Here is a 72,089-nt window from a genome sequence, read left to right on the forward strand (position 1 = left end):
TCTCCCCATCTCCATCCTTCTAAGCTCCTCTCACTCAGTTGGGCGGACCACTTAATTCTCCCCATCTCCATCCTTCCTTCACATAATTTCAGCCTAAATTTCCTGAAATTTTGGCCCAAAAAACGAAATTTCTAGCTCTCGTTACTGTATTTCGGCCGAAAATTTGGGATTTCGACTAAAATTTCGGTTTCGGAGAGGACCGAAATTACCTCCGAAACCAAAATTTAAAAGCTTAGTTTCGACTCAAATCAAAAGGGGGCGCAAAAGTTTCCCAAGGTAACAAGTGAACTGGAAAATATTTGATGCTGTTCCATTTTATTATTTGTATGCGCACATAAAATAGGGTGTCAAATGGGGGATATATTTGTTGTAAATGTTCGTTTGACCAAAAATTTTAAGCCAAGTTTTTTTTTTGGAGGGGATGATATCTAGGAAATGCAAATCCTATACTCCTATCAATTTCTTTTTTTTTCCCAATATATTGACCCGATTGTTTTCACTGAGGTGATCATGTCTATTATGTGAAAATATGTGGAATGTTTCGGTTTCGGTCCTGACCGAAATCCGAAATTTTGGATTTAGGCCGAAATTTAAAACCATGGTTTTGGAGAGAGTAATACAACAGTCCATCTGCGAAATGCCTTCTGCCTAGCAAATCCCTAAAATATAGGGATAACTGCCATAAAAAAGGGAAAAAAAACAAAAAAAATCTAGGGGTTCAAAAAAGCAAAACAAGGGCTGTGAATATATTAACATGCCTAAACTAAACTTCGTTATACTCAGATCCAACGACTAGGATTGATTATCTAGTCGACGAACAAATTAGTAGCACGTGTCCCTTCTTCTAGAATGAAAACCTTATGCGCACGGCACTCTAGGCATAGAAAAATGTGCCACGTCACGCATTTTAAGGTTGCTTCCCTAAGGCTCTGTTCACTTGTTTTCCCGGGAAATGAAAGGAAAAGAAAGGAAAGGAATCTGACGTGGCAAAATGGAAAGGAAAGAAAAAGAAACTGTGATTTTCTCTTGCTTTCTCGCTGTTCACTTGCCCAGAAAGCGAGGAAAAATATGCAGGAAAGTAATTTTCTCGCTGTTCACTTGCCCAGAAAGCAAGGGAAAATATGCAGAAACCCATATTAAACATATTTTGCACAAGATAGCACGGCTATGGTCAACAACAACCACTTATCATTCCTCTTTGATTGACTCATCGGCACACCATCAAAACCAAGGTCTCCATTACAATCCAGTTAGTGTTCAATTATGTAGAAAACAAACTTCAGGCACACGACTTGTTTGTGGTACATCTAGAAGGAACAAAAGTACAAAACTAATTGGGTTTATCGGGTTTATTGTAGCCTGCCATAAAAGGTTCTCTCTAAACTCTCAACGTCTGTAATCAGCCAATGGAGGGTTTATTTTTATTCTATTTTATTTTTCTTTACGGAGTTTCCAAGAAGATAAGAACTGCCAGGGATCACGTGAGTTCTGCTCATAGTTTCTTTGATTCACATGTCCTGGGAGCAGATATGAGAACTTTTTTTTAATTGCAGATATTAGATCTTTCGGTTGGTAAAAAGTGTCAACTCCCAAAAAGAGATCCAAATCTGCTGGTACTTCTTCAAGACAATATATAATAAAGCATTATGTGAAATCATGACCAACACATTTTCACTTAGTCAAAGCCAAAAGACTGAAACATTACCTGGCCTAGAGTGGACTCTGTTCTGACAGCAAAGGAAGTATGAACCATGAATTTCAAAGTTTGAACCATGAAAAAACATAAATGCATGCACAGGAAGTATCCAGTTTGAGCTTCAAATACCTAATAATTTTAAAGTTTGAAGCATGGAAGAACATAAATGCATGTTCCAGTTTGATCTTAAAATAATATGATTTGGATGCAATGCTTATTCACTCTTAAACTGGTAGTATCCAACCAAAATAATATGATTTGTTTGATCAGAGTGGGCCCAATCAGAACTGCATAATATATTAACATTTCTCATAAATTTTGAAGTTTGAACCAACATAACTAAATGCATAAGTCCAAGTTAACATACTAAAAAGGAAAATACATGTAGAGGAAAGAACTAGCTTTGTTCCCTCTATAAATGAGATGCATAACCAACACAACCACCACCCACAACCACAAATGAAACAAAACAACCACAATCAACATCAACACCTCGGATCCACCCAGAAACAAAAAATATATCCCCTACCCTGATCAGCACCTCAGATCCACCACCAAAAAAATACATCCCCAACCCACATTAGCACCTCAAATCCACCACAAAAAATGCATCTCCAACCCACATCACCAACAACCAAAACACCATATATCAACACCCACATCAACACCCAACCACCAAACAACCAATACATCAACACCCAACCACCGAAACAACCAACCACCAAAACATCCATACATACAGTAACATCCAACCACCCAAACAGCCATACATCAATACCCAACCATAACATCAACTATAAATCAACATCCACAAGCACAAATGTAAAATAAAAAAATATCCACATATGAACAAAGCCCCCAAAAATATTATATAATCAAAAAATCAGAGGCAGGCCTACAAAGAGAGAGAGGTAAACTGGAGAGAGGAGAGGCATTAGAGACAGAGATGAGAGAGAGAGAGAGAGAGAGAGAGAGAGAGAGAGAGAGAGAGAGAGGGAGATCATACCAAAAACTCACAAAAATCAGATTCAGATCATACACCAGTAACCCTAAAAAAATCAAATTCAAATCAGATTATAAAATAGTAACCCTAAAAAAAATGAAACCCAAAAAAAAAATGAAACCCTAAACCCTATTCTCAAAATCAAGCACAAAAACAAACTCTTAATCTAGAGAGAGGGAAAGAGAAAAATAAACCCTAATCCATGGGAAAACGAGTTTAAAGAAAAAAAAAACCATCAAACCAAAACACAAAAAATGGCAGAGAGAGACACACATACCTTTTCTGCCCAAAAAAATGTGGCTCAAGCAATATCGTCGAAGTGCCGACGAGAGACCTGCAAAAACAGAAAAATGAGATTGATGAGAGAGAGACATGGGCGGCGGCAGAGACAAGGGGAGAGAGAGAGAGAGAGAGAGAGAGAGAGAGAGAGAGAGAGAGAGAGAGAGAGAGAGAGGCGGTTTACCTTTGTTCGCCGGAGATTTGTGAAATCACTCGCCAGAGAAGACGATTGAGATGAGACCGTAGCTAGGGTTTTTTTCCAACTGCAGAGGGGAGGTCTCGTGAGTTTACGGGCTTGATAAATTTTCTCGCGCCCGAGAGAAAATCACTTTCTTGTGGTTTTGACGGGAAAGGAAAGGATTTCAATCTCGGGAAAATGCATTTCCACGTCTTTTTTCCGGAAATAACACGTTGGATAAATTGCTTTCTCAGGAAAGAAAGAGAACATCGCTATTCCGTCTTTCTTGGGAAAATATGCCTTGTTTTCCTTTCCTTTCAATTCTCGGGAAGATGAGTGAACACAGCCTAAGGCTCTGCTCACTTGTTTTCCCGGGAAAGGAAAAGAAAAGGTTTCCCGGGAATCTGACGTGGCATTAGGAAAAGAAATCCAGGGAAACTGTGTAGGAAAAGATTTCCCGCGCCTGTTCACATGCGCAGGAACTGTGCAGGAAAATGTTTCCTGAGAAACTGCTTACCCACCTTTATCACTAGTTTTCCCGGGAAAGCAAATCCGACCAAAATAGTGGGATTTGGTTCCCACACTCGTGAGAAAAGAGACATTTCCACATCATTTTTGGCAATTTCCATGTCATTATTTGACATTTTTCATCTAGGCTTGTTACTTTCTCAGGAAAGCAAGTGAACACTAGAATTCTGTCTTGTCAAGGAAAAAAGACGCTGTTTTCCAGGGATTTGCTTTCCCCAGAACGCATGTGAACAGAGTGAAAGTGAGTTGGCATCTAGTCACCAGGGCATGTTAGCGTTAGGCACTCAACATATCGCTCTACTTTTCTCCAAAATTCCAAAAAAAAAAGAAAAAAAAGAAGTCTCTATCATATGGTGATACGGGCACTCAAAAATGACACGTCAGCAAGCAATTTGTGTTCCCTCTCTACAAATAGACGGACCAGATTGCTTCGCTGTACTTTTATCACCTTACATAAGCAAATCCAACCGTTGGACGGTGGATGAACAACCCCTACAGAGCAGAAGAGGTAAACAACACGATCAAGTTTTGATAATTCCACTCCTTTTGATATTTTAAATCGCTGTGCAGTCCAGTATTTTTCTAAAATACTATATACAAATTTTTTTGTCATAGGATGATCCAAACCGTCCATTTAATGGGCAACGACCTAAATAGGATGTGCACCAATAATTTCCTTAGGATGATTCCAACCCTTCGATCTATAGAGGTTTCTATAGGGAAATGTTATCAGCACTACTATATTTTGATGAGGGCACTCTCACTTTATTAAAAGTACGGTACGGCCAGCACCATAGGATGATCCAAACCGTCCATTAGATGGGCCACAGCCTACGTTGGAGTAGATGTAGTTTAGAAATTTTATGAGTTGATTGAAGTATTTTTGTAGGTCGCATATAAGAAGACTGGCAGGTAAAAAAAGGTTGTAATTGTGTATGATGAGGAATGTGAAGGTATTATAGATGAATGAGGGTTGTTGGATTGGGTTGTATCACTATGAATAGAATTGTGTTCATATGTATTGGTCACTGATGATTGGGTTAGAGCTTGTGTAGGTTAAAGAGGGGTTTCATAGATGACTAGTTTGTTTTTAATGATTAAATCTTGATGGAGTTTTCTGTTTTCTATTAAGTGGACACTATTTTATGAAACTTATAATATTAATCAGAGTCTGATGGGCTTATCGGGCCTGATTGGATTCAGTTTGTATGGGAGCTTTTCAAGCTTATTTGAAAATTGAGCTGAGAGGGTACCTTAATAACTAGTCTTAATATGCAGCCCGGTATAGGTCCATAGGCTTAATAGGCCCAATGTAATTCAATTCGGGCCTGTACAAATCTTAATGGGCCAATTAATTATGATCACTAGATTATATTGGTCGAAACCGTTTGGAGTTAATCAAATCTTGAGCCCAAAACTCAGAACCCAAAGTAAACTTTTAACAGTAATTTTTATCAAGAGGAATGATAGATGCAAAGGCCCTGTATATCTCTACCTTGGTGATAATTTGACATGTTATTATAATAATTGGGACGATCCTGATAGTTCTATCTTACATGTTGAATGTGAGTTTTCGTCTGTTTGACCGGACACCGATCATCTGACCGATCAAAAGCGCGGCCCACCATTCAACTTATCAAATAAGAGAATGACCCACCACCTAAAACTAGATATTTTCATTTAAAATTCGCTGTTGAAGATAAGACCACAACTAATAGGGTTTTATTTAAGAAACCGAGTACATGAAAGCTAATTTAGATAAGTATATGACATGTCTACTTATCCGAAAGATAGAAAAAAAATAATTAAAGGTTAAGCAAACGATGTCCCGATCAAGCAAGAGAGTTGTTGTATCATGGAGACAACCGGCAAGCAATGTAGCAAACCCTAATCCCATCTTGATAGCTTATCCTAGAGATTTTATATGGTGTGCGAGGGAAATCCAATATTTTTTTCCAAAAAATACCATGGGACCCACTTCGTGTTGAAAACAAAGATCAAAACATAATAAGCACAACCCACAAGAACAAAAATCCCATCCTTTCCCTTCAAGGCTTTAGATAGGCCTAGTTGAACTAACATGTCCTTCACCCCCATCTGCCATAGGGTGAAACTACCCTTTCCATCTCACCTGTTGATGTTGAACTGTGTATAACTTGATTTTACCGCAATCTCAAATCACCCTGGTGCGAACCTTCACATGGAACAATAATTTCTCGGACAATCTTTCTACCCTCCGACGAACGCTGTAACCACGTTCCAATCACAACACCTACAATTACTCCACCTTGCCTCGACAATCGCTCAATCCTGAGCTCTGATACCTCTGTTTGAGAAAATCCAACGGGCAAACCAAATCAGACTGTGTACAAATAAACCGAAAAGTACAAATAAACACGAGCTACATCTCTTTTATATCTTGGGTTTTTACTTTCCTATTTCGATTTTCCGAGGAAACAATCAACTTTCCAACAGGACAAGCAACTATCTCATGTAGGTTCAGGTTTAAGAATCTTGGATTTTCCAATAAAAATCTCTACCCGTCCTCACCCGATATAATTTCTCGGCTTGGGTAAGGTAAGGTTCAAGAAAACTCCACCAGCCAGACCCGAGTTGCAACCCTAGGCTCAAGCCTGCTGGAATTTGAAAATATAGAGCGTGCAAATATCAAATTTGATGGAAAAGATTGAATTTCAACGACTTGAGCAGTCCCGATCACTACAGTGTCACATGCCAATCTCTACAACAATAGCAATTCCTATCAGGATATCAATATCCCTTGCGACCTGAATTCGAGCTAAAAATGCCTATACTATGAAAATGTGGGCCCCACTGTCAATGGACCGCATACAGAACACATTATGCGCCACTACAGCATAGTGGGTCCAATCTTAGTTTTATAAGAACTGTTCATCTTAAGGCCTTTGTTTGAATCCCCTAATTGATAAGATATAAAAGGCAACATTCAATAGACAGTATATAGGAAACAATTCATAATCAAAGACAATAAGAGTACATTATTGAGTGTTAAGCTTACATGATTTGCGTGAATTTTGGGCCACGAGGGACCCTGTCATGATTTGCCCTATAAAATGAACCGGTCAGATCAATCTAAGGTCCCTACTGAGGCATTCCTTGGTAAGTATTATGGGACCCTGTCATTTGGTGTGGGTCCCATACTTTGAATTGATACTCGAGGCAGCGGCCCCCATTTGTAGCTGTGAATCAAAATTTACATGCGTGCAACGTGTTAAGACACTGTGTCTTTTGTGCTGATTTAATAAGATGAAAAGATGATAATTAAGAAACTCGTAAACGTAAGTTTTCGTGTAAACATAAGTTTTCGTGTAAGAGTTTCATGTTTATCTACTTGCTTTGACATAAGGGTCTGTTTGAATGCGCGGCGTAGCCTCGGAGAGTAATTGAATAAGAATTCAGCAAATGGGAAACATGCATTGGATTTGCATGGAATTACCTGGGAGCTAAGAAGCACGGGTACGGGTACGACACGACACGGGTACGCGGGTACGTGATTTTCCAAAAAACCCGGGTGCGGGTACGTTCAGGTACGTTAAATATAATAATATTTTTTATAATTTTATTAAATATTTATAAAAATTAAAAACAATTAAAGAACAATCAAATTACAATTAACATCACCAAAATAGCAAAATCTAATATTACTCCATATTTCATAAGTTCCAACTTTAAATACAAGATGTTACGATCACATCATTCATTAGATACAATGTCCGTCGCCTCATCTCCAATATCATCATCTACATCATCGGTAAAAACAACGGCTTCCAAATCCGGCCCATCGAGTGAAAGGCTAGCAACTTCAAGCACCCCAACATCTTCAAAAGAGTCAAATGAATCTCCACCTATGTCCCACATCCTCATCTCTCCCTGTGCATACTGTGGAGATCGTCTTGATAGAAGATGAAGATTACTATAAACAAAAACCAAGTCCTGAGCCCGTTGTGGAGTTATCTTGTTCCTTCTCAAAGAATGCACAAAGGAGTAAGTGCTCCAATTCCTCTCGGCACAAGATGAAGACGAAGGCTGCATAAGAAGCTTCAAAGCTAAGCTTTGAAGCATAGAAGCACACGTACCATGGACAGCCCACCAATCATGAGGCTCTAAAGTAGCTCGGTCATTGATGGAATCAACGTCATTGAATAATCCAGACTTCATAGAGAAGTGGGCAAACTCCACAGTAGCCTTCGTGCGATCTGCTGAATTGGGAAAGTACCTTTTGAGGCACTTTACCCTCTGTGCATAAATCTCTGTATCCTTATGTGGAGGAACACGATTTGAACCGGCACTATGCCATTCTTCGCTGTAATACCTTCAAGAATAGAAAAAATAATTTAGTTTCATGTTAAAAGTAGGAAATAAAGTTCACAATGAACATAACTATTAATCTAAATAAAATTTGAAGTCACCTAACCTTGGATTCAATGAATGAGCCAAGCAATGAAGCGAAGTGTTGCTCTTGTTCCAACGATCAAAAAGAATTTCTTGCACCACTTCATAAAAGCTAGACTCTTCTTCTTTTCTCTTTGCTTCATTCCTCTGGATTGCCGTCTTCACTTTCTCAATCATCGTGTCCCACATATCATAAACCAAATGAAGACAAGGCTTATCCGTGTCACACTCTCTTAGCATGTCATACATAGGAGATGTAAAAGAGAATATGTAATCGATAGAATCCCACCAAATGTCATCCAACACCTCCTCTTTCACAAACTTTGCTTTTCCTACATCATCATCTCGACAGCAATTCCATTTGTCACTAATCACCATCGATTGTAGACCTTGCTTTAAGAGTTTAAATCGCTTGAGCATCACAATAACACTCGCAAAGCGAGTCTCGGCAACGGAAAGCAACTTCAAACTATTGAAGTCGTTGAATCTGGCCAATCTCATCGAATGATTCATGATGAAATTCTTCATTAGCATGACATCTCCCGTAATATCCGAGATCCAACTACATTCTCCATAGACAATTTGATTTACTTCCACATTCTTTCCCGCACAAATGTTCTTCAAAGCAAGATTGAGTGTGTGCATCACACACGGGGTCCAAAATATGGAAGGAAATTGAGCTTTAACAAGTTGTCCGACCGCCTTGCAATTTGGAGCATTATCGGTAACTACCTGGACAACCTTATCATGTCCAACCTCATTAATGACTTCCTTCAATAAGTTGGCAATGAAATGCTTATCTTTTGTCTCCCCCGAACAATCTATCGCCTTAAGAAACATAGCTCTACCTTCCGATACCGCCATGAAGTTAATGAGAGGCCTCCTCTGTGAGTCGCTTCATCCATCACTAACAATGCTCACGCCTTTCTCCCTCCACGTGTCTCTAATAGGTTGCAACAACCTATCAATATTAGCCCTCTCTTTGAAGTAGAGTTATCCTAAGCAAGTTGTACCCCGAAGGCAAATAACCCGAAAGTGCATTGTTGGCAGCAAAAATGTAGGAACTAGCATAGTATGGGTTTCTTGCTAGGTGAAAGGGCAAGCCACCGGAGTAAAACATCCTAGCAATCTCGGCATGTAGTTGATCACGGGCCGCAATGTTGAAAGCTTTTTCAAGTGCACTCACATTTCCACTTGTCTTTCTCTTCTTCAAATCATAACTTGGAGCCACAAACATACTTGTGCAACTCAATGATCCAGTACTCGACGATGGCGGCAATGACACTTTCTTGGGAGCATTTTGCTTCATAATCTCTTTGGCCTCTTCCTCCATCCTTTGCATAGCAACTAGATCACTCGTCTTCACTTTAGGACATGCTCCGATTCCTTGTCCGGCTATCTTTAACAAGTGTGCTCTAACCTTTGTGTACGAGCTACTAAAATTCTTCTGACAATAATTGCACTGCCACTTTACATTCCCTCCACCTTTAGGATCTTTATCAAATCTCGACACATGCTTCCACAAAGGCTTCGAGACATCTTCATCTGTAGGAGGTGTCACACTAGCACCGGATGAAGACATTCTTAAATCTATTAAAAGAACAATGAACAGATTATTGGAATAAAATATACAACAAATTATTGAATAGATATATAATAAAATATCTATTCAATGAACAATGAACAGACTATCACAGTATAAAAATATCAAATGAACATGGCCTAAATGTGAGCCCCGAACAGATTATTGGACTCAAAATTAAACAAAATTTTGAATCGAATAATCAGTTTTGGACTGTCAATCGGTTGACACAATCCCAAATGAACATTTAGGCCCTTTTAATTTTGGATTTTTGCACTTCTCAACCCAACTTAAGTCCAAAGCTGATTATTGGACTGAAAATTACAAAATCCAAAACAAATAGGGCCTAATAATCTGTTTTGGACTAAATCAATTTTCAAAATCCAAAAAAAAACAGAGAGAGAGAGAGAGAGAGAGTAGCAGAGAATTCTGAGCTCCCTCTCATTTGAATCCATATCAAATGAACAGGACATAAATGTAACTCTGAGCTCCAAACAGATTATTGGACTCAAAATTAAACAAAATTTTGAATCCAATAATCAGTTTTGGACTCTCAACAGGTATTACACCCCAAAAACATATTATTGCACCCAAAAAACAAATAGACAAACAATTAGTTTTGAATCCAACAGATTATTGCACCAAAAATAACATTTACGCCCTGTTTGTTTCGGATTTTGAGAACAGATTGTGAGTCCGAAGCTGATTCTTGGACTCAAAATTAGACTCAACAGATTGTGAGTCCAAAAATCTGCTTTGGACTCAAAATCGATTCACAAAATCCAAAAAAAAAAAAACAGATTCACAAAATCCAAAAAAAAAGAGAGACAGAGATACAGAGAGAGAGAGAGAGGTTGAGAGAGAGAGTGACAGAGAGAGAGAGAGGTCGAGAGAGAGAGAGAGGCTGAGAGAGAGAGAGTCATGGAGAGAGATGGAAACAGAGAGAGAGGCTGAGAGAGAGAGAGAGAGTAACAGAGAGAGGCTGAGAGAGAGAGAGAGAGAGTAACAGAGAGAGGCTGAGAGAGAGAGAGACGGAGAGAGAGAGGCTGAGAGAGGCTGAGAGAGAGAGACGGAGAGAGAGAGAGAGGATGAGAGAGAGAGAGACGGAGAGAGAGAGAGAGGTTGAGAATCATAGAGAGAGAGAGGTGAGAGGGAGTGAGGATTACAGTTAAGGTTTGCCGGAGGAGAGGGAGCTCGCCGGAGTGGAGGAAATCTCGTCGGAGAAGAGGGTTTAGGGTTTGAGAGAGGGAGAGAAATGATCGGGGTTTTTCCCCTTTATTTGTTTTTATAAACACCCCCCCATATGTTATAACCACACCCCTTTAAGTTGCTAAAACAACCCCCTTTTCTTTAAAAAAACCCACCAAACGTGTCGGGTACGCGTGGGTGCGCACCCGCGACGCACCCGACACGTACCCAGACTTAAAATTTGGGTTTTAAAAAAAAAAATATAGGGTGCGTACCCGCACCCCATACGTGTGGGGTACGGGTACGGGACCCCCGGAGAGTACCCTTGCTTCAGAGCCTGGGAGGATATCGGTAAGTAATGTTAGAGAGAGAGAGAGAGAGAGAGAGAGAGAGAGATTTTTCAAGCAAAATTCCACCTTTTTGGGGGATTTTGGTTTGGAAGTCATCAGGAGACCGGAGACAAGAATTTCACCTTAAAAGACATGCAATAATTATCAAGGAGACATCCCAGGGAGTCTCCGAAGAGTTCAATGCAATATTGGCAACGAAATGAGAAAGTATCGGAGTTTAATATCAACTTCCCAGGGAGTTCAATTTTATGTTAGGAGATCCCCACTCCTTATCAGCATCTCGTGTACGATACTCTTCTACATGTTGTGTCTAGGATTATGTAACGTAAAAAAACATGCAAAGACCTTTGACTAAACGAAAAAAAGAAAGAGCTTAAAGTTTTCAAAGATGAATGGGATTGAATTTAGTTTTTTATTCTAGAACAAAAAAACTTGTTCTTTTATTTTAGAATGAAAAAATATGATACTTGGCATGCACGAACATTATCCATGTGAAAACTATATGTTTTTGTGACTAAATTTTTACTAGTCGAAAGTAGACAGTAAGGTAATTGGATTACTAATCCGTAGCCTCACACTTGTGTAACACGCAGGCAAATATTAGCCTGGAGTTAGCCTAATCTAAGTGGCAATGGACATGACCTAAGGCTCTGCTCACTTTGGTTCCTTGGAAAGCAAATCCCTGGAAAACAACCTTTTTTTTCCTTGACAGGACCTTGAAAAGACAGAATTCTGGTGTTCACTTGCTTTCCAGGGAAAATAGAATTACACATGTGGAATTTCTACAATAAGTCAAAAAATGACATGGAAAAGCCCATTTCCCCTCCTTTTTAGGGATTTCATTTCCGACAAAAAACACTCGGATTTCATTTCCCTGGAAAATTAGTACAAAAAGAAGGGCAAGCAGTTTCCCTGGAAACCTTTTCCTGCGCAAGTGAACAATCCAGAAACAGTCCAGGGAAACCTTTTCCTGCACAGATTCCCTAGATTTCTTTTCCTAATGCCACGTCAGATTTCCGAGAAACATTTTCTTTTCCTTTCCTGGGAAAACAAGTGAACAGAGCCTAAGATAAGAATGACAATTAGAGGTGTTTCGATCTAGGGAAACGAAAATTATGGAAAATAATATTTTCCATGAAAAAATATTTAAATTTTTTTTTTTTTTTAGGGACAAATAGGTATGCAATTTTCATTATCACTTGCAGATAATGAATTTTTTTTCTGTGAACGTATAGTTAAATCTGTCACTATTTTTTATTTTTTTTTTAAAAAAAGGGTTTTCTTTTTGTTGATTTTTAACATTGATTTTGAAAATGACTTCGCGTGCAGTAATTTTCGAATCTTTATTTGCAAATAATGACCAATTTCACTGGCATTCAAAGGGGCCCTAAAGTTCTTTACATCATAAAACTTAGGCAAAGAATTTGTACATATTTGCCCATAATGTGAGTCTGCTTGTGAAATATGTGGACATAAATAGTTGTGAAAGACACTTACAGAGACTATGTTTTCGAAATTTTACATAGAATTACATAGAAAATATTCTTTTTAGAAAGAAAAAAACACTTTAAAGAGCAAGACAACCATAAACATAGTCAAAATTGTTGGTGGGAGACAATGACCCTAAAGAGTTGGGGGGTCATATCAGAGAAGTTGAATTTGAACACTCTTTCTAGTTGTGGTTGTGTGTGTGTGTGTGTGAGAGAGAGAGATGCTTGGGCCATTTTTGGCCACCATAAAAAAATATTCCATTGAATATTTGTAGGGCCATTTGTAAGAGATTGGAGGGAGATAGATACTTGAGTGTTAGCCGAGGGCACCATGAAAAGCTCATAAAAACCAAATCTAAATATGTATTTCACTGTCACTAGTTTTTAGGGAATTTTGATGCTATCTCTACTCCTGCCCACTTAATTCCCTCCATCTCCATCCTTCTAAGCTTCTCTCTCACGCAGTTGGGTGGAAGAATATTCCGTTGAATATTTTTTTTGTGGTTGCCAAAACTGGCCTTAAAGTCATCTAGGTGCTGTTTTAGGCATCATGTTCTGCTGTTGAACTCAATATTATTGCTCCAATCCATGGCATTCTGGTACAGTAATTTGGTTTGGAAAATAATGGAAAATGCCAAAAAGACAATGCTTGTTATAAGGCTTGTTCCTAACATATACTCTCCATTATGTGTTTGTTAAATGATCTTCACTCCTTTATTCGTTGAGCATGAAAATTGACACTCCTACCTAATTTCATGTACAATTTTACTTATTAGGAAAGCTCCCGCTATTCTGAAGTATGATCTAATGATCTAAATCTACTTCTCACATGTAGCTGCATAGACCAATTCCGATAATGTGTTTGATATGATAAAAACAAACTATAGAGATCGTCTATCGATCTTAGTACTAATGCAAAAATGTCTTTATTCATTATTTAAAAATGCAACTGTCTTAGACCCTGTTTGTTCTCCACTTTCACAATCAATTGTGAGCCCAAAATTGATTATTGCACTCAAAATTACATTTAATTTTGAATCCAATAATCAGCTATGGGTTCACAATCAGTTGTATGCCTCAACTTCTTTTCCGTTCTTATTGTATGCCTCAAGTTTTGGAAAAACTTGATAAGAATGACTTTGTCGTCCTCTAATAATTTTTAGTGGATTTCTCTCGGAGTTTGTCCCGTGGTTTTTCCCTTCACGTGCAAGGATTTTCCACGTTAAATCTTGTGTTTTTTATTTGTTCTCCGCTATTACTCCATTTTTTCCATAAGTCCATTGGTTCATTAGCTTATCTTCCTGAAGTCCATTTATTATTGCAATTTTTCCACAAGTCCTTGGATAAGGAACATAAATTCCAAAATTAATGTGCCCTCTTACCAAATTAAAGCCTCTCCCCCCCCCCCCCCCCCCCCCCCCCCCCCCCCCCAAATTAATGCGCCCTCTTACCAAATTAAAGCCTCTCTCACTCCCCCCCCCGCGCGACTTTGTACATCCTTGATAATTTGTCCCCTTTTGTTAATCTTTTTCCTTATAAATGAACTTTATTTTCTTGAAATGAAAAAACAAATTTGGGAAAGAAAAATAAAAGAGGCAACTAGTGGGTCACCATCATAGAATGATCCAAACAGTTCATTTGCTAGGCCACAACATAAATAGGCTGCACTTGTAGATCATCTCGGTAAGATGATCCTAACCACCGATCTATAAGGGTAGGATATTTATAACCCTCCTATCCATAAGGGACTGCAAGGTATAGAAACCTCTAAACATTGGAGGGTTAGGATCGTTTTATGGAGTTGATTTACGAGGTGTGGCCTAACAAATGAACGGTTTGGATCATCTTATGAAGTGGGGTCCACAATACCTTTTTGAAAATAATGGACTTCACAACACATCACAAAATCTGGGAAACTTTTCAAAAAAAAAAAAAAAAAACCACAAAATCTTGCAAACTATTGAGACTTTCAAACTAGAAATCGATCCCTTATGCTACGTTTGGTTGCTTGGACTGGCTTGGAGAGTAGTGGAATAGGAAGTCAAAAGAAAGAGGCAAGAATTTTGATTTGCCTAGAATTACCTCCGAAAATTGTGTAGTAGGAGAAAAAGCAGGGGGGAGGGGGGGACTCGAGTTGGTGGGAGAGAAGAGAGCATCAGCAATCCCTAAAAAATAGTGAAAAATACCTATTTAGGCCATGTCTGGCTATCAGGATTTTTTTTATGTTATGATATCTTAGTGTCTCCAAGTGGTATGAAAGGGCAACCAATGAGTTGAGGGTGAGATGTCGCTAAAATAATCAGCAAAAGTCAATCAGATTTTGATTTGAGTTGAGTTTAATTTTTCTTAATTTTTCAGGCTTTTCTTGTCCTCTCCTCATTGTCCCTCTTGTATCTCTCCCTCTCCAAATGTCCCTAAACATTAGATAAGCTAATATTCTAGGGAAAATAATTCTTGGTAGCCAAACGTGCAATTAAATTTAGTTTTTGATTTTTTTCCTCTCCTGCCAATCTCTCCCTACTTACCCCTACAAATTTTCCAAGAAATATTTTTCAAGGTTGCCAAACATGGCCATAGTGTAAAAAGTGAGGGCTTCTAGAGAAGAGGACTGTTGAACATAGACTTGATTTTCACTTCTTTGTTTGTTGCTTTGACCAGAGGTCAATTTATCTCTGGTGAATTCTCCAACACCGAAAGTTCCATGTCCTTATTTGTGTATCATCCATCTGAAGACAAAACAATATTGGGAAATGGGACCCACTTCTTATCTCTAGTAAGGTAAGCAGGGCCCACTTCTTGTCAGCCTCTAGTGTATCGAGTTTAGACCTTCTAGATGTTGTCCCTTGGTTTATGCACATATACTCCCCCCCTAGTAATATTAAGAGACAAACGAACTTCCACAAAGCTTCCGATAATGTAAAAAAACATGTATGAAGCCATTTGACTCATTTAAAAAAACCTAAAAAAAAAAATTCAACGATTCAAGCCAGCTGAGAAACGTAGTTCTAGAACGACATGTGCAATGACCACAATACCCTTGTCCTACATTGTAAAATTTTATTCATAAAAAAAAAAGGGCAGTGATAAATCGGCTCCCCAAGTGGATAAATCGACTCCCCATATGTCTATCTCTCTCCTCTTTCTCTCTCTAACCTATAGGAGAGAGAAAGACACATGGGGAGTCGATTTATCAATTTGGGGAGTCGATTTTTCACTCCCAAAAAAAAAATTCAAAATTTTTAATTCTAGAACGACATGTGCAATGACCACAATACCCTTGTCCTACACTGCATTGAGCATGTAATTGTGACAGTTGATTAAGACGTCCCACTCGGATGGGACAGTACCCTTGTCCCACCTTCATTATTTGGATATTTTTCGTAGTTTAACAACTAATTTTAAGAAATTTAAATGAAAGGTATCGTGGGTGAAAATGTGTATTTTAGTCCTATTTATCAATATCAATATAATATATATAGATACTAGTCGCAGTCCCGTGTGATCCATGGGGTGCCCGAAAGATGCACGGGACGGCCCAAAAAAGAAAGTTTTATAACTAAATTAAAGAAAGCTTTATAACATTTTTCTTTTTCCAGAAAATTTCTGCAATCCAAATATGAAAAAAATGCTGATACTTCTAGTAAGAAGAGGGTTTGGACTTAGTCTTCTTCTCCATTTCATGCAATAATGTTAGAGTTTGAGCACATATTGACATTGGACGTATGGATAGATACCATATGCGTTTTGGAAATGCAGAGGTAGAGAGATCTTTAGAAATATAGCAACACGGGTAATGTGGGAGAGGGATTTTAGGGATATGGGAGGAAAGAGGAAACAAGTAGTTGATATTAGATAGGGTAGAGATAATGTAGGGATTCTATATTTCAATATTTCTATTAAGAGAGAGAGGGTGAGGTGGCTTTTGGAATTCTTATACAGAACCCACTTTTAGAATATATATATATATATATATATATATATATATATATATATATATATATATATATATATATATTTTTATTTTTATTTTTTGTTTTTAAATTTAGTTTGGAATTTTTCTTTTGTATTAAGAGAGAGAGTTAACGTTTTTTCCACTCGTATTAAGAGCCCTAAATGCGTTAAATGCGTTTTAGAGACTTAAAATATAGAAATATACTAAAAAATATAGAAAGAGCCGAATGCGGTAAGCAGAGGGAGCGCCACGTGGCACACCCTCAGCGTATTAGATTTGCAACTTTCTTTTAAAACGAGGAAAATTAATATTTTTGAATAACTTTTCAATGGAAAATGAGTTTAACAAATGCTGGAAAATTCATTTTCCATGGAAATTTTTTATTGAAATCCGAAGAGAAAGAATCACATGTTTTGATTCAAACCTTCCAGATTTTGGGATTTGAGATTTCCGAAATCTTGACTCTTGACTGAAATATGAATAGAATAGGATTATCTTTAAAATTTAGAAAGAGACACCGAATTTTGGTTCAAACATAATTAGAATATTTGAGAAAAGAATAAGTCTCACTGATTTCTGATGCAAATAAATATTAAAAAATTTTGGCCATCCACATGTAGAGAGTGGTATTTTGGTTATTTTCCTGATGTACAAAAGTATTTTGGTCATTTTTATGCTTTTTTTTTTCTTTTTTTTTAATTATAGATGGATACACTTAATTTCCTTATTGATGTTATTTTTTATTATAGAAGAAAAATAGGAGAGGAAATAGGCGTAGAATAGAGATTAATTAGGTGAGGAAAATGAAAAATTCGGTGTAGTTATTTTTTTAGTCGGTACGTTTGGACTATATGAAATAACAAAAGGGAAATGAAAAAATAAATAAATTACCTCGCAATAATTTGTTGTGGGGGAGAGAGATTTATGGCAACGAAGTAGAAACGCTAATGAGTCAAAGAGAGATTTTAGGAATATTTGTGATACGTTTTGGATTTCTTTCTATCTACATAAAAACTCTTTGTTTACATTCTAACCGTTGGAATAAAACGTTTGTGACGTTTCGCAACGTTTGTGACGTTTTGGAATAAAACGTTTTCGATTTGTGATATGTTTGTTACGTTTGAAATCAGAAACCGAATAAAGCGGTTATTAGAAACTTGGTTGAATGCATCAAAAAATAAAATAAAAGGGCTAAATGCGGTTGGAAATGAATAGATGCGTCAAAAAAAGAAGAAGGGCTGAATGCAGTTTGCAGAGGGGGTGCCACGTGGCACACCCTCAGTGTACCACATCCAGCTTTATATAGATAGTATAGATATGGAACTGATATCAGCACAACCATGTTTTAATAATAGCACAGAACCACCTTGTCTTTTCTGTTTCAATTATCTTGGGAAGAACTTTTTGATGACTACAATAACGTTTTTAGAACTCTTTAAATACTAAATGACAAGATGCTTCAGTGAAAATATCAAAACATGGTCGTGCTGATATCATTTCTCTACATATGATCATGGCAAACTTTGGTTAAATAAAACTTTATAAAATTTAGGGAAATGATATGCCCCCCTTCCCCCCTCCCCTGCTCCCGCTCCTTACGGTTTATGGGAGAATGGTTCACTGCTTGAGATAAATTCACTCCCTTTAACGTTTTTTTGCCTTTAAAACTGAACTAATAACGTTAAAGAGAGTGGGGGATTTTATCCCAGGGGGGATATCATTCCCCAAAATTTAAGGCCCCTTGTAAATAAAACTTGAAGTACCATGTTTCTAGTTACTTTTATTCATTTTTATTTTTGAATGGCCGAGTTACTTTTATTCATATCTAATAAAAAATGGAAAAGCAAGAACAAAATTTTCATAAGAAATGTTTTTTCTTTCAATCAAAACAGAGATAAGTGGGACACAGCTTGTGATGTTTTCATGTCATATGTATAATTGATTAATTGTGGACTAGAAATAGTGGAGATGTAGACTAGTTGAGATGTAGACTTTGTGGAGGCTAAGTTTTTGGAACTTCATCTAGAAAAGGCCCCTTCTAGAAAAAGCAATATGGTCAAAATGGTTGATGGGGAAAAAAATTGGCCACAGCTCTTTCCAGAAACACGAATGCTGGAAAGGAATGAAGAGGAAAAGGCTCGTTTTCCATGGCAAGCCTCTTTCCGATATATTTAATCGGATATATCGGAAAGCAAATCTCGGAAAAAGTAAATTTCCACATCATTTTTAGCCTTTAAATAAGAAATTTCATATCTGATAATAGTTTTTCCTGGAAAAGAAGTGAACACAGAAATTCTACCTTGTCAGGGAAAAAAAAGGCTGTTTTCTAGGGCACTAGGGAAAAGAAGTGAACAAAGCCTATGGGAAAGGTTCTAACCTGCGCATGGAAGCGAACAAGGTTAACATGCGCCTTGTTATACTACTTAGGCTGCAACTTGCCCGACCCGAAAATAATATGGGTCGTGTTTAGAAATCATAGGTCTTGGGTAGGGTCGGATTTTAAATTGGAAAATCCAACTCAATCTTGAGTAGGACCGGGTTTAAAGAAAAGAACAAAATAGAAACCCGAAATCCAACCTAACTCATATGGGTGTACCGTGACTACAATAACATAGCAAATTATTTTCTAATATATTGATACAATTGTTTTCACTGAGGTGATCATGTCTATTATGTGAAAATATGTGGAACATTTCGGTTTCGGTCCTGACTGAGGCCGAAATTTAAAACCATGGTTTTGGAGAGAGTAATAGAGTCCTTCTGCGAAATGCCTTCTGCCTAGCAAATCCCTAAAATATAGGGATAGCTGCCATAAAAAATAAAAAAAAAAAGGAAAAAAAAATAAAAAATCTAGGGGTTCAAAAACGCAAAACAAGGGGCTGTGAATATATTAACATGCCTAACCTGAACTTCGTTATACTCAGATCCAACGACTAGGATTGATTATCTAGTCGACGAACAAATTAGTAGCACGTGTCCCTTCTTCTAGAATAGAAAACCTTATGCGCACGGCACTCTAGGCATAGAAAAACGTGCCACGTCACCCGTTTTAAGGAACCTTTATCAGTAATGAAAGTGTGTTGGCATCTAGTCACCGGCGCATGTTAGCGTTAGGCACTCGATAACATATCGCTCTACTTTTCTCCAAAATTCCAAAAAGAAGAAACAAAAAGAAAAAGAAAGAAGAAGTCTCTATCATAACTCATAAGGTGATACGGGCACACAAAAATGACACGTCAGCAAACAATTTGTGTTCCCTCTCTACAAATAGACGGACCAGATTGCTTCGCTGTACTTTTATCACCTCACATAAGAAAATCTAACCGTTGGACGATGGATGAACACCCCTACAAAGCAGAAGAGGTAAACGACACGATCAAGTTTTGATAATTCCACTCCTTTTGATATTTTAAATCGCTGTGCAGTCCAGTATTTTTCTAAAATACTATATACAAATTTTTTTGTCATAGGGTGATCCAAACCGTCCATTTAATGGGCAACGACCTAAATAGGATGTGCACCTATAATTTCCTTAGGATGAGGGCACTCTCACTTTATTAAAAGTACGGTACGGCCAGCACCATAGGATGATCCAAACCGTCCATTAGATGGGCCACACAGCCTACATAGGCTGTGCCCTAAAAATCATTTCCATAGGTTGATCCTAACTCTCCGATCTGAATGTTAGAGGGTTGATCCAAACCCCTTGATCGGATAATCCTATAGAATTGACTTTTGGGCAACAAGTGTTCGATCAATGAACGGTTTGGATCATTCTATGGTGTGGGCCATACAGTACTTCATGAAAAATGCTGGACAATACTGGCATAGATCATATAAAATCTCTCACATTAAATGTAGCACGTTTGAAAGCTGGTTGTTGCCATTTTTGTCCCACGGCAGGGTCCCACTCACCTCTAAAAAAGGCATAAAAAAAAAGACTAAAATGCGCCGTGGTACCACGGTGGGTACCACGGCGCAGTTTAGTATTTTTTTCTTCTTCTAGAGAGATTCTTTGCCCTTCTCACACTAGACTGTAAAAACTCCCAAAAAAAAAAACCACTCACTCGTGTCTTCTACGCACTCTCACGTGCCACGTAATCAAACGCGTTTAGCTGCCCCTTTCTTTATCCCTTCCCTTCTATAAATACCAGACGCTGTAATTTCAATCTTCTCAACAATAGCCCACAGCATTTTATTCTCCCTGTCTTCTCTCTCTCTAAAATACAAGATCGGATTTTTCATTGGAGCTCTCTGCAACAAAGCTTCAAAGGAGCAGAAACAGATCTCATTCCTATACACAAATCGGTAAGATTTTACACCTTTGCTTTTCTTTTCTCGATTTCTTTCCTTTTTATACTATACACTATCTCTGTTTCATTTTTCTGGAAGATCTTTCTCAGATTAGATACAGATCATACCTTTTGTGCTTTGTTTCACTTTTTATATCCGTTTCTTAGTTTTTTTTCGTTGTTTTCTGTTTTCTTTAGCTAAATGCTTGTATAGATAATAAAAAAAAAGATCAGATCGACTCATTAACCAGTCAGAGAAATTGATGACTCGTTGAATCGTCCATAAAACGAGTTACAGGGAGAAAAATCGATGAGATCGTTCGGTGAACGAGTCAGAGATAATGATAACTCGTTTTCCTTACGAATTTGCATCGTGATTGTCGCTATAAACGACAGAGTAGAGGAATTTTTCTTAGAATCGTCCGGAAAACGAGTTACCGGATTGGTTTGGTAAGGGCGTAAATCGAAGGATTAGAAAGATTATTTTCATTGAATCGTCCACAAAAACAAAAAAAAGGAGTATTATTTTGTAGATTATTTGAAGGAATAATCGGAGAAATTAATAACTCCGTTATGTGAAAGCTGCCTTAATCGATTCTTTTGGTGGAATAATGTAGAATGAGATTGAGAGAAAGCATTAACTTCCTATAGATTTCATAGGTGAAGGCCTTAATCGGAATATTCGAATGATTCGTTGGATGAATCGCTTTCTTGGCCTGAGAAATAGAAATCTCTGTTTGACCGATAAACACGTCTCCGTATTTCTTTTTTATTTTCCTTTTTACAAGGCTTCTCAAAAATCACATGTTCAATCTCGATTGAATCTCAGTCACCATTTCTTGAGGAAATCAATCCCTAAATCAGAGAGGCCCTGAGATATCGTGAGTTATTCTACTTATTTCTTTTGCTTCATCTGGATCTTTGTTAATTTCTTAAATTTTCCCGAAAAAAATACCTTTTATCCTAAAATAAGTATTTTAGTTTTCATTATTGTTCATCAGAAGCTGTGATCTGAATAAGTATTTTAATTTTCATTTATCTTCCTCCCTTGTGTTCCTTGTTGGGTAGGTAATCTGTGATTGAAACTTGGATCTCAAGGTTGAAGAGCAGAACCTTAACCAATCGAGCTATAGAGGCTCAACCCCTGCCCTTGCGTTCTTTATCTCTTCTCTTTTGTGCTTTAGAATGAGCAAATTATAGAATAAAACATAAAGAATAGGTTCCTCAAAATTCGTTATTAGGAGCAGCTACACTTTTTGAATTGATGAACAAAATGTTACGGTCCCAAGTGGAGGCCTTCTTAGGTATGGGACTTAGCCTGGTATAGGACAGGTAAAGGGCCTGGCCTAATGCGTTCTATCATCTCTTTCGACCATTTGGCGCGTTTGTAATAAGGAAGTGCTAAGATAACACTAGTCCTACATTTAATTTCTGAAATCTAAAGCAACATTTTTCCAACAAAAAAAAATCATAAAACAACCTCAAGCTTTACATAAGCACAAGTTGCATTACTTTACCTTGTCTTGTTCAGCTGTGAGTATTTTGAACTTATCCATTTGTCCATTACTAGTGGCAGCACCTTTCACTTTTTCCTTGTTTGTTGAGTATAATCCGGGTAGTGACGTGCATATTACGTTTTCTCCTTTTTGTTTGTTTTTTAACGTATGACATAAAGCATCGTCCACTTGCTAGCATCTATTCATCACAGCTTTTCTATATATAGCATGCTTCTGCCAGTATCCCTTTTCAATTTGCTCTGTGTTACTAAAGAATCCCTTCAGATCAATCATCTAACCTTGTTCTTTGTTTTGTTTCAGGATTAAAAACCCTTCCAATCCAGATCCCATGGATATAGCAGATAGATACCTTCAAGAAGCCATTGAAGAGTCTCTACCCGAGCAAGAAGAAGAACCAAAGAAGAAGTGGGATTCTTCCAGCTTCGAACTGTCTAAGACTGCCTCAGAAAACCCAACAGGTTGCTTCGATTGCAACATCTGCTTAGACTTCGCACAAGACCCAGTAGTCACACTCTGTGGCCACTTATACTGTTGGCCTTGCATCTACAAATGGATAACCATGGACAAGAGTCCCACCCCTTCCCAACAGTGCCCCGTCTGTAAAGCCGCAGTCTCAGAGTCCACCCTAGTCCCACTCTACGGCCGCGGCCTACCCCCAAAACCCCCCAAAAAAGAAGCCACCAAGGTGTCCTTATCAAAACTAGAAATCCCCCGAAGGCCACCCGCAACTCGCTTGGACTCCTCCTCCCCCAATTCTCCATCAATTAATCCCCCTAATCACTACCACCACCAACATATTCATCAACACCAACATTTCCATCAACATTACTCTCCCTACAACACCCAATACTCGTCCTCTCCTTCCATGAATTTTCAGTCCCAGATCTTTCATCCGACGGCTAACGCCTTGGCCGATATGGCTGTTTCGGTGCTCCCATGGTTGTTCGGCTGTACCGGTGCAGTGGGGATGTTTTCCTCTTCTAACCAACAACAGTCTCTTCTTGTTCCTGGGACTCCGAGGTTGAGACGGCAAGAGATTCAGGCGGAGAGGTCGCTCAGTAGGATTTGGGCCTTCCTTTTATGTTGTTTTGTTTTGTGCTTTGTATTCTTCTAAGCTCTGTCCAGGACTCTCTTTACTCTGGTATACTTGTATATATCATGTTAAAAATGAGTTATTGAAAGGGATATAGAGATGTCCCCTCTCTACTTTGCTGGAAGAACTCTTTTTGAGCTTTATGCTTTTATGGAATGAAAATAGCTATTTCTTCTCCTCCTCCTTGTTTTTTTTATAACTTTTGTGGTTAATGTAAAGACTGGAATGCCATTAATAAAAAGAGAGTACCAATACAAATTCCATTACACTAGTATGATTGTTCTTTTTGGCAATCAGAAACTAATTGAGAATAAAAAAAGAAATGAAAAGGAAGAGCCAAAAACCAAGAATTAGACAAAGGGAGCGCCGCATGGTTAGGTGTGAGGGGTGTGCTGACGGACAATACCTATCTAGTAAGGGAAATGATTTTAGCACTATGCTCTTTTGCTTATGTAGCGAATGCTTCTTGTCTTTTAGTGTTTAAAGGGCTGTCAAAAGGTTATTTACATTTCCCAAAAAGCTCTGAACACACCAGTTAAAAACTAATGCTCTGTTTGGTTGCCGGGTTTTTTTTGTTCCCGGGAGTTATGTGGGAGAAAAAAATACCCTGGGAGAAGGTGGGAAAAAAAAGTCCTGGAAGTATCCTGGTAAAATAAAAATCCCATGTTTGGTTATGTGGGAGAAAAAAATACCCTGGGAGATATGATGGGAGAAAAAAAAACCTTTGTTTGGTTGCTTGAACTGTTGGGTAGAAAAAAAATTCTTCTCAAGCTTATTTTTGGTTCCTGAGTTTATTTTTGTTCCTGGGGTTATCTTGGGATGGGATGAAAAGGCAATCATTACAAAAGTGGGATTAAAAAATTCACCCCACAAGTAATCATTACAAGAGTGGGATTAAAATAAACCTAGTGCTAAAAGGCAACCAAACATGGGATGGGACCAAAATTTAACTTACTCTCCCACAAAACTCCCAGGCACAAAAAATACCCAGCAACCAAACAGAGCATAAAAGACAAGAAACTTTCCTCTGCATACCTATGGTTTTAAATTTCGACCGAAATCCGAAATTTACTGAAACCGAAATTTCCCAAAATTTGATATTTCGCGAAATACCAATTTTGGAATTTTGGTCAGAAATTTCGGTTCGAAATTTTGAGAAAAACGGCATTTAAAAATTAATAAATAAATGTTACAAAATTTCAGAATTTTTTGAAATCTTAGTCCCAAATTTCGAAGCTTAATAATACCAAATTTCGGACCGAAACTTCGGATTTCAGTGGGGTCCGAAATAGGTACCGAAACCAAAATTTAAAACCTTGTGCATATCAAAAGAGTGGAGTGCTAAAATCATTTCCCATCTACTAATTAATATTTGCTAATAACTTATAAAGGATTTGCTAGGGACCATCACCAAAGGCATCTCAGGGACCGACTATTGCATAAGAGAACAGCCACATATGCTCACCTTTTGTGTTATTCATTTAATTCAACCTATGTGGGTGCTATCTCATGCACCAGCCTGTCCATGAATTGCCTTCTGCAATAGTCCCTAGTAAATCCTCTTATATAAAATAGGGACACCAACAATATTAATTATTAGAGCTCCAGGTTGGGTTCCACAACACTTGAAGGAAGGGTTTCTGCATTGTTTCTGATGCGGAAAACAAAAAAGCCAAAAAAGATGTGAATCACATTCAGCAAGCTTAACACTACTGTATTTTGATGAGGGCACTCCTCACTTTATTAAAAGTACGGCATGGCCCGCACCATAGGATGATCCAAACCGACCATTAGATGGGCCACAACCTAAATAGGTCGTGCCTCAAAAATAATTTCCATAGGTTGATCCTAACTCTCCGAGGGTTGATCCTAACCCTATATAGATATGAGGGTTAGGATCAACCTATGGAAATAATTTTTGAGGCACAACCTATTTAGGTTGTGGCCCATCTAATGGTCGGTTTGGATCATCCTATGGTGCGGGCCATACTGTACTTTTTAATAAAGTGAGGAGTGCCCTCATCAAAATACAGTAGTGCTGATAACATTTCCCTAATAATAATCTCTATATCATATAGATGTTGAAAGAAATAGGGCAATGAATTGTGTTTATGGTTCTTTCCACATCAAGTTTTGGTGGGTATATTGGTAGGTATTTTTTTCAGTATCTTTAACCAAATTTGTGAACATTCTTGTGGGAGGATATTAAATTGATGGTCAATTTGTTCAGCTACTTTTTCAATGATTCTAAATCAAATTAATTTATCATCTCTCACAAATCATAGTGGGGCCCTCCAAATAACTTGGTTTCTCAGCAGCTTCCAACTGTTTTGGTGAACACTCCCTTGTTTCAATAATGGCAGTCCTCCCTTTCTTTCACACTAGTTTCATTGCTCCATGTAGCTTTTGTTGCTACGATAAAGAGAGGAGTGGCATTATCAGACATTGATTTGAATCCTCTATATTATATAAACTTCAGACTTTAATTAGGATGACAACATAGGGGCTGGATGTGTTCATATGGTTAAGTCCACTCTTATGTAGCTAATGTCAAAGATATTTGAAGCCTCCGTACGCCTTTCATTTGAAAAATTAGTGCTAATGATGTATTAGCTTCGGTAATTTGGAAAGAAACATTTTAATATGGATCTATGGAAGAGGATAAGCAATGGATTTTAGCATGGTTCAGACCATAAAGAGATTTACATACATTTTTCTCACAATAATACTCATTGATATAGAAGGGAGAAATGCTAGGTGTGGCGACACAATGGGGCTTCAACCCAATAGGATTCGTCCACACCTAGCAATACACAAAGAAAATTATACCCCTAGCTTACGATAAATGGCGTCAAAGTGATAAAAAAAATTATCACAAAAATAAAAAATAAATGAAAAGAAATTTGCATAAAGAGCAGCGGAAGGGCCCTTCATTGGATCCGCTTCATTTTCAGTTACAATTTAAAATTGGTTGAAAAAGTAAAATCAGTGACATTTGATTATGTGGATCCAATCAAGAGCCCTTTTGCGGCCGTTTATGCAAGGGCTCCCTTGTATCTATCATTCCTCCCGAAAATTATAGTTGGGCTCTAATAATTAAGTCTCCATAAATGTATAATCTCTTTTATCTTATTGCTCAGAAACCAACAATGTTCCTACGTTGATACTTTTTACTCTCTTATTTCTAGTACTTAACACAAAATCAAGTGACATCTTAGATAAACATTATTCAGTGTACATATAGAGGTGAACATTATTGATAAGTATATTTTATAATGTAAGTACGTAGGTATGCAACAAGCATTCTTTAATTTCTATAGTCCAGTAGGACATTGGATATATAGTTTTCTTCTTAACAGAGTTCAAGTAAAAAATTTGGTGCGCGGACAAACTAAGGACAAATAGTTAGACGAAGGAACCACCACATGGTTTGGGGTTTAAGGGGTGGGGGTGATGGACAACTCCGATCTGCTAATTAATATTCTCTAAGGCTCCGTTCCTTTCGATGTAAAATTTGAACATAAAACAAATTTTACGTCGAAAGGAATGGAGCCTAACATAAAATTCAGCCACAAGAATCTCTCTATGATATGGATGTTGAAAGGAACAGGGCAAGGCATTGTCTATGGTTTTTTCCATGAAGTTATAGTGGGTACATTGGTAGAACGTCTATTCAGTACTCGTGGAGGATATTAAATGGATGGTCAATTTGTTCAGCTACTCTGTGAATGATTCTAAATCAAACAAAGTACTTTGCCAATGATTCTAAATCAAACTACTTTGTTATCTCTCCCAAATCATACTAGAGCCCTCCAAATAACTTGATTTCTCAACCACTTTCAACTTTTTTGTGGAAATTTATTGCAGAGGTTTCATAGGAAATTATATCACACTACCTTGTTTTGATAATGTTAGTCCTCCTTTTGTTTTACACTATTTTTGTTTATCCTTATATAGCTTTTGTTACTTTCAATTTGAAAAGTCTAAAAAAGAGTGGCATTATTATTATCAAACATAGATTTGAATAGTCTACAGTGAAATAAACTTGTGTAAACTTTGATTAGGATAAGAACATAGGGCTGGTTTTGGATGTGTATATCTTGTTTCTCCTCCATTCAAATGCTTCCGTATTGTATTGAAATACTTTTCTACGTTGATCACTATCATATGGTTAGGTCTACCTCTGTGTACCAAATGTCCAAGATATTTGAAGCCTCCGTAGGTTTCATTTCAAAAGTTTGTGCTAATGACGCATTAGCTTCGGCCATTTGAAAAGAAAAACTTTCTATGGATCTATGGAAAAGGAAAACCATTGCATTTTAGCATGTTTCAGACCATAAAGAGATTTTCGCAATCGACATAGCAGGTCTACTCCTATGGTCAGGTCTACTCTTATGTAGCCAAGGTCAATTTGTTTAGTTAAGGTTAATATCCTCCACGAGAATGCCTACAAATTGATTTTAGCTACATAAGAGTATCAAATATCCAAGATATTTGATTAGGTCTACCCCTGTACCAAATATCCAACCTGTGTACCAATTTGGTTAGGTCTACCCCTTTTATGCAATGGTCAGGTCTACCCCTGTGTATCAAATATCCAAGATATTTGAAGCCTCCGGAGGGTTTTCATTTCAAAAGTTTGTGCTAATGATGCATTAGCTTCGGTCATTTGAAAAGAAAAACTTTCCATGGATCTATGGAAAAGGATAACCATTGCATTTTAGCATGTTTCAGATCATAAAGAGATTTCCACAATCGACATAGCAAGCCTACTCTTATGGTTAGGTCTACTCTTATGTAGCTAAGGTCAATTTGGTTAGGATCTTAGCTATCATATGAGTAGACCTTAGCTACATAAGAGTAGACCTAACCATAAGAGTAGACCTTAGCTAATGTCTACTCTATACAGGGACTGAATATTAGAGGGTTGATCGTAACCCTCTATAGATTGGTGGGTTAGGATCAGGCTTTAGTATCTCTCCCAAATCATAGTGGGGCCCTCCAAATAACTTGATTTCTCAGCCTCTTCCAACTGTTTTGGTGGAAATTTTAGTGAAGGTTTCATGGGAAATTATATCACTCCCTTATTTGGATAATGGTAGCCCTCCCTTTCTTTCACACTATTTTTGTTGCTCTTTACATATTTTGTTACTTCCAATTAGAAAAGTCTATATTAATAGATTTGAATTGTCTATATCAAAAGGTTTCCTATTCATTTTCCGTGTCGTAGATCACGTGTAAATTAAAGAAATTTCTTCTATTGTGTGTGGTTTTAAATTCAAGTTATTGAATTTGATTAAAGATTCTATTTCATTAGCTCTAGAGTCTCCATGCCTTCAACAACAACATTATCATAATATTATATAGGATATTAGCAGGAGAATTTACTTTATTTCCAGCAATATTTTTCATAATAATTTTATAGAGTCAATGTAGTAAATGAAGAACAAATCAAAGTCTCACCTATCCAACTATTTCCTTGCCTCCAACTAAGGGTGTCAATTTTGGCTCGGGCTCGGAAGCTCGCTCGAGCTCGGCTCGAATCCTTAACGAGCCAAGCCGAGCCGGCTCGCCAAGCTCGTTAAGCTTAACGAGCCGAGCCCGATTTAGGCCAGGCTCGGCTCGGCTCGGCTCGTTAAGAATTTAATATATTTAAATATATATATTATATATTAATATATACACTAAAAGGGTTGTCTAGAGAGTGAAAGGGGGAGGCAAAATATGTCACTTCAAAAGAAGAAATGCCCCAGCATTTTCTTTCAACAGGTATTCATGCAATATGGTGGTGATTATTTGAAGCATGCCAGACGTTGCATGAACGTGTTAGACGGCATACGAAATGACGAACTTAGCAGAGTTTTGTTTCCAATTTTAGAGGACTGTCATTGGCTACTTCTAATGATGGATATGGAAGAAAGATGTTTTAAAATTTACAACTCAATCAGTTTGTCTTATAAGAACCAGCTGTTACCCTTTGTAATGCATTATCCTCACATCTTCATGAAAAAAAATTGATTTTCACATAGGATTAACACATATTTTGTTCGGGGATTTACATATAGGATTTCTGAAGACATTTTTTGATGACGGGAGATATTGGAATTTGAAGGGATGGAAGGTAGAAGAGGTGAAAAGACTACCGCATGAAAACAACATGTTAGTTTCCATCTATTCACTACTTTTCAAGCTATTGTTATTGTATTCTCATGTATGCGTGAAAGAGTATAATCTCATTTGTTTGATGTTGTCATGTTGGTTGCAGTGTGGACTGTGGGATTTATGTTTTGAAGTTTATGGAATGTCTTACACGATATGGTGCAATTACATTCACATCTAAAGACATGCCTCAAATTAGACGCACCCTACTTGATAGATTTTTAGATGGGTTCTATGGGGAATGTGTAATGAAATCTGACGGTACTTCTATTTAAATTCTAAATGGTTGCCTTGTAAAACTACAATATAATGGGTCACCCAAATTGATAGGTTGTAGCGCCACATCTGCACCTAACGTCCTGTCATCATCATCATTATCATCTTCTGTACAATTTGCATCGACCTCATCATTGTTAAGGTTCACATACAAATCATCTTCAAAACCATTATCTATTTCCAACTCTCCCCTGCATAGTTGTGAAGAATCATACAAATCATCTTCAAAATCATCTCCAATGTCATTGTTTAAGTCCATATCATACCTGCATAGTTCAGAGTCATGAAAGTTAGCAAGATGGATGGAATGAATATTTCAGTTTACAAATAAAGAAGTTGCAAAACAATCTATTAATAAGTACTGGCAACTGTTCATGGGTTGGGATGATTCGTGTTGCATAATATTCCCATTGATCCCTTCTCTGACATGGCTCACACAAAAGTTATCTTCAGTAGCATTATTTAGGTCCAATTGACTCCTGCATAGTTGTGACTCCTTAAAGTTAGTATACTTTAACTAATATTTCAAATTTCAAATGTAGAAGTTGCAAAACAGTCAGCTAAGAAATATAGTACCGGCCATTGTTCATTTGTTGGGCTGAATCATCTTCTCTAATGTTAATGTCGACCTCATTCATGACGTGCTTCCCACAAAATGATTCTTCATGATCCTTCCTTAGGTCGACTTCATAAATGGGAGAAAGATTGGCATTTCGTTGGTGTCGCGGAACCTTTATCTGATGTGGCATTGAAGTACAAGGCATGCTTGGGGGAGAAGAGGGTGCACTTACACAAACTTCGTTCAGGGGCAATACAGGTGAATTCACATTCAAGGAATTAGAACCTTCATCTCTACTAGACTTACTTATATATAGACTTAAAGAATTGAACCCTCTACTATTATAAAAAAGCCTAAACATTGATTGGAGGTCATCTTCGTCTACAACATCATACAAAGTGGTCTGAAATTGATCAACAACATATCGGCATTTTATTGCTAACGAAACCTCACTTTCCTCTGTATTGATCTTACGGTGAATTAGAGATTGAAATTCCTGTAAATTAATTGGGCAATTCACGGTTAATAACTTCCTCTCCCTACTGACATAGTCATACGAAATATTATCCTTCAAATTCCCATCATAGTGCAATATAAAAGAAGCCATTTACCATTTTTCACACCTATCAAACCTGTAACAAATTTACACTTAGGTTACTCGAAGGCAAATTTAATTACTCGAAGCCAAAATGGTACTCGCACGGGTTATTCATAGCCAAAAAATAGGTTACTTGAAGCTAAAAAAATGTAACTCGAATATAAAATCGATAGCTCAAACCCACAAAGTGATAGTCGAAGCCAAAATAAGAAGCTACTCGAAGCAAAATGTAAGTTATTTGAAGGCAAAAATGATAGTCGAAACCCAAAAAATGGTAGTTGAAGCCAAAAAAAATCCCGACATCTCGAAACCCTTTTTGAGAAATATTTGACGAGGCATAAGACTGATGGGTCCAATTTTAGGACCAAAATGCCCCTCAGTACATTTATTCTGCTTCCCTTCTTGTTTTTACAGTTTTGCTTTTACCCTGTTTTTAACCTAGTCGAAGTACTTCTTCTCCGGCGAAACCTACTCTTTTCTCCGGCAATACGTAACATGGTAAGCCTGAAATCTCATTCTCCCTCTCTCTCTATATTTCTATTATTTTTTCAAAACTCCATCTAACATCATCTCCTTCTCTCTCTCTCTCTCTCATTTTTTAGGGTATTGAAAGGTTTTTTTTGCTTGAAATGCACAAAATTGGACCCATCAGCCTTCTGCCTAGTCAAATCTTTCTCAAAAAGGGTTTCGAGATCTCCCCCTCTTTTTTTCAATGCAAAAACAGGTACTCGAAGTGAAAACAGGATATTCGAAGCCAAAATTTACTTGGTCGAAGCCAAAAATCACTTGGTCGAAGTGAAAAATGTGTTTCCTATAACATTCGCCGTTGTGTTTTTCGCTTCGATTAAATTTTTTTGGGCTTCGAATAACTGGTTTTTTTACTTCGACTAACATGTTTTTTGCTGCGACTAAAACTTTTGAATTCCAGTAACATTTGGAACTTTTTTGTTGGCTTTGACTATCACGTTTTGGGCTTCGACAAACTTCTTTTTTCGCTTTGACTAACACGTTTTGGCTTCGACTAAATTTTTATTATCTTCGACTTCTTTTTTTGGCTTCAACTAACTTTTTATTTGCTTCAAGTAACTTTTTTTGCCTTTGAGTAATTTGTTTTTTGGCATCGACTAGTTTTTTGGCTTAAGGAAATTTGTTTTTGTCTTTCACTATAATTTTTTTTGGCTTCGACTATCATTTTTGGCTTTGAGTAACTTTTTTTTGGCTTCAACTAGTATTTTTTGGGCTTCAACTATCATTTCAAAACTCCATCTAACATCATCTCTCTCTCTCTCTCTCTCTCTCTCTCTCTCTCATTTTTTAGGGTATTGAAAGGTTTTTTTTGCTTGAAATGCACAAAATTGGACCCATCAGCCTTCTGCCTAGTCAAATCTTTCTCAAAAAGGGTTTCGAGATCTCCCCCACTTTTTTTCAATGCAAAACAGGTACTCGAAGTGAAAACAGGATATTCGAAGCCAAAATTTACTTGGTTGAAGCCAAAAATCACTTGGTCGAAGTGAAAAATGTGTTTCCTATAACATTCGCCGTTGTGTTTTTCGCTTCCATTAAATTTTTTTGGGCTTCGAATAACTGGTTTTTTTACTTCGACTAACATGTTTTTTGCTGCGACTAAAACTTTTGAATTCCAGTAACATTTGGAACTTTTTTGTTGGCTTTGACTATCACGTTTTGGGCTTCGACAAACTTCTTTTTTCGCTTTGACTAACACGTTTTGGCTTCGACTAAATTTTTTTGATCTTCGACTTCTTTTTTTGGCTTCAAGTAACTTTTTATTTGCTTCAAGTAACTTTTTTTGCCTTTGAGTAATTTGTTTTTTGGCATCGACTAGTTTTTTGGCTTAAGGAAATTTGTTTTTGTCTTTCACTATAATTTTTTTTGGCTTCGACTATCATTTTTGGCTTTGAGTAACTTTTTTTTGGCTTCAACTAGTATTTTTTGGGCTTCAACTATCATTTCTGCCTTCAAATAACCTATCGATTTTCTGGCTTTCAGCTATCGATTTTGGATCCGAGTTACATTTTTTTAGCTTCAAGTAACCTATTTTTTGGCCAAACAGTATAAGAGGTGGGTTTCTCCCCAAACCCACATAATCAAAAGCCACAAATACACTGATATTAATTTCCTTTTATAGAAGCAAAAAGACCTCAGCATGAGAAACCCATTAAAAGAAAGTGCCAAATGTCTAGATGAATGAGAAGATTATAAACCCTAAAAAAATATTACAAACCCTAGACTGAGAGAGGCAAAAATATGTCCAATCAAAAATCAAAGTTATAGGATTACAAAATAGAAAAGGGGAAATACTTACAAAGATAATGAGATTTTGGATATTTGGAGGAGGAAAAATAAAATGAGAAAGGGGCGTCTCTAGAGAACTCCTTCTACCCTCTCTAGAGAACTCGGGCTAAATCATTTAGAGTCTTAGGATTTGTTGTGTTATATTGTATATTTTGCTGTGTTTTCTTACTTTCTTGTGCAGACCTATACCTTTAGCTGTAGCATGCATGTGTTCGTCCACCAGAACTTAGACACCTGTTAGGCATGTCACTCATAACCTAGTTGTCATTAGGTGACACATCTTTTATCTTACTTTATGTGTGTTTATTATTGCATCCCCGAGTCATGCATGATTAGGTAGACGTCTACTCGGGGATATTTGTTCCCATTTCACATGATTTTTACCCAAACTTCTTCGAAGTTAATGAAAAATGGCATAAGAGACCAAGTGTTCGCACTCGGGCGAATTGGGGGCGCTCTTCGGACCTTCTCCATTCGTCATCAGGCACGGACCTTTTGTATCTCTGGTTATCCATTGCAAACAGAGCATTTGTTTTGGTTCCATGGCGATCCATGGATGGCGACTCTGAGTTATTTTCAGGTACATCTCGGTTTCGAGCCTTGGCTCCTGATCAGGATGTATCTCTTTCCTTTTATATCGCCACTCATGCTATGCTGTGAGGGTGGCACCATTTCGAGAGTTCCTTGGCAGAGCTCTCTTTCGTTGTGGAGATCTAGAGGGTGTTGGGGACCCGTTCCCTCACCACCGTCCTCTCAGATCGGGGTCCACACCAAGGCCAGTATAAGAGGTGGGTTTCTCTCCTAGAAGCCGGAAGACCAAACAATGTGGTTCAAAATCCATTATGAATCATTGGATTCTCCCTTCTCCTCAAACCCACATAATCAAGAGCCACAATCAAGACCTCAGCATGAGAAACCCAATAAAAGAAAGTGCCAAATGTCTAGATGAATGAGAAGATTATAAACCCTAAAAAAATATTACAAACCCTAGACGAGAGGCAAAAATATGTCCAATCAAAAATCAAAGTTATAGGATTACAAAATAGAAAAGGGGAAATACTTACAAAGATAATGAGATTTTGGATATTTGGAGGAGGAAAAAGAAAATGAGAAAGGGGCGTCTCTAGAGAACTCCTTCTACCCTCTCAAGACAAATGGGCATATGCCGGAGAAATGACGATGTTTCGCCGGAGAGGAAGGCTTCTATCGCCGGAAAATGAGGCCGTTTCACACAAATGCGTCGGAGTAAAACCTGCAAGTAAAAGAGTAAAAGGTAAAACCAAGAAGAGAAAGATAAAAGTAAGTTGAGGGGTATTTTCGTCCTAAAAGTCTTTTTTTAATAAAGTAGTATTTCTTAGTGTTTTTTCAAAACTCAACATTTTCTCGTCATTTTTTCAACTCTCCAGCATGTAACAGTAATTGATCCTATATTCTATGTACGTACACAGTAACTTTATGTACGTACACAGTAACTTTGAGGTAGAAAGTTATTCTCAAGGCTTGATAGAAAATTATATCACACTCCCTTGTTTTGATAATGGTAGTCCTCAATTTATTTCACACTATTTTTATTGGTTCCTCATAGCTTTTCTTGCTTCCAATTGGAAAATTTTATAACAAAGAGAGGACTGCTACTATCAAATGTAGTTTTGAATTGTTTATACTAATAAGAAATTTTGACAACTTTGAAAACTGATAGGTACAGAGGGGTTGAATGTGTATATTTTGTCATTTTCGCTTCCTTTCAAAGGTTTTAGTATTGCTTTGAAATACTTTGTTATGAGAACGCTATCATATGGCTTGTGTAGCTAGTGACCAAGACATTTGAAACCTCCCTTAGTCTTTCATTTCAAAATTTTGTGCCAATGACATCCTAGCTTTAGTCGTTTGAAAAGAAAAATGCTATGTGGATCTATAGAAAATGATATGACATTGCCTTGCAACGGTAAGGTTACTCCATTGTGACCTGGTGGTCAATGGTTTGAGTCAAGGAAGCAGCCTCTTTGCAAAGCAGAGGTAAGGCTACGTACATGTAGCCCTCCCCAGACCCTGCAATGGCGTTGGCCTCATGCACTGGGAAGCCCTTTATTGCCTTGCAGCAAATTTCAAGCCAAAAAAGAGATTTTTGCTAGGGGCATATTTTAGATTCATTTTTCTTAACGACATGCTATGCTCTAGTTATATTAACTTCTTCTTTCATCTGTCTATTTAGAAAAGTTGCCATAATGGCAGTCCTCCCTTTCTTTCACACTAGTTTCATTGCTCCATATAGCTTTTGTTGCTTGCAATTAGGAAAAAGTATACGATAAAGAGAGGAGTGGCTTTATCAGACATTGATTTGACTCGTCTATATTAGATAAACTTCAGACTTTAATTAGGATGACAACATAGGGGCTGGATGTGTTCATATGGTTAGGTCCACTCTTATGTAGCTAATGTCAAAGATATTTGAAGCCTCCGTACGCCTTTCATTTGAAAAATTTGTGCTAATGATGTATTAGCTTGGGTCATTTGGAAAGAAACTGATGGGGTATAAAAACAGCAACCTATAACAGGCCGACACCTGTCCTGGGGTAGGTAATCCAACCACCCTCTATAAAAGGGCCTTCAAAGCTCAAACCAATGGGTAATAACTTCTGCTCAACCAACCCACTCTTAAAACTCGCTCTGCACTCCTGCTCATACTGACTTGAGTGTCGAAGGGCCTGTCCGGAGTAATGACTCCGGGTTGGTCTTCTGACCTCGTTTGCTCTTGTGCAGGACTCAGCTCCTTCATTTCGATCCCGCAGAACTCAGCTTCTTCACTTCGGCTCCTCGGGTCTTCTAGCTTAGCTCTGACGTCACTGCCATATCTGTTACCGATTTTTGGCCTAACAGAAACATTTTAAAATGGATCTATGGAAGAGGATAAGCAATGGATTTTAGCATGGTTCAGACCATAAAGAGATTTAGATACATTTTTCTCACAATAAAACTCATTGACAGAGAAGAGAGAAATGCTAGGTGTGGCGACACAATGGGGCTTCAACCCAATAGGATTCATACACACCTAGCAATACACAAAGAAAATTATACCCCTAGCTTACAATAAATGGCGTCAAAGTGATAAAAAAATTATCACAAAAATAAAAAAATAAATGAAAAGAAATTTGTTCGGGTATCCAAAAATTGAGCAATGATAGATACAAGGGAGCCCTTGCATAAAGAGCCGCGGAAGGGCCCTTCATTGGATCCACTTCATTTTCAATTACAATTTAAAATTGGTTGAAAAAGTAAAATCAGTTACATTTGATGATGTGGATCCAATCAAGAGCCCTTTTGCGGCCGTTTATGCAAGGGCTCCCTTGTATCTATCATTCCTCCCAAAAATTATAGTTGGGCTCTAATAATTAATTCTTCATAAATGTATAATCTCTTTTTATCTTATTGCTCAGAAACCAACCAACAATGTTCCTACGTTGATACTTTTTACTCTCTTATTTCTAGTACTTAGCACAAAATCAAGTGACATAAGATATAAGAGTACATCTTAGATAAACATTGTTCAGTGTACATATAGAGGTGAACATTATTGATGTTCAGAGTATATTTTATAATGTAAGTACTAGGGGTGGCCAACCGGTTCGGTTCTCGGTTTTTTTTTTTTTCGGTTCTCGGTTCCCGGTTCCATGAACCGTAAGAACCGAACCGAACCGAACCGTAGTACATAGTAGGACCGAACCGAACCGGACCGAACAAAATCGGTTCGGTCCGGTTCGGTTCTCCGGTTCTAATGGCTAATTACTAATTACTAATTATAATTTATAAAAAACTTTTAATTAAAGTTATAATATAAGTTACTTTCTTATTATAAGAATAGTATCTATTAACTATTACTTATTAATATTATAAGTAATTTATATTAATAAGTATATGTATAATAGAAATATAAAAAATATTATATATATATATATATATATATATATATATATATATATATATATATATATATATATATATGAGAAAAGAGAAGGTACTCCTTAGAGTAGATAGCTTATCTACTCCCTACCTTAAAATAACAGTTGGGGCCACATTGTTTGGGTGATCCAAAGCATTCATTTGATGGGCCCTCACATAGATAGGGTGTGCCCAAAAAATCAGCTCGATAGGATAATCGAACTGTGGAGGCAAAAATGGACGTGTATAAACCTGCACAAATCTGTCCATTTTTTGCCTCCACAGTTCATAGGGTTAGGATGATTTTATCGAGCTGATTTTTTGGGCACACCCTATCTATGTGAGGGCCCATCAAATGAATGCTTTGGATCACCCAAACAATGTGGCCCCAACTGTTATTTTAAGGTAGGGAGTAGATAAGCTATCTACTCCAGGGAGTACCTTCTCTTTTCTCTCTCTCTCTCTCTCTCTCTCTCTCTCTATATATATATATATATATATATATATATATATATATATATATATATATATATATTCAAAAGTTCGGTTCTTCGGTTCCAGAACCGAACCAAAAATATTAGACCCGGAACCGAACCGAATAAGTTCGGTTCTCCATCAGTGGAACCGAACCGGACCCAAAGTGTTTTTAAACAGTTCGGTTCCGGTTCGGTTCTTCGGGTCTGGTTCGGTTCTGGCCACCCCTAGTAAGTACGTAGGTATGCAACAAGCATTCTTTAATTTCTTTAGTCCAATAGGACATTGGATATATAGTTTTCTTCTTAACAGAGTTCAAGTAAAAAATTTGGTGCGTGGACAAACTAAGGACAAATAGTTAGAAGAAGGAACCACCACATGGTTTGGGGTTTAAGGGGTGGGGGTGATGGACAACACCGATCTGCTAATTAATATTCTCTAAGGCTCCGTTCCTTTCGACGTAAAATTTGAACATAAAACAAATTTTACGACCATTTTTACGTCGAAAGGAATGGAGCCTAATATAAAATTCAGCCACAAGAATCTCTCTATGATATGGATGTTGAAAGGAACAGGGCAAGGCATTGTCTATGGTTTGTTCCATGAAGTTATAGTGGGTACATTGGTAGAACGTCTATTCACTATCTTTATGCTCTGTTTGGATGCCATTAATTCGTTGGGAGATCTATATCCCAGCGGTCAAAGGGAAGATTAAAGGGGAGATCTAAAGCAGATTAGTCAATGGGGAGATTTAGGGTGGAAGAAAGAAACATTGTTTGGTTTGTCTTGCAAATATTGGGAGGGTTTGGGATAAGGGCAAAAAGATCTCCCCAAGATCTTCTCCACAAATTTCTTTGATTTGAGGAAATTTGGAGAGAAGATCTCGAGCGCGCCACATCACCCGACCGTCGCCCGATAGTGCCAGTTGTCAAAGACCTTAAAAGGCAACAGGGCAAGGCATTGTCTATGGTTTGTTCCATGAAGTTATAGTGGGTACATTGGCAGAACGTCTATTCACTATCTTTAACTGAAATTTGTAGACATTCTCGTGGAGGATATTAAATGGATGGTCAATTTGTTCAGCTACTTTGTGAATGATGCTAAATAAAAAAAAGTACTTTGTCAATGATTCTAAATCAAACTACTTTGTTATCTCTCCCAAATCATACTAGAGCCCTCCAAATAACTTGATTTCTCAACCTCTTCCAACTTTTTTGATTTAAAGATACTTTGTTTTTAAATAAAAAAAGTTGGTTAGGTTAATATCCTTCATGAGAATGTCTACAAATTGACCTTAGCTACACAAGAGTAGACCTTAGCTAATGTCTACCCTATACAGGGACTGAATATTAGAGGGTTGATCGTAACCCTTTATAGATTGGAGGGTCAGGATCAGCCTCTGGAAATGATTTTCGGGGCACAACCTATCTAGGCTGTGGCCCATCTAATGGACGGTTTGGATCATCCTATGGTTAGGGCCATACCGTACTTTTTAATAAAGTGAGGAGTGTGATAATCAAAATACTGTAGCAGTGAAATCATTTCCCTATTAAATGGATGGTCAATTTGTTCAGCTACTTTGTCAATGATTCTAAATCAAACTACTTTAGTATCTCTCCCAAATCATAGTGGGGCCCTCCAAATAACTTGATTTCTCAGCCTCTTCCAACTGTTTTGGTGGAAATTTTAGTGAAGGTTTCATGGGAAATTATATCACTCCCTTATTTGGATAATGGTAGCCCTCCCTTTCTTTCACACTATTTTTGTTGCTCTTTACATATTTTGTTACTTCCAATTAGAAAAGTCTATATTAATAGATTTGAATTGTCTATATCAAAAGGTTTCCTATTCATTTTCCGTGTCGTAGATCACGTGTAAATTAAAGAAATTTCTTCTATTGTGTGTGGTTTTAAATTCAAGTTATTGAATTTGATTAAATATTCTATTTCATTAGCTCTAGAGTCTCCATGCCTTCAACAACAACATTATCATAATATTATATAGGATATTAGCAGGAGAATTTACTTTATTTCCAGCAATATTTTTCATAATAATTTTATAGAGTCAATGTAGTAAATGAAGAACAAATCAAAGTTTCACCTATCCAACTATTTCCTTGCCTCCAACGAACTTGACTATAAATAAATGAGTAACTTACATTGAAGCAAAAAGAAGATTCTTCTACATTGTATGTACGTACACAGTAACTTTGAGGTAGAAAGTTATTTTAAAGGGTTGATAGAAAATTATATCACACTCCCTTGTTTTGATAATGGTAGTTCTCAATTTATTTCACACTATTTTTATTGGTTCCTCATAGCTTTTCTTGCTTCCAATTGGAAAATTTTATAACAAAGAGAGGACTGCTACTATCAAATGTAGTTTTGAATTGTTTATACTATAAGAAATTTTGGCAACTTTGAAAACGGATAGGTACAGAGGGGTTGAATCTATATATATATATTGTCATTTTCTCTTCCATTCAAAGGTTTTAGTATTGCTTTGAAATACTTTGTTATGAGAACGCTATCATATGGATTGGTCTATTCCTATGTAGCTAGTGACCAAGACATTTGAAGCCTCCCTTGGTCTTTCATTTCAAAATTTTGTGCCAATGACATCCTAGCTTTAGTCGTTTGAAAAGAAAAATGCTATGTGGATCTATAGAAAATGATATGACATTGCCTTGAAACGGTAAGATTACTCCATTGTGGCCTGGTGGTCAATGGTTTGAGTTACGGAAGCAGCCTCTTTGCAAAGCAGGGGTAAGGCTGCGTACATGTAGCCCTCCCCAGACCCTGCAATGGCGTGAGCCTCGTGCACTGGGAAGCCCTTTATTGCCTTGCAGCAAATTTCAAGCCAAAAAAGAGATTTTTGCTAGGGGCATATTTTAGATTCATTTTTCTTAACGACATGCTATGCTCTAGTTATATTAACTTCTTCTTTCATCTGTCCATTTAGAAAAGTTGCCATCACATTCGGCTCGTTGAGCTCATAATCAAAGTAGGTGGTTAGAGCTGCCAAAATTTTAATAGATGTACTTTACCACATGTAAGAAAGTATTTGTATAATCTACTCCTTCCTTTTGAGTAATTTTTTTTTTATCAAAAGTTTGTGATTTTTATTTTATAATTACTTCATTAGAATTGAGCTTCTTCTTGAATATCTATTTGCAACATATTTTTTTTATCTTGTTGTACTTCAACTAATTTCCAAACCTCATTTTTATGATAAAGTTTGAGTTCCTTCTCATAGCTTTCATCCATAGATGTGATTATTAACTATTAATATCCTGATCAAAATGAGTAATATATTTTCACTTGATTTCTCATCTAAAACAGTGAAAATCTATAAAGGATTAGCATTATTGGTTCTCTTCTCACTTTTTGAAGAAACTTTTCCTAGAACAATCGACCTTCGCACACCTCTGTACGAGGTTACACCATCCTCGTTTGGATTTCTGCTTTCTGAGATGTATACATCATTTGATTCATTAAATCCAAACCATTTATAATTGATCCGCAGAGTCGATGAAGATCAAAGTAATAGCATTCATCTCCATCTTTGTCTTCAGTGAAGCTTAGTTCATTACGTAAGTTGTGTCTCATTCCAACCATGTCTAATAATATTCTATTTATTCTATCGATGACACAATTTAATGAGGATTATAATTAAAGAATGGAAGTTTAGTGAATCAAATACTCTTGATGTGATACCTTCACCACCTATGTAATTCCTAAGAACTTTAATATTCATATCTCATTACTATTACTTGACATTAAGTTCGTATTCTTTGATATGTTTAGGGCTTCAAATTTCCTATCGATGAGGTATAAATACATGTATCTAAAAAAATAAACTCTGAAGAAGATAAAATAAGAGTGATTCTTTTTACTGGTACATAGTTAAGAGGTTCAAAAACATCTTTGTGAATGATGTGGAGTCTATGCATCATTCAAATTTCTCAGAAAGTTTCCTACTCAAATCTCTGCTATCGTGTGTTCATGTGAGTGGGGCCCACTTCACAGTTTGAACCAAACCTTTCATTTGTTGGGCCACCACTTAAAAGGATTGCACCTCATAAATCATCTCCATATGATGATCCACAACTTAAAAGGGTTGCAGTCTATAGATCAGGGGGTTAGCATTATCCCATGGAATTGATTTTTGGGTACAGCCCATTTACCTTGGGCCCAACAAATGAACGGTTTGGATCAATCTATTAAGTGGGGAGTTGGCACCACAGTAGTTTTTGTAAAATAACTCTCTCTCCCCCCCTCTCTCTCTCTCTCTCTCTCTCTCTCTCTCTCTCTCTCTCTCTCTCTCTCTGCATGAGGGAATCAGTGGGTAGACATTAATCAAATTTTCCAACTTAATTTGCTTCCTCACAACAAACCCTAAAGTGACATAAAGCAGAAGCATGTACTTGGTTTTGTGACTTTTGTCTCTCCCTTATTGCATGTGGCCCCACCCAACAACGCCGGTGCTCTTTTGAATCCTAATCTTTTGGATCATGCTACTATTCCTCGACGAGTTGTTTTGAAATTCACAAAAGATTTCCTCAGTCATTGATGTATATTATATATTAATTTATGCATTAAAAGGGTTGTCCACGGAGTGAAAGGGGGGGGCAAAATATGTCAATTCATTTTTGGAACCCCATTTGTTACTAGGACCACCCCCCATAGTGTTAAAAAAATAGTCACATTACGCTAATAGGGCTGTCCAGGGAAGATGAGGGGTGTGAACATAATATAATCCGAGCTCGGTAAGCCTGGCCGAGCCTGACCGAGCCCGAGCCAAGCTTTTGAGCTTAACGAGCCGAGCCTGGCCAAGCTCGGCTCAGCTCGGCTCGTTTACACCCCTACTTTTAGATCAAATGTAAGGGTGGTACTTTCACCGTACAAAGGCGTTATTGTTGTAAGCTCTTATAGTCCATTACACAGAGTGTTAGAAATCGGCGAGGAGAAAGAAGCCACTGTGTCTGACGATATGACGCAGCCACCCACAAACAAACCGTACAACTACGTACCAGGAAAGTAGACAGGGAAAACGCGTCTAAAAGGATGCTCTCATTAATTATAAATTGTTTTTTCACCGACAACCGCGTCTGATTGCATCTATAAACTCAGATGCCCTAATCTTCAAATTCTTCAAACGTACTCTTTCTTTCTTTTCTTACACTATACAAAAATGGAAGGTTATAACGTTCTTTTTTGCTTCTTACTCTTTCTTGGTTTCTCTACAGCAGAAGCCAATATTCAGTCCAATGGGTGGCTCTCTGCTCATGCTACTTTCTATGGAGCCTCTCAGAACCCTACCACATTAGGTATATTTGTTTGAATTTTATCAAATGGAAAATGGACGGTCTAGATTGATGATGGGGCTGGCCACATTGTGGGGGCCCCAATTTCGATTACTATGATCCAATTGTCCTAACCATTTGGTCAATGTGATTGGAATGGAAATATGAAAGAAATATAGCAGTAACTGACCACATTTGGGAACTAGGATTCATTTTTGTTGGGATTGTCTAATTATTGTGATTTTTAGCCTTTGGTAATCTAAGGTAGAGTCCACTAGATGGGTTGTCTTTATTTTGGACCAGAGTATCCGTGTGTTGCAGTATAATAGGGTGGTTCTACTTGATTATCTTCAATAGCAATAGTGAAGGTAGCTTGTTTTGATAATGTTAGTCCTCCTTTTCTTTTACACTATTTTTGTTTATACTTATAGAGCTTTTGTTACTTTCAATTTGAAAAGTCTAATAAAGAGTGGCATTATTATTATCAAACATAGATTTGAATTGTCTACAGTGAAATAAACTTGTGTCAACTTTGATTAGGATAAGAACATAGGGCTGGGTTTGGCTGTGAATATCTTGTTTCTCCTCCATTCAAATGCTTCCGTATTGTATTGAAATACTTTTCTACGATGATCACTATCATATGGTTAGGTCTACCTCTGTGTACCAAATGTCCAAGATATTTGAAGCCTCCGTAGGTTTCATTTCAAAAGTTTGTGACGCATTAGCTTCGGTCATTTGAAAAGAAAAACTTTCTATGGATCTATGGAAAAGGAAAACCATTTCATTTTAGCATGTGTATGCTTGTTATTCTACCGGAGAGAGAGAGAGAGAGAGAGAGAGAGAGAGAGAGAGAGAGAGAGAGAGAGAGAGAGGTTGGTTTGATAATGTCACTACTGTCTTGCTTAGTACACTTCTATAATTAGTTGTTAGAGGCTGTTACACTTCTATAATTAGTTGTTAGAGGTTTATCCCAGTTTTGGCTCAAGTTGGGTAGCATTTCGTCAAGTTGGGTTGGGAAGAGGCAACAATATTTAATTTCTAGTTGGGCTAGGGTTGAAGCAATGGCTAACCTTGTTCCCTAAGGCCCTGTTCGTTTAAGATTGTTGTAACCGATTGTGAATATAATTTTGAGTCCAATAATCATGGTATTGGAGTCACAATGGGTTGTCAGAATTTTAAACGAATAGAATCTTGTTTTTCAAAATCGTAAGATTTGTTTTTTGTTATTTTCCCCTCAGGCAAAACCTGACCCAATTCAGTCCAATTTGGAAATCGGGTTTATAGGTTGGGTTAGTGATGAGAGATTTAGAGACGGATTGCGTTAGGGTTAACCCTCCTTGACCCAAGGTTTGAGTTGAGTTAGCCTTTGGTAATCTAAGGTAGGGTCCACTAGATGGGTTGTCTTTATTTTGGACCAGATTATCCATGTGTTGCAGTATAATAGGGTGGTTCTACTTGATTATCTTCAATAGTAAAGGTAGCTTGTGTATGCATCTTATTCTACCGGAGAGAGAGAGAGAGAGAGAGAGAGAGAGAGAGAGAGAGAGAGAGAGAGAGAGAGAGAGAGAGAGAGAAAGGTTGGTTTGATAATGTCACTACTGTCTTGCTTAGTACACTTCTATAATTAGTTGTTAGAGGCTGTTACACTTCTATAATTAGTTGTTAGAGGTTTATCCCAGTTTTGGCTCAAGTTGGGTAGCATTTCGTCAAGTTGGGTTGGGAAGAGGCAACAATATTTAATTTCTAGTTGGGCTAGGGTTGAAGCAATGGCTAACCTTGTTCCCTAAGGCCCTGTTCGTTTAAGATTGTTGTAACCGATTGTGAATATAATTTTGAGTCCAATAATCATGGTATTGGAGTCACAATGGGTTGTCAGAATCTTAAACGAATAGAATCTTGTTTTTCAAAATCGTAAGATTTGTTTTTTGTTATTTTCCACCTCAGGCAAAACCTGACCCAATTCAGTCCAATTTGGAAATCGGGTTTATAGGTTGGGTTAGTGATGAGAGATTTAGAGACGGATTGCGTTAGGGTTGACCCTCCTTGACCCAAGGTTTGAGTTGAGTTAGGTTAGGGTTGAGATAATGCTAACTGGTGTTGGACAAGGGTTTGCCTCAACCCAAGCCAACCTGGCCCGAGTCGCACCCCTAATTACAATTCGCAAAAAAGAAAAAAGAAAAAAAGAAAAGAATCTGACTAGTCTATCAAAAAATGTTTAATGAAACAAGGAGTGCCATTCTTAAAAATTGAAACAAGGGAGAGCTAATATCATTCCATAGTATATAGATCTTCTTTATGAGTAGAATTGATATATAATTTGTGCAGGAGGGGCCTGTGGTTATGACAACACTTTCCATGCGGGATTTGGGGTGAGCACGGCAGCCTTGAGTGGTGCACTATTTAGAGAAGGTGAAGCCTGTGGAGCATGCTTTCGGGTGACCTGCGATGCGCGGTTGGACCCTAAGTGGTGCATCCGAGGTGCCGCTGTGACCGTCACTGCCACCAATTTCTGCCCTCCCAACAACAACGGCGGGTGGTGTGATCTCCCTCGCCAACACTTCGATATGTCGTTGCCAGCATTCTCATCGATCGCCCGTGTAGGGAGTGAAGGGATAGTGCCTGTGCTCTATAACAGGTAATTGCACCCCCCCTCTCTCTCTATGCCATAAGAATTATTGTTATTATTATAAGCATATTTTAGCTTAAACCTCATTAGCATGATCCAGGCCCTTCATTTAGAGGGCCCCCCATGGAGATGACATAAAGTGAAACTCACTGTCACTGATTGAACAATGTCAGTCCTTCGATTGGGGGACTTGAATGTGACCTTCATCTAATTTATCTTGAACTTTAGGTACATGCTCGACAGTCATGGAAAAAATTTCAATGAATCTTCGTCCATCTAATTGTGTGTGTGTGTGTGTGAGAGAGAGAGAGAGAGAGAGGACTGAAGTGAAAAAACTGGAAAAGTCAGCATCTAAGAAGCATATCTTGTTTATATTTTCTGGAGGAGTTCCAAAATGAAGGGCGCCCTTGCAACAAAAGGTATGAAAGGGCACCCCATTGGTTGTGAATCACCAAAGTCCATTAAGTGGGATGAAAATAATGTCTTGCAGAACAGATTTGCAAATCGGATTTTTTTTTCACAGGAAATCTAAGGATATGATATGATCCAGTTCCAGATCTCAACTGCAAATGTGAGAAATCCAAATCTAAATCTTGTGGGTGTCCTAACGTGGCCTAAATGCACTTTGGTGATTTACAACCAATGGGGGCCCTTTCATCCCTCTTTTGCAAGGGCACCCTTCATTTTCGAATTCCTCATTTTTTCGATACTTAATTATTTTTCTATTTATTAGCGACTTCTTAGGCACTCCTCACTCCCCGTTTGGATACATGGATTTTATAATCCAGGATTGTATAGAACTAGATTCTATAAGCTAAATGTACAATCCAAGTTTTAGCTTATAAAATCGATTTGTATCCAAACATCCCACAAGTGTTTCTTTCTCGTAATCTCTCCTTCCCCCACATCTCTCTCACAACTGGCCCCACAAATATTTCATGATTTTTTTGCAAGTTAATCATCAGTCCTCACTCCCCCTTAATTGTTTAAAGAATTTTTCAAATTATAGTCTTTTGAGTTTCCTTCTAAATCAGGAGAAAAGGGAAACTAAATAAGATTTTTACTTCTACATTTCCTTTACTATGGAAAATAAAACCATTTGCCTTTCCTTCTACTTCCAACACAATGCTTATATCCTAAGATATCGAATGGATTCCAATCTCTTCCAAATGATCATGGATCTGGTTCTTTCCATACCTGTACTCAGTTGGGTATATTTCTTAGTACTCAATGGAGCTTCAAGTTTTCCATTGAATTTGATCCAACCATTGATTGAGTTGACTCAACTAGCTAAGTTCAATCGATTGCAAGTTTTAAGTTTTTTAAAATATTGACCGTGGGGGGGCACAATTCATGTCGATTTTGGGGAATTTGGGTTGAGCTTTTACCATAATATCGGTCTGGGGTTTGGATTGATTCCAATTAATTTTTAAGCAAAAGCTCAACCGGAGGGAACCCAATTAAATTGCACCCCTAATTGAGGGGTTCCAAGTGTTAGTTGCATGACCTTTAAAATTTCTTTATTTCTAAGAACAAACAAGTAGAGGGATTTTGTTAGTTTCTTCGTTCTAAGTCTCTAATATGAGAGATTTAGAGTGAACCTAAATTATAAAAGTAGGATCACACCTTGGCTATGGTATTGTGATTTCTCACGATCTGCCCATTGGATCTTATCATTTTAGCCAAGGTACTCTACTTCCTCAAGGTGAGTTTTTATTTTATTTATTTATCGTTTGTACCGGCCTCTTATTTTATTTTAAATTCAACACCAAGAAATAAAATCTAACATTATTCACAATTTCTACCTGTGTGATTGAAGGGTATCCTGCCGTAGGAAGGGCGGGGTCCGTTTCACCTTGAAGGGCCAGCCCAACTTCAATCTAGTGATGATCACCAATGTTGGCGGGAGTGGCGACATTAAGGCTGCGTGGATTAGGGGATCAAAGATGAACACTTGGGTGGCCATGCGTAGGAATTGGGGGGCAAATTGGCAGAGTACTGTGGATTTACGAAACCAAGCTTTGTCGTTTAGGCTCGCCTTGGTCGATGGCAAGATGCTAGAATTCCCTAATGTCGCCCCCTTGGCATGGAGGTTCGGCGAGACCTTTTCATCCCGACACCAGTTCTTTTAAGAACAGTAAAGACTAGCAGCAGTCCAAGAACCAGACCAGTATATTTGATGGTTTGGAGTACTAGTGAAAGAACCAGACCAGTATATTGGATAGTTTGGAGTTTGATAAGCAATTTTTTAATTTTCTTTTTATGCAAAATCAAAGCTAATCAATTGTATTAGTGGTTGGTTAGGATTATCACTACATGAATGTAACTCTAATGTTGTATTTTCTTATATTATTCTTTTTATAGAAAATCAAAGCTAATCAATTGTATTATTGGTTGGTTAGGGTTTATCACTACATGAATGTAACTCTAACGTTGTATTTTCATATATTGGTTAGGGTTATCACTACATGAATGTAACTCTAACATTGTATCTTCGTATATTATCATTTTTATGGAAAATCAAAGTTAATCAATTGTATTAGTAGCTGGTTAGGGTTTAATTATCACACATGCATGTAACTCTAACGTTGTATTTTCATATATATCATATATGTGAATTTTATGTTTTGTTAAACAATACGAAGACACAATTAATCCTTTCAAACTTTTCCGGAACAAGTTCTTGTATATATGCTGGATGTACATATTTTTTCATGGAAAATATGTTAAAGTATAAAAGATATATAAAGCCTTTCTCCATGGTCTCGAGTTCAAACCTCCCGGATAGCAAAAATCCACATGCGATGGTCGACCCAAAGTGGGACCACATGTGCCACGTGTTTGCCAAGTGGACCACACGTGCGGGGGAGTGTTAAAGTATAAAAGATATATAACGCCTTTCTCCAACAGCTTAAGCTTCTGAAGAAGTTGGTAAGTTAACAAAATATGAGAGGGTAGGGGCATGTCCGGGAACTATGAACAATTATTCCATAAAATAACTGTGGTACCCAGCTGTGAGAAGGGAGCTAAGGAGATAGGGTGAAAATTTTGGGAGGGTGGGAATGGAGAGAGCATAAGAAATCCTTAAAAACAGTTATAAAAAAAAAAAAGATAATTCAAATCGGGTTTTGTTTTCCTCGTTTTCAGGGGCTAATAATGCCCCCCTCAATCCCATCCTCTGTCAAGTCACTCCCTCTCCACCCAGGCCTAACTAATATTTCATGGAATATTGTTTCATAGTTGCCAAACATGACCTAAAAGTACCAGCGGAGCCAATTGTTTTATTGATCGAAACCATTTGTCTGATCGTCTGTGGTATGGATGGTCTATTTACCAAAATCCAGTCCGGGACTATTCACTCCAATTTGTGTTAAGAGTGATCACGAAAAGAACAAGTAAAGATAGGTAAATTGTTTGAATCATTGGTTAAAACTTAAAACCAGTCACAAACAGCCACGGTACTGTTGTCAACTGTACTACAGCAAGGAACTTATTTGTCATTTTATGGTACTATTGTCGACGGTACTATTGTCAACTCTTCTATTGGATCAATATCATATGGTTCAAAAATATTCGGATAGTGACACAGATGTGGCCACAAAATCTGATGGAGGGTGCTATGTCCAAATGGAACACCTTTCATATTTTTGTTCATTTATGTTATTCATAAGGATTCATTAGCTGACCCCAACTAGTTTGAGACAAAGGCTTAGTTGAGTTGAGTTGAGTTGATTTTTATGTTTATTACTAGTTGCAGACCCGTGTGATGCATGGGGCGTGAAAAATAGTATACTGTTATTTTTTAAAGACGTATTTGTAATGAGATGGAAATTGGAAATGCGGCTTGTGCCTTAAAAATGGAAAGAAAAGGATGAAAAACGATAAATAGCTCTTATAAAATATAACTTAAAAAACAAGAATGAAAATGGAAATGATAATTTGCACCTTTCCTAGTTGACTTTTCCTATGAAAAGAGTTGAATTTATCATATCATAAGCATGCTACAAGAAAAGTGACATGCACCGACGGTGGGGACAACATTTATGAAACAATAGAAAGAGTAAAGCTTCATTTATGCAAGGTAAATTTGAATGACAACATGCAATTGGGAATCGTCGTAGGCCATGCTAGGCATGCGAGTAGATGTAAAATGGTGGGGACACCATGCTATCCAAACTGTTCATTTCTCTGTCATCTAGATGGATCAACCATGCCATAAAAATCTTATCCACCTGATGATCCTAACCATTCATATTATAGGCTGTAAATGAATTGTGCAAAAATTATCATATGGATGGTCGGCCTATGGCACACCCATTGTACCTTGTAGTTATCCGAAAAAGGTCAGGTGTCGATATCAAAATAAGGTAGTGCTAATATCAACAATCTGCTTTCTTTCCTTACAGAAGAGATGAACATTAAGCAATTGTCTATATTATACTAATTCAAATTGGAGGGTTCAAATCATCAAATGGAGATGAGTTGCCTCACCCATTTAAGTAAGTTGGGACCCCAATAATGAGTGCGGACATCAAATAAAATTAAAAACTACACAAATATAATTTTCAAGAAAAGACAGAGAAGAGGGGCCGAATTATCATTTTTATAACAATGAAATATATTCCTTTTGTTTTCATAAAACCTAGCATTATATAATTCTAAAAACGTACTTATTTAGCCTTTTCCTCTTCCTTCTCCACATGCCGCTGGTGCATTCCCCCCAACCCATCTCAACACACTGAAAAGAATAAAGGGAATTGAAAAATAATCAAGCTGCACTAATTAGAGACGAAGAAAAATGAGAAATTTGGAATGAAATTTGTAGAAAAAACAAACAAACAAAGCAACGATCAAATGAAATGAAGAGCCCAAATACGTATTTTATATTAATTTGAATTGGAACTCATGTTTTTTGGAATTCCATGCATTTTGAGAGAGTGAAGAGAGATTTTTGGAGGATTTATGTGCTAAATTAAAGGGATATTATTGCCTATTTAATGGAAACGTGGAGGTTAAACCAATATAAGAAAGAAACGTATCTTTTTATAAAAGTCTTTTGGAATTCTGACTTTTTAAAATTGCTGTCTTTATTATATATAGATTATATGATATCTCTCTTTTCAATAATTCTATCTAAATCTCTCTCTCTACCAAAACCAAAAAATAGGAATCCACCAGATTTATTTTTATTTCCTATTTTCTTGCCTATGTTTTCTATTCCATATCTCACTGCCTCTAAACGTAAATCTTTCACTGATTTAATGTTTTATTAATTAATCGGAGTAAAAAGGAGAAAGCATTCGTTTCACTCGACGAATTAAGTAGGTGATAATGAGATGCATTGCCCAAGACGCTCCTAATTGACCGTTAATTGTGATTTTACATAGCTTTGTAATATACGGAATGGAGAGGGACTGACACGTGGCACCAGGCGCCCCTAATTGCGCATTTATTGCGATTTTTGAAAGCTTTGTAATTTACAGGATGGAGAGGTGCTGACACGTGGCACCACCACGGCTTAGAGGATTCCCCTATATATATATATATATATATATATATATATATGAGGAAAGTGTTTGTGAGCTTAAGCTCACCATAAGTTTGGTGAGCTTAAGCGTCCAATCACATTGGGGCTTACTTTGTTAGGATGATCCAAAGCATTCATTTGAAAGGCCCTTACATAGATGGGGTGTGTACCAAAAATCAGCTCCATAGGATCATCCTAACCCATCCATTTGTGAAGGTCAAAATGGACAGACATTATTTGTCCACAAATCTTTTGTCCTCCACAAATGGAGGGGTTAGGATGATCCTATGGAGCTGATTTTTGGTACACACCCTATCTATGATAGAGCCATATATATAAACGGTAACCACCGACAACATTTCATTTCCTCGTTTCAAGGACAATCCTCCTCTCTTTCTCGAATTTTGGACAGTCCGGATGGAAATGGATCATGACCTAGACTATATCCAAAGCACATTCTGAAAAGGATAAGGAATTTGAATGGACCGTGACCAAGACATACGTGGATCGGATCCGAAGTGGGTCACTTCCATGACTGATACTGGACGAGGATCTCATTTGTAAGATTGAGGAATGCAAAAATGAACGGGCCAAAGAAATTTTTAGGGCATCTTTCATATCATAATTGATCAAAGGTTTAAAATTATCCGATGAGGGTGGGACCATGGGCAATAGACTGGACTTGTGATGACTAACAAAATTAATGGACCCGATTGCCATATATGTGGCAGTAGTCCCATGTACATGGCCATTTTCCTTAACGAAAATGATGCTATCAAGTCTTTCCGTTCCGACCATTAATCAAAGTTGAGAAGTTTGAATATTAAAATGAGTCCAAATAAAGAACGATATAGATTGCTTCCCCCATAAGGTTGCTTGCAATCAAGACCGTTGACCTAATCGACCAACTTGAGGGGAAATACATGGTCTTAGTCTCATGCTGACCAGACATTCCATCCCTAAGATTGGGTGGTACAAAATCACTCCTTTAGTTTCCCCTCACAAAACCCTAAATGAGGCTTTATAGATCAAGTGGCTAGGATAATCAGATCAAGTCGGGACCAATGGCAATACACCAAAATTTTGTTCTCAAGCCAGATCAACGGACTGGATCAGATCAATGTGGCAAATATAGGGCCCAAGAGTGGCTGTTAGAGAAAATTTCTAATACTGGTAGCATTTTACTTGAATATGCATGGTGTGTATATTAAAAGGAAAGTGATATTTCCACCCCTTTTATTTGTCCTTTTTCTGAAAATTACTTTTTTATCCGGAGAAACCCAATCAAAAGGAGGTGAAAGCGCACCCATTTTTAGTAAAAGACAAAGAAGATGCGGTGGAAATCCTGTTAGAGGGGGTGGAAATATCATTTCGATATATTAAAATAATATTGTTTTTTCTTAAAAGCACCCTACTGCCTTTCCTTTTCAATCCTGATGCCTTCAACGACCCGCTGTTGGAAAAATAATTCAAACGGTGGAATTTTCTTGTGAGGCCCACCCAAGTTACTTTTTAGACTTTGGGTAGAAATTATCTTCTTATGCTAGTCTCTTGTGGTTTTCTCATATTTCTAGGAGTATGCAGATTAGTTCTTTTGATAAAGTATAGTGAATATTTCATAGGGAGATAATCTAATCTATTTTAGTTATTTCAATTCAGGACTCTAGAAGTAGAAAGTAGGGCTGCAACTTGGGTCGGGTTTTACCCTACCCGCATCGACCCAACCCGAAAATAGCTTGGGTTGGGTTCATGTTTCTTGGGTTTCGGGTCGAGCCGGGTCTACGATCCAAAAGCCCGCATGAATCTCGGGTCGAGCCGGGTTTGACGGGGCCCGACCCGACCCGAGTTACTTAAGTTATAGTATGTATTTTTTTTCTAAAACTTTGTTACTTTAAAAGTGAAAACTTAAAAGTAAAACTCACGCACGCGACCGCTGGGGCTCTTTCCATCTTATGTTTGTTTCCCTCCTTTAGCTCTAGGGGTTCAAGTTTCAACTAAATAGTTAATGCACTAAATAGTTTGTTGTTTATCTCATATGAGTATAATCATTTTTACTTGATAATGCATCAATTTATTCTCTTTGGACTAGTTATTAGTTAATGCACTAAAGAGTTTGTCATGCTTGAGCTTTTCTACTTCTATGAGCTGAGTTGCCTTGCCAAACAAGAGTTTTCCTTAAAAAATCGCGTCAACGTAAAAAAACCCAACCCGACCCGACCCGACCGGAGATTTATCATGGGTAGGGCCGGGTTTGGGAATCGTGGGTTTTCCAGAAAAAAACCCGACCCGAGTTGCAGCCCTAGTAGAAAGCGTGTGGATTTATTGTTGGAGTTACACGAACAGTAACAAGTCTATTTAAAGGCTTGTCTTTGGATATTTTGTTAATGAAAAAAAAGGAACGAAAAATTAGTGCTGGCCACTTTCTTGTGCTTTGTTTCTAAGAAGAAATATATTCTATCTTCTTCTTCTATCTTGTTTAGTGTTGTTGGAATCCTACAAAGTGGTATCAGAGCAGAAGGTCTTGGGATCTCTCAATCGAGTAGAGAGCAGAAAAGCCAGGGCGAATTCAAGAAAACACTGGCAAGGGTTCGGTAAGTTCGCAACATGGCAGGTAACACCAATTCTTCAAATTTTCAGCAAAAGTCTTCCTTTATTTAATGGTGAAAATTTTCAATTTTGGTCTATTAAGATGAAGACGTTATTTATGTCTTATGAATTGTGGGAATTAGTGGAGAATGGGTATGAAAATTTTACAGAAGTGGAAAGATTGACCACGGCACAAGAACAAATTGAATGAGAGTAAAAAGAAAGATGCAAGGGCTCTTTTCCTCATCCAACAAGCTATGGATGAACCAATATTTCCAAGGATCATGGCTGCAACTACATCGAAAGAAGCATGGGATTTGCTTCAAGAAGAATACCAAGGTACTACGAAGGTAATTTATGTTAAGTTACAAACCCTTCGTCGTGATTTTGAGAATTTACTTATGAAAAATTCTGAATCAATTCAAGTTTTTTTCTCTAGAGTGAGTTCTATTGTAAATCAAATTAGAACTTATGGGAAAAAATTAAATGATCAAAAAATTGTTGAAAAAGTGTTACGGAGTCTTCCAAATAAATTTGTTCATGTAGTTGCTGCCATAGAAGAGTCTAAAGATTTATCTACATATTCTATAAATGAATTAATGGGTTCTTTGCAAGCACATGAGCAGAGATTGAATAGGACTACAGAAAATCCACTAAAACAAGCGTTTCAATCAAAAGTGGATTTGAAGAAAAAATTAGATGATTCAAATAAAGGTTTCCGAGGAGGAAGAGGTCGTAGACGTGGTGGATTCCGCGGCAGAGGAAGAGGTAGAGACCAATTCAGTGGTTATCAAAGAAATCAAAGTAAAGGTAACCATGAATCTACTTTTTTATTTTGTTCTATTTGCAAAAGATCAAATCATATACTGATAAGGATTGTTGGTATAAGGATAGTGGAAATCAAAATAGAAATTCACCACAATGTTTTTATTGCAAAAAGTAATGTCATATTGAAAAAAAATGTCATCAAAAGGCTAGGAAACAAGCAAATTATCAAGAAGAGAAAAGTGATAAAAAAGTTGAAAAGGAAGATAACTTATTTTTGTCATGTCTAACTGCCAATGTTGAATTGAATGATGAAATATGATATTTAGATAGTGGTTGTAGTAACCACATGACTAGGAATAAGGATTATTTTCTTGAAATAGATAAAACTGTCAAACCACGAGTAAGGATGGGTGATAACAATCATGTTAATGCCCATGGAATTGGTCCCATCGTGGTTTTTACATTGGTTAACAAGAAACAAATCCAAGATGTTATGTATGTTCCTCAGTTGGCTCAAAACTTGCTAAGTTTGGGTCAATTGATAAAAAAAGGGGTATCGTGCTATTTTTGATGAAGGAGAATGTCAACTTTATGATAAGAAAAGTATGAAACTAGTTTTGTCTATTAAGATGACAGAAAATGAAATGTTTCCACTAATATTTTCAAAACTAATATTCAATGCTTTTAGTGCATGTGATGACTTTATGTTATGGCATAGGAGATATGGACATTTGAATTTTGGTGGATTGTATTTGTTGCAAAAATTGAATATGATTGTTGGTATTCTTTCTTTGACATATGAGGGAAAAGTGTGTGAGGCTTGTGTTTTGAAAAAACATCACCGTGAACAATTTCCAAGAGGTAAGTCTTGGAGGGCATATAAGCCTTTGATGCTTATACATGCCGATATTTGTGGCCCTATGCAAACTTTATCTTTGAGTGGGAATAAATATTCCATTCTATTTGTTGATGATTACTCAAGGATGACATGGGTATATTTTCTGAAACAAAAAGATGAGGCTTTCTCTATCTTCAAATAGTTCAAGACACTTGTCGAAAACCAAAGTTGTCATTCTATTATTACTCTTCGTACTGACCGTGGTGGTGAATTTATTTCCAAAGAATTTCAGGATTTCTGTAAAGAAAGTGGAATCAAAAGACAGTTGACGGTGAGTTATACCCCACAACAAAATGGAGTAGCAGAGCGAAAAAATAGAACCTTTGTTGAGGCGGCAAGGAGCATGCTAAAAGATAAAGGGTTGCCTAATGATTATTGGCCCGAAGCAGTAGCCATAGCGGTGTACCTATGCAATCGAGCTCCTACAAAAGCTGTTCAAGGAAAAACTCCATATGAGGCTTGGAGTGGAAGAAAACCTAATGTGAGTCATTTTAAAAAAATTTGTTCTATAGCCTATGCTTTTATTCTATCTAAAAAAGACAAAAGTTAGATGATAAAAGTACAAAGTTTATTTTTGTTGGCTATAGGATGGAAACAAAAGGGACCGACTTTATGATCCTATTTCCAAAAAATTGATCATAAGTCGTGATGTTATTTTTAATGGAAAAGAAGCTTGGAATTGGAAAAACGATGTTGAAGCCCCCTTATGTGTTTTAAATGAAAACACATCATGTGAAACTCCTTCTCTTGATATTTGTTTACCAAATCCTGATGAGTCAACAAGTTCATCTGGTGATTCCACTTCCATGAGAATGAGAAGTCTTGCTGACATATATGTTTCGTGTGAGGTTGCCTGTTTTGCAATGGAGCCTTCTAGTTTTGTTGATGCAGTGAAAAAGAAAGAATTGTGTGAAGCAATGAAGGAAGAGATTGATGTAATTACTAAAAACAACACTTGGACATTGGTGGATTTGCCTCTAAACAAAGAAGCTATTGGACTTAAGTGGATCTACAAGTCAAAGTTCAATGCCGATGGTTCTCTCCAAAGACATAAAGCTCAGTTAGTTGCAAAAGGTTATGCCCAAAAGCTAGGTATTGATTACTCTGAAACATGTGCACTTGTTGCTAGAATGGATACTATTAGAACTGTTTTGGCTTTAGCAGCTCAAAAGAATTGGCAAGTTTTTCAGCTTGATGTGAAATCAGCCTTTTTTAATAGAGAACTTGAAGAAGAAGTGTATGTGGAACAACCTCAAGGTTTTGAAATCAAAGGCATGGAGCATAAGGTGTACAAATTGAAGAAGGCACTCTATGGGCTTAAACAAGCGCCACGAGCATGGTATAGTAAAATTGACAGGTATTTTCTTGAAAGCTCATTCCAAAAGAATGCTAGTGAACCAATTCTTTATGTTAAAATTCATGGTAATGATATCCTAATTGTTTGCTTATATGTCGATGATATGATATACAGTGGGAGTTCTCTTGATATGGTTAAGGAATTTAAAGAGAACATGTTAAAAAAAATTGAAATGTCAGATTTGGGTCTACTGCATTATTTTCTTGGAATTGAAGTCATTCAAGGATCTAATGGGATTTTCATATGTCAGAAAAAGTATGCTTTGGATTTATTGAAAAAAATTGGAATGGTAAATTGTGCACCTGCAAAAACACCTATGAATACTAATGAGAAACTTACTTTGCAAGATGGGGTTGAAAAAGCAGACGAGAAGAATTTTAGAAGCATTGTTGGTGGTTTGATTTATCTAACTCATTCAAGGCCAGATATTATGTTTGCCGTTAGCATTATTTCCAGGTTTATACATAGTCCAAGCAAGCTTCATCTTGGGGCAGCAAAGAGAATTACGAGATACATTCAAGGCACAATCAATTTTAGTGTTATGTAGTCAAAAGTCACTAACAATAAATTGATTTGTTTTTCTGATAGTGATTGGACAGGTTTCATTGATGGTCGGAAAAGCACAACGGGCTATTATTTTAGCCTTAGATCGGGTGTCATAGCATGGGCATCCAAGATGCAACTTACTATGGCGGTCTCAAGCACGGAAGCCAAATATATTGTTGCTACAACTGCAGCTTGTCAAGCAATTTAGCTACGAAGAATTTTGCGTGATTTGAAGAACGAACAAGGCAGACCTATGTGGATGTTTTGTTACAACAAATCCACAATTGCCTTAACAAAGAATCCAGTTAATCAAGGGAGGACGAAGCACATTGAGATTCGTCACCATTTCATTAGAGAAGTCACAGCCAAAGAAGAAGTTGAACTAAAGCATTGCAACACTGAAGATCAAGTGGCGGATATTTTCACAAAAGCTTTGCGAGAAGAAAAGTTCAAGAAATTTCATCATATGATGGAAGTACAAACACCCCACATAGTTTGAATTAAGGGGGGGCGTGTTGGAAAAATAATTCAAATGGTGGAATTTTCTTGTAGGGCCCACCCAAGTTACGTTTTAGGATTTGTGTAGAAATTGTCTTCTTATGCTAGTCTGTTGTGGTTTTCTCATATTTCCAGGAGTCTGCAGATTAGCTCTTTTGATAAAGTATAGTGCATATTTTATAGGGAGATAATCTTATCTATTTTAGTTATTTCAATTCAGGACTCTAGATGTAGAAAGTGTGTGGATTTATTGTTGGAGTTACACGAACAGTAACAAGTCTATTTAAAGGCTTGTCTTTGGATATTTTGTTAATGAAAAAAAAAAGGAATGAAAAATTAGTGCTGGCCACTTTCTTGTGCTTTGTTTCTAAGAAAAAATTTATTCTATCTTCTTCTTCTATCTTGTTTAGTGTTGTTAGAATCCTACACCCGCAACTTCCACGAAAGCTCTCATTTTCAAATTTCAAGAGTCTATTCTTTGTACTTTCTTTCTTCTACCATGCTGATATAGAGTCCCTTGACTATATACTCCCATCTTTCTTGGGCTCTCCCAAGAAAAGCTAAATCCATGTAATCCGTTCGAGATGGAACCAAACCAATATCAAATATCACCAGGCTCCCCTGTGCTGTTTTATATGACCAACGGTCTCTATTCCACATGCTCATCCCATGTGAGACCAATGCAGTATGACCAAGATTTTAAATTTCGGTTTCGAAATGCCTTTCGGTCCTCACTGAAGCAAAATTTCCAAAATTTCGGCAAAATCTGACGAAATCTTCCTAACAGCTATGTTTTAGGGATTATAATTTGGACAAAATTTCTGAAATTTCAGTCATAATATTAAATAATGAATTGAAACCAGATTGTTTGGAGATATTCATTAAATTTCAGCTTCATGGAAATTTCAATTTCGGTCGAAATTTCAATTTCGGTCGAAATTTTGTAACGTTTCGGTCGAAATTTTGTAACGTTTCGATTTCACCCAATTTCAGTTTTGGTCTCAACCGAAACCCGAAATTTCGGATTTCGGTCAAAATTTAAAACCTTGAGTACGAAAACCTCTAACTACCTTGTTGCGCAGCGACGAAAGCAAAATAGACAAAATAACAAAAAATGGACCCTTCGATCACGGTCGTACGTAGGGAATAAAATACTTCGATCAAGATTGAAGGGGATGATATTTACTTCGATTCCGTCGAAGTCGAGTTTCTCGGAGCGAAACTAGAAAATACTCAAAAGTTCTAAAGGAACTCAAAATCTTAAAAGCCAATTTCTATTCAATAATTCAAAGAAGTCCGTTGTAATAATTTGATTATCTCTATTTATAAGAAAAGAAACTCTAAAGCTAACTTAAGACCTATGCAACTAATCAGGGCCGTTCATTTAAAGTAACTTAAATAAAAACTAAAAACATAGCTAAAATAACCCCAAAAATAGAAATCTTGTAATAAGCATGCACTACATTTGTAAATTGGCCATAACTTTCTCAAATCCAATCCAAATCGTGCTATCTTGGGCTCATTAGATGAGTAATTGAAAAAAATTTCTAATGATACCTGAATCAAGCAAAATGGACAAGATTTGATGCCTGAAAATTAGGCTATAAATAAAATGACGAAACTAGAAGTTGATGAATTTGACACTTGTTCCATGTCGTACATTCTTGATGATTTCCATTCGCATCAAGAGGCCAAAAGAAAATGAAGATAAGGGAAACTTCCTTGAAAATTAAACTTTATTGCTAAAATAAATGTCAACTCGCAGTGAAATTTGAGTTGGCGTTCAAGTGGCGTCGTATGGGAAAAAATACCAAATTATCCTATTCTTCTTCTTCTTCTCATACTTTTTCCTATTTTCTTCATCTCCACCACCATGACCACCGTTGCAACTCAGAGAGGAAAAAGAGGAGAAGAAAAATAAGAGGAAGAGGAGGAAAAGAAGAGGGTGAGGAGGAAATGAACAAAAAGAATAGAAAGATGAGGAAAAAGGAGAATCAACGCCAAAAAAATAGAACACGTAGGAAAAATGGAAACAGATGCAGAAGAAAGAAAAAAAGATGAGTCAGTGATTGAAAAAATGAAAGATGTCGAAAAAATGAAAAAGTGGGATCATGTTGTACAATGGGCTTTGTCATGAAAACCGGAGAGGGCCGTCAGAGTGGAGGGTCTTTGTCGCAAAAACTAGAGACGGGCGAGAGACTACAGAGAGAGAGAGAGAGAGAGGCAGTCCATGTGTTTTTCGCATCTAGAAGACGTAAATGTTAGCAGAGAAAACACGGCCAACGGGGATTCCATGTCACCCGATAGGGAATCCACATTGGACACAGAAAGTCTACAATAGACGGCAACTAAACATTGTGTTAGCCCAAGGGTTCGATCTTGGTCACTTTCTAGAATCATGTTTTGATGATTCCAAACACAATATGTCATTATAATACTAATGTGTTTAGTGTGTTTGAGAATTCTTCTTGAAGGACAAAATGGAATATGGAAGCATGGATTAAGGCATGAAGAATTGAAGTATGGAGACAAAGGAAGAAGAAGGAAATCCATGGAGCAAGAAGAATTATAATTTCTCAAGACTTGAAGTGAAGAAATTGAAGAGTTGTGTCAAGTCTTAGTGTAAAACTAATCTCTCTTAGTAATAGGTGGATAATGGTACTAGGGAACTTTCAAATAATTTCAAAATTATTTTAACGAGAAATAGAGTTTGTACTCTTTCCAGAATGCACAAGAACGTCGAAATCCGATGAGAAACGAGGGATATATGACTTTTCAAAGTTAGCTGTGCAAACTGGATAGAACTGCCCACGATTCACTGGGGAAATGGACTATCTACCGTTTGGGAATATGTCCCAAAAAATAAAGTCCAGCGACTAGTTGGACGGTCGGTCGTGGGGCCATCCGAAAGAGTCATTGGAAGCCTATAATGGCTAGTTTTGGGATTTTTGGTCTATATAAAGAGTCCTAAGCCCCTTAAACCTTCATTTAACACTCAAGGGCTATCTTTGATGATTATTTAAGGTGTTAACACCCTTGTGCCATTATTTGTCAATATTTGATGAACTAGTATAAGTATTCACTTGTATATCTTTGAGAAGTGAGCTATTAATTGTAAATCTCCTTTGAGAGAATTTCTTGTGTTGTAATTTGGTTGAGGGCACTTCGTCAACCCTTGATCACAAGCTTGGGGACAAAGCTTGGTTTGTAAACGATCTGGACTTCGTGGAGTGGATGTAGACCGGTATTGGGCCGAACAAGTATAAAATCTTTGGTGCACTTTCTCTTATCCCTTCTCTTTATCTTTATCTCTATCTTGCTTTGGAATTGCATTTATTTGTAATTTTTTTTTGCTTGAATTTGTGATTATCTTTTAAAAGAGAACATAAGTTTTTAAAGAGAATTTATATGGTGGCCGACCATGAAAATCACAAGGGCAGAGTGTCAAAACTCTGCCTCTTGATTTTTTATCTAAGTGGGAAGTAAAAAAAGGGGATTTGACAGAGATCAAAAATCAAGGGGCAGAGTTTTGACACTCTGCCCTTGTAATTTTAGCGGTCGGCCACCATATAATTCCTCGTTTTTAAAACCCAATTCACCCCCTCCCCTCTTGGGTTGCGTTACCTGTGGGCCACACATTCCAAAACATTATCTCAACATACTTTGACCGGGTGCAACTCGGGCCGATTTTTTGGAATCCAGGTTGAGCTTTTACCTTAAAATCGGGTCGGGTTCGGATTGATTCCAATTCATTTTTTTACCAAAAGCTCAATCCGACCTGACCCAAGTTACACTGTCTGCCTCTTCTTTTGCGAAAAACACTACAACAGAGCGGAGCCTAAGGTAAGGCAACCATATAATTGACATCCGATTTCAATTCTCCTGCAAACACAATGGGGAAAATAAAATAAAAAATTCCATTCCAATTGATGTGATATTTGAATACCATCTCGGAAACAGATTCTTGTATTTTTTTCCCCCTTTAATTATGCCTTGGTATCATTTTTGACTTTCATAACATTCATTTTTTTAACCATACGGCCCTCAATAAGAACAGGATGCCAATTCAAATGCCTGATTCCAGCAATCTATATTCCAATTCCTATTCTAATTCTCCCTTAAATGGAATGAGAAAAATTAAAAGAATAACGATATGGTAACCAATTTGGGGACCGAGAGTAGAACCGAACAAATATCTTCTTAACACATTAGTAATCTTTCCCTTGATTTTTGGCTTTTTTCTCTATCAAAATAGCAAAACTACCCCTCCCATGCCATGCGGCATGTGGAGATTTGTTAGGTTATACTTTCGGTTCCACTCTCAGTCTCCATAGCAGTACTCAAATTAAAATAAAATTTTAATTAAAAACTAATAAAAATTCCATTCTGACCCGGACAAATCAGAATACCACCTCTTGGAGTGGGAAATAGATTCCGGCATTTTTCCACTTCTAATTCCACTCCGATGCCAATTCCGCCCCCTTAATTCCATTCATTTTTTGAACCAAAGCGGCAAAAGCCAAAGGTTAGAGTTGGGCACAAATGGAATCAGATCCCGATTCCTGATTCCGGCAATCCAAACGCACCAAAGTGGTCGACTGGTCGTAGCAGTCAATGAGAATGTTGGTTATTAAAACATGGAGTGTCATTAACAAAACCAGAGGGCCGAAATCATTTCCCTACTATATGGTTTTATGACCTTTTTCAACATGTGATCCTTCTCCCTTAGATCTTGCACATGCCCAGCAACAATCAAAGTTTGGCCGGTCAAATCACGCCCATAAATAAAGAATCTTCTTCCCATTCAATTGCCCTGATGGGCCTACCATACATGCATGGCACATGTTTGTTAACTAGTGGGCACCGGTCAATTACCTAACTTTCTTCAGATAAACACCCAAACAGAAAATTCCAATTTGGCTAAAGAGAGAATATCCACCGTCCAAACCAGTATTGAATTGGTGGTGGCCCACAAGATCAATGACTCTGATCACGCAAGAAAAATGGAGGGCCCACCTTACAACCCACAATTTTCTTCTTCTTCGTACTAAAATTGGTCAGAATTACAGACATTTTCTAGTCAAATTTCACTGCTATTTCAGTTCAAATTAAAAATATATCCATCCCCCCTACCCTATAGAGCAAAAAATTGCCGACCATGTGGGAGTTACAGTTGTTTAAAGACTTTGAGAGATGAGTATTTGAACACTATTTTCCATGAAGAACATGGAGAAGGTGAACACAGACGCACCTCGGCTATGCCGGAGCATTAGCCAGAGCTCAAAAACGCGGTCTCCGGCACCGTTCATCTCGAAAACTTACGATCTGATCGAAGGGTCAGGATCAGATCACGTCATCTCGTGGAACGAAAATGGGACCGGATTTGTCGTGTGGTCGCCGCAGGATTTCTCTCAGTTTCTTCTTCCAAGATACTTCAAGCACTGCAACTTCTCAAGTTTCATCAGACAACTCAATACTTATGTAAGTTAGAACACAAAAATAAGAAGATAAAACTACAAAAAATCATATATCCACATGTTTTTTTTTTTTACATTAATCTTAGCTATTTAGCCTTGTAATTAGACATGTTTTCAGATAATTAAACATTGTTGTTAGATGGGTACTGACATGATAGATTTTGGGAAATGATATTTGAAATTTATTGATCAAGTTTTTGCAAATATCAATTCCCATTTAAGTTGGCTATATGATGAATAATTTAACTCGTAATTCCCATTCAAGTTTATTTTGCACTCAAATATTGATTTCTTTGTTGTAATTAATCTATATTTATCGGCTAATTTTCATGATTATAGACAGTTGTCATAGCTTATATACTTAACAATCTATTTCGCTCTTTTTCTTCCAATTTAAAAGAAAATTATTGATCGTTGTCATAATAATCGGCATCTATCAGCTATTATCCATTATTATCAATGACCAAGTCTTTATTTTTACTTTAATTATAGATAATTTATCAGTTATTCTCTGTGATCAGCCAAACCTTGATTTTTTTCATAACATGTTGTAAAAAAATATATTAGAAATTACCCATAACAGAACTCTAACAGGTTTAATCAATTTAATTAACTACTAATTTTAATATAGTTTAGAATTTCACCCATAACAGAACTCTAGGTTTTATTAATTTAATTAACTACTAATTATAATATAGTTAATTTAGAGTCATGGGTTCGAGTCATGTCACAAGTTTGAGTCACGGAAACAGCCTCTCTCAAAAGCAGGGGTAAGGCTGCGTACATCTAGCATATCTAGCCCTTCCCATGAGGGGGCGAGCCTTGGCACAACGGTCGGGTTGCTCAATTGTGACCTTCTCGCAATGGTAGGAGCCTCGTTCACTGGGCTGCCTTTTTAAAAAAAAAAAAAAAAATAGAGCTACATTGAATCATCTATGTCTAACTAAGATAAGATGTACCGATTACCTTTATACCATTTATTTATCACTTGGTCAGTGAGTAAATCCAGTTATTTCACACTCAATCCAGAGTTTTTATCTAGGATCAATGGTTGTTCACATAAGATCCTACACCTTCAGCATATTTAAAGAATAAATTCACCTCATTTTATTTCAAATGTGTCTGTACACACATATAGTACGACGACCAAATATATATTGTGTATGGTATTTTTGAAATGATAAATGAGCCCCTTTCCATCACTTGAGACACCCAGCAGCAGTGTATCAATGACTGCAGAGGGGCTGATGTACTTCACATCGGAAGGATTCAACGGGTTTGATTGTCATGTACACTGTAGCTGGGTGTCCCGTGTGATTAAAAGGGGCGCATTTATCATTTCCCTTTTTTTTTTTTTTTTTTCGTGAAATTGATATTTTTCGTCTACTAAACATGATCATTGTCAGTCAATTCTTCTTTCTTTCTTTTTCATAATGCATGTATCGATCACTTACTATCAACGACAATGTGATAGAGGTAGTCAAATGTTGATTTTTCATTACTTGTATATATAACTAAAGACAAACTCACCTACCAAAAAGGAAAAAAATAAAAATAAAGGAAGAATAAAAAACAAAAAATAAAGAACAAAGTCAGCTACTTTCCCTTCTTTTACTATGTTTCTTTGTAGTGGTTGTGGTCTAGTCTTTGCTTTTTCATTATTTTAACTTTACAAACTATTTCTCTGTAGTGTCTGTGGTCTCTTTTTTGCTTTTTCTCTGTTCTAACTTTACAAACTATTTAAATTCTAAGCATTTCTATTGATTTCCCCATTTGGGAGAAAATCTTATTCTGAAGTTGCATAAATAAATGGAAAAAAAATAAATCAAAGTCACATTCAATGGCCGTTTGTTCCTTTCTTGATTAATTAAGGCTCGTAAGAGCTATTTTAATTGCTAATTTCTTTATTATCACAAATAATGATCCAATGCAGTGTTTAAAAACTCCTTGACTCGGTAAGGAAGTCGCCCAAGTCGACTCTTTTTTACCTCGGTCGCGTTCCGCGTTTCACTACATCCGCATTCCGCGTTTCACTACATCCGCATTCCGCGTTTTGCCCTACAGAGTCAATAAACTCTTTTGACTCTCCCCAGTTATGACTGTGTCAACCGTGTCAACCACGTTCTTGGCAGTGTCCGCGCCGAGTCGACAAGGATTTTTCTTAGCTGCGTTCCGCGTCACATCTGCGCTTTTAAACACTGATCCAATGTAGCGCATCCGCATCATATTATGATGTGGCTTGATGAATTTCATCGGTGGGCCTCACACCTTTGATCAATTGGACTGGAAACCAACCTTGTGATCCCCCATCATGGGTTCTTAGTGGCCAAAAGATCATCTAATCGAATGGTCGCAATCACCTGATCATGGCATGATGCAGATGCGCCGCATTTAGATCGTGTTTTAATTGCTACATCAGGCATGAGCATAGTTGCAAAATTAGCTGAATAGCCGAAATTTCATGAAAAAATCAATATATTTCAAAAACTATTTGCATTTTCCTAATTAGATGAAAAAATTTCCCAATTAAACACAAATTTTCTCTATAATCAGTCGACTTCTCATATATAGTGTTGCAAATAGAAAAACACATGTTTTTTTCCTAATTTTTCTAGCATTTGCCTCCGAATTATTCCCAAATCCAAACTTTGTAATTATGGGATTACTTAGTTATTTTCAAACTAAAGAACTATTATATAATCCTTACTAGTGTTTTAATGAATTGATAATCTTGGTATAGGGGTTTAAGAAATCGGCATCGGATCGATGGGAATTCCAACACGAGAAGTTCCGAAAAGGAGGAAGACATATTCTTGGGGAGATCACAAGAAGAAAGTGTTTGCCTAGCATTTTCCCAAGCTTTCTCAAGGCCAGCGTAAAACAATCCGCGGTCAACGTGGATCATCTGATGGAAGAAAACAAGAACCTACAGAGACAGAACTCTGAATTGCAGTCACAGATAGCCCAGTTCAAGGCTCTGGAGACAGAGTTGATGGGGAGTCTCTCTCACCACATGGGTAGTTGTAGTAATAGTAGTGATAGTAGAAATAACAAAGCTAGTAGTGTGTAAAAGAAGAGGAAGAAAAGAAAAAAAAATGGAAAACTTGAAGGCCATATGAATGAAATATGGACACAGGTTACTCTACTTCGCAGACTAGATTTCATCTGTACTTAAACATGCAAAAAAATAAAAAACTCTTGTCTCAGCCCAACTGCAAAAAAGAAAAGGGTTAATACATTGTTTTAGAACTTTATTGCGTATTCAAATGATATGTCGAGTTGACTCAGTCGATAGCGGATTTCAACTAGTGTTGGGTCTACTCTCAGTAGGTTGTGATTCTGGACTCCTGTTCTAACCTTATAATGATGGCCTTCATTAACTGTCACATGATTCACATTCAACAAGCAAAAGTTGATTCATCAAACGGCTAAGATCATCCGGTTTTGCATGACTCATCGATAGTCAGGGTACCTACAGTGGTTAGTCTGGACTCTGGACCCTCCAATAGTAGGCCATACCGATGTTCAGAGATGACAAATATAATCTGTCACAAGGACCAGAAACAGGTTCCAACTGGAAAACTCGACTGAGTACTTAAACTGGGTTACTAGTAGACTTCAGATTCATACCATTTTTAAGAACTTGGGTAAACAATTTCTTTGGAAAGTAAAGCATGGCCACCATTAAGATGCTAAGAAAGGATAGAGAACCATATAAAACAAGTACACTGATGAACGAAAATTACCCGCTGTAACATAGAAGATCTGATAGCTCAAACCATAACATATAGCATAAATAATGTTATGATCATACATCAAAGATCCCACAAAATTGGAAAGTGAAAAATATGATTTAAACTTGTATTAGCCTTCTAAACCCCTATAGCATCAATAAACACTGACTTGTAAGTAATTAACAGACCAGAAAATGTAGAAGTGATATTCCATGCATGAGAATATTATGCATTTGGCAGTTGAGTTTGTACCTACTCGGCGAGGGTTTATTTGAGCTCACCACTATTGTGCAGTCTACAATATCACAACCTCCTATCAGCTCACCTTTGATATGAAACCTTTCTCGGTTAACACTCGCTTGAGTTCCCCACTCTAGTGCATCTCCAACACTATGTCAGAACCTCCAATCAGCTCACCTTTTATATAAAACTGTGGGTAGCATAGGCAGATGAGGTTAGACGAGTTCAGGAAAGATAATTGTTGAAAAAATCGCTGATTGACTCAGTGTTTGCTTGAATTGACTCAATTTGGCCTGGCTTTAAATAAAACCCAAAGGTTTCTTTAGCAAAGAAAAGGCTACAAACACCAAGTCCAAACTTCATTTTAAAACATCAGTGAGTTTTACCTGTTTTACCTCGATTCATCCAACTAGAACTAAGATATGAATATACAATTTCCAAGTCAAATCAGAATTCGTAAACACAGTGCAAGATTCAAATAGACACATATTAGGAACCTTTCCGCTAGATCCTGTACACCAAAACTCAAATGTTGTAGCCAAGAGTACAACCAAATCTCAATGTGGATAGATGGGGGTTTATTAAATGGAATGGTTTTATCAGTAAAAGAAGCAATTATGAGATTAAGTAAGCAAGCAACAGTTTACAGCATTAGAAAAAGCCCATTTCAAACCCAATAATCTGAAGCATGAAATTGCCAAATCAATGCTGGTAATTTTCAGGAGGGGTGCTAACATCAAGTGGGATCATAAAATCATGTGAGCACTAATTGCAAAAACGGATCATTAACAGTAAGATCTACCCAAAATAAACAAAATAATTTAAAGCTCCTAAAACATATGAAAAGAAGGATGATATGACCCACTAAACCAGACTTTACCATCGCATACTAAATTGAGCTAACTATAACATTCCATGGCATTTCTATGTAAGAATGAAAATATTCTGAGGATTTGGAGCAATCAGGTATGGAAAGTGTTAGGTCTAAAATTGGTAACATGTTATGGTAGGGCCGGAAGGGCTGATCTGGGCCTGAAGGGCTGGTCTGGCAAGTCACACCTGAAAGGCTAGGGGAGTCCTGCGCTGCACAAGGGCACAGACAAGAAGAAAAAGGGTCAGAGGACCAACCCGGAGTGGTGCTCCGGACGGACGCTTCGACACTCAAGTCAGTATGAGCAGGAGTGCAGAGCAATGTCAGAGCAGAAAGCTTAGGGTTTTTTATTTCAGATCCCTCACCTTAGCACAAGTGAAGGCTATTTATAGTGATTCTGAGCCACCTGTCTAGGACAGGTGGTAGTTCTGAGCCACCTGTCCAGGACAGGTGGTGGCCTCTGTATGGACCAGGTCTCATACCTAAGAAGGGTAGGTGGAAGTCCCTGATTGGTCCAGGTGTCACACCTAGCAGGGACAGGTGTTGGCTTTGCAACGGTCCCTGTGAGGGCCACGTGCCAACAGCCAATTGGTTGCTGAGTTCGGACCCATCAGTGCTGAGTCCGGACCCCATCAGTTGCCCCCTGGTTCTCCGAGTCGTGACAGCGGCTAGGGGAAGCAAAAAGAGGGTTAAAACAGCATCTGGCCGGCCTTGAGGCCTCTGGGCAGCTGAGGCCGGCCTCAGGTATGGGCCAGAAAAGCTGCAGTGGCCAGGGGCCTCTGGGCGGCCTGGTCCGGCCTTGTAGCTTGGCCTGAAGGAGCACGGCCGGGCAGGAGCCCCTGTGCAATCCAGTCTGGTCGAAATTTGAACCAGATGTCTCGCCAGCTAAACTCCCGGAGCGTCGTGGCCGGACAGATCTCTTGGACGGGGCGGCTAGGCCGGACAGGTCCTCTGTCACCTAGCGAACGCGTCAAATCCTGTCCGGCTAAGCCTTCTGGGCGGCTAGGCCGGGCAGAATTTGCACTGGAGGTCTGTCTGTCCGAGCCTTTTGGGCGGCTAGGCCGGGCAGAATTTGCACTGGAGGTCTGTCCGTCCGAGCCTTCTGGGCGGCTCGGCCGGGCAGAAGTTGCACTGGAGGTCTGTCCGGCCGAGCCCTTCTGGGCGGTTCGGCCTGGCAGAATTTTGTCGCGTAGCGGTTGCGCCATATCCTGTCCGGCTTCGGCGAAGACGTTGGACGGCCAGGCCGGACAGGTCTTTTGTCTTCTGGCGAACGCGTCATATCCTGTCCGGCTAAGCCTTCTGGGCGGCTAGGCCGGGCAGGTCTTTTGTCTTCTGGCGAACGCGTCATATCCTGTCCGGCTAAGCCTTCTGGGCGGCTATGCCGGGCAGGTCTTTTGTCGCGTAGCGGTTGCGCCATATCCTGTCCGGCTTCGCCGAGGACGTTGGACGGCCAGGCCGGACAGGTCTTGTGTCTTCTGGCGAACGCGTCATATCCTGTCCGGCTAAGCCTTCTGGGCGGCTATGCCGGGCAGGTCTTTTGTCGCGTAGCGGTTGCGCCATATCCTGTCCGGCTTCGGCGAAGACGTTGGACGGCCAGGCCGGACAGGTCTTGTGTCTTCTGGCGAACGCGTCATATCATGTCCGGCTAAGCCTTCTGGGCGGCTAGGCCGGGCAGGTCTTTTGTCGCGTAGCGGTTGCGCCATATCCTGTTCGGCTTCGGCGAAGACGTTGGACGGCCAGGCCGGACAGGTCTTGTGTCTTCTGGCGAACGCGTCATATCCTGTCCGGCTAAGCCTTCTGGGCGGCTATGCCGGGCAGGTCTTTTGTCGCGTAGCGGTTGCGCCATATCCTGTCCGGCTTCGGCGAAGACGTTGGACGGCCAGGCCGGACAGGTCTTGTGTCTTCTGGCGAACACATCATATCCTGTCCGGCTTCGGCGAAGACGTTGGACGGCCAGGCCGGACAGGTCTTGTGTCTTCTGGCGAACACATCATATCCTGTCCGGCTAAGCCTTCTGGGCGGCTAGGCCGGGCAGGTCTTTTGTCGCGTAGCGGTTGCGCCATATCCTGTCCGGCTTCGGCGAAGACGTTGGGCGGCCAGGCCGGACAGATCTTGTGTCTTCTGGCGAACGCGTCATATCCTGTCCGGCTAAACCTTCTGGGCGGCTAGGCCGGGCAGGTCTTTTGTCTTCTACAGATGACCAGATTTTCTGGTCGGCCTGAGATGACCTCATTTTCTGGTCGGCCTGAGATGACCTCATTTTCTGGTCGGTCCGAGATGACCAAGAAAAATATCATGTCCGGCCATAGTATTGGACCGGAGTGAACCAAGCGGCTCCTTAACCCCAGTTTAAGAACTTGGATTTCATTGTGGGTGGTTTTTGGCCCCCGTACTCTCCTGGCCGGGAGTTGGCTCACAGCCATTTAGAGGCGAATCGAGGTGAACCACCAATGCAGGATCCCATTTTTCTGAACTCGGATTTTAGGTGGTTTTCCACGGGTGGTCCCTGGCCGGAATTGGGTTCCAAGCCATTTCGGGACGGACCGGAGTGAACCACTGCTTGGATCCAAGTCTTCAGAACTTGGGCTTTATAAGGTGGTTTTTCACTAGGTGTCCTTGGCCGGAACTGGTCTCCAAGCCATTGCGGACGTGCCGGAGTGCACCACTGCGCCATATCCTGTCCGGCTTCGGCTGTGGACGGCCAGGCTGGGCAGGTCTTTTGGCGTCTAGCGATTGCGCCATATCCTGTCCGGCTTAGGCTGTGGACGGCCAGGCCGGGCAGGTCTTTGAGGTGGTTTTCCACTAGGGCGGGTCCATGTGGTTGGAACTGATCTCCACACCAAATTGGACGCGCCGGAGTGCACCACTGCCGCTCTCTAAGTCTGCAAACACTTAGGCTGAGAGCTAAGTCTGCAAACACTTAGAGTCTTTGAGGTGGTTTTCCACTAGGGCAGGTCCACGGTTGGAACTGATCTCCACACCAAATTGGACGCGCCGGAGTGCACCACTGCCGCTCTTTAAGTCTGCAAACACTTAGGCTGAGAGCTAAGTCTACAAACACTTAGAGTCTTTGAGGTGGTTTTCCACTAGGGCAGGTCCACGGTTGGAACTGATCTCCACACCAAATTGGACGCGCCGGAGTGCACCACTGCCGCTCTCTAAGTCTGCAAACACTTAGGCTGAGAGCTAAGTCTGCAAACACTTAGAGTCTTTGAGGTGGTTTTCCACTAGGGCAGGTCCACGTTTGGAAGTGATCTCCTCACCAAATTGGACGCGCCAGAGTGCACCACTGCCGCTCTCTAAGTCTGCAAACACTTAGAGTCTTTGGGGTGGTTTTCCACTAGGGCGGGTCCATGGTTGGAACTGATCTCCACACCAAATTGGACGCGCCGGAGTGCACCACTGCCGCTCTCTAAGTCTGCAAACACTTAGGCTGAGAGCTAAGTCTGCAAACACTTAGAGTCTTTGAGGTGGTTTTCCACTAGGCCGGGTCCATGGTTGGAACTGATCTCCACACCAAATTGGACGCGCCGGAGTGCACCACTGCCGCTCTCTAAGTCTGCAAACACTTAGGCTGAGAGCTAAGTCTGCAAACACTTAGAGTTTGATTAGAGGAGCTGGCATATATTAGTGACTCAAAAGTGAGGGACACAGTTTAGTGACAACTCCACTTTATTTCTTTTTGAAAGTTCATTACAGAGATTCTTTACAGGCCTTCAAGCATTGGCTCTGAGGAACTCAACAAGATCCTGCTGCGCG

General features: G+C 38.2%; 3 protein-coding genes and 2 long non-coding RNA genes across 5 annotated transcripts; 3 read left to right on the forward strand and 2 right to left on the reverse strand.

Annotated features, from left to right (window-relative positions):
- Positions 1 to 1,714: 1,714 nt before the first annotated feature.
- LOC143859330 (uncharacterized) lies at positions 1,715 to 3,382 on the reverse strand. The gene is made up of 3 exons (XR_013239237.1): positions 3,163 to 3,382; positions 2,977 to 3,033; positions 1,715 to 2,745 (listed from the first exon to the last, which is right to left on the reverse strand). It is a non-coding gene; the product is annotated as an uncharacterized LOC143859330 (long non-coding RNA).
- Positions 3,383 to 7,416: 4,034 nt separating this feature from the next.
- Positions 7,417 to 8,979, reverse strand: LOC143859425 (uncharacterized). Its single transcript, XM_077370137.1, has 2 exons — positions 8,138 to 8,979; positions 7,417 to 8,035 (listed from the first exon to the last, which is right to left on the reverse strand). The coding sequence occupies exons 1-2, from the start codon at positions 8,977 to 8,979 to the stop codon at positions 7,417 to 7,419; spliced, it is 1,461 nt and encodes a 486-aa protein (XP_077226252.1).
- Positions 8,980 to 20,840: 11,861 nt separating this feature from the next.
- On the forward strand, positions 20,841 to 23,756 carry LOC143859154 (E3 ubiquitin-protein ligase RMA1H1-like). Its single transcript, XM_077369833.1, has 2 exons — positions 20,841 to 20,985; positions 22,787 to 23,756. The coding sequence occupies exon 2, from the start codon at positions 22,815 to 22,817 to the stop codon at positions 23,598 to 23,600; it is 786 nt and encodes a 261-aa protein (XP_077225948.1). The 5' UTR covers positions 20,841 to 20,985; positions 22,787 to 22,814; the 3' UTR covers positions 23,601 to 23,756.
- Positions 23,757 to 34,100: 10,344 nt separating this feature from the next.
- Positions 34,101 to 47,960, forward strand: EXPA12 (expansin 12). Its single transcript, XM_077370086.1, has 4 exons — positions 34,101 to 34,137; positions 43,143 to 43,223; positions 45,528 to 45,837; positions 47,648 to 47,960. The coding sequence occupies exons 1-4, from the start codon at positions 34,101 to 34,103 to the stop codon at positions 47,958 to 47,960; spliced, it is 741 nt and encodes a 246-aa protein (XP_077226201.1).
- Positions 47,961 to 63,078: 15,118 nt separating this feature from the next.
- Positions 63,079 to 66,739, forward strand: LOC143859255 (uncharacterized). Its single transcript, XR_013239211.1, has 2 exons — positions 63,079 to 63,489; positions 66,226 to 66,739. It is a non-coding gene; the product is annotated as an uncharacterized LOC143859255 (long non-coding RNA).
- The last annotated feature ends 5,350 nt before the right edge of the window (positions 66,740 to 72,089 follow it).

Source organism: Tasmannia lanceolata, unplaced genomic scaffold (genome assembly GCF_043159265.1).
Source record: "Tasmannia lanceolata isolate RefF3 unplaced genomic scaffold, GAP_Taslan_0.1 ptg000029l, whole genome shotgun sequence".
NCBI classification, from domain to species: domain Eukaryota; kingdom Viridiplantae; phylum Streptophyta; class Magnoliopsida; order Canellales; family Winteraceae; genus Tasmannia; species Tasmannia lanceolata.

Bases quoted from the DNA above. Each gene is read 5' to 3' on its own strand.
- LOC143859425 (XM_077370137.1), bottom strand. From the start codon at position 8,979: ATGGCGGTATCGGAAGGTAGAGCTATGTTTCTTAAGGCGATAGATTGT. The intron at 8,036-8,137 runs GTTAGGTGACTT...CTATTCTTGAAG, and splicing joins GCTCATTCATTGAATCCAAG to GTATTACAGCGAAGAATGGC.
- LOC143859154 (XM_077369833.1), top strand. From the start codon at position 22,815: ATGGATATAGCAGATAGATACCTTCAAGAAGCCATTGAAGAGTCTCTA.
- EXPA12 (XM_077370086.1), top strand. From the start codon at position 34,101: ATGTATCTCTTTCCTTTTATATCGCCACTCATGCTAT. The intron at 34,138-43,142 runs GCTGTGAGGGTG...GTTTCTCTACAG, and splicing joins TATATCGCCACTCATGCTAT to CAGAAGCCAATATTCAGTCC. The intron at 45,838-47,647 runs GTAATTGCACCC...GTGTGATTGAAG, and splicing joins GTGCCTGTGCTCTATAACAG to GGTATCCTGCCGTAGGAAGG.